The following is a 71373-nucleotide window of genomic DNA, read 5'->3' as shown; positions in this document are numbered from 1 at the left end:
GGCAAGAATACTGGAGTGTATTGCTATTTCTTACTCCAGGGTATCTTCCCAACCCAGGGATTGACCCCATGTTTCTTTTGTCTCCTGTACTGACAGGCAGATTCTTTACCACTAGTACCCCCCTGAGAAGAATAAATCTTTTAAAAAATGACTTACATCTTGTTACACTTTTCCAGTATTTGAAATGAATTGTGTTTAAAAGTTTATGCTCTTTGCATTCAGTTCTTTTTTTATTCAAAATTTTTGCTATAGGCTTTATCTTGAATGGGCAAAACCATTCGCCCTGCATCAGTTCAGTTCAGTTCAGTTGCTCAGTCGTGTCCGACTTTTTGAGACCCCATGAATAGTAGCACGCCAGGCCTCCCTGTCCATCACCAACTCCCAGAGTTCACTCAGACTCACGTCCATCAAGTCAGTGATGCCATCCAGCCATCTCATCCTCTGTCGTCCCCTTCTCCTCCTGCCTCCAATCCCTCCCAGCATCAGAGTCTTTTCCAATGAGTCAACTCTTCTCATGAGGTGGCCAAAGTACTGGAGTTTCAGCTTTAGCATCATTCCTTCCAAAGAACACCCAGGGCTGATCTCCTTTCGAATGGACTGGTTGGCTCTCATAGAAGTCCCTATATTCCTCTTGCAATTCTTTGAGGGTTTTTAAGGCTCTCATGAGAAATGCTGGGCTGGAAGAAGCACAAGCTGGAATCAAGATTGCCAGGAGAAATAACAATAACCTCAGATATGCAGATGACACCACCCTTATGGCAGAAAGTGAAGAGGAACTCAAAAGCCTCTTGATGAAAGTGAAAGAGGAGAGTGAAAATGTTGGTTTAAAGCTCAACATTCAGAAAACTAAGATCATGGCATCTAGTCCCATCACTTCCTGGGAAATAGATGTGGGAACAGTGTCAGAATTTTTTGGGGGGGCTCCAAAATCATTGCAGATGGTGACTGCAGCCATGAAATTAAAAGACACCTACTCCTTGGAAGGAAAGTTATGACCAACCTAGATAGCATATTGAAAAGCAGAGACACTACTTTGCCAACAAAGGTCCATCTAGTCAAGGCTATGGTTTTTCCGGTGGTCATGTATGGATATGAGAGTTGAACTGTGAAGAAAGCTGAGCGCCGAAGAATTGATGCTTTTGAACTGTGGTGTTGGAGAAGACTCTTGAGAGTCCCTTGGACTGCAAGGAGATCCAACCAGTCCATCCTAAAGGAGATCAGTCCTGGGTGTTCATTGGAAAGACTGATGCTGAAGCTGAAACTCCAATACTTTGACCTCCTCATGCGAAGAGTTGACTCATTGGAAAAGATTTTGATGCTGGGAGGGATTGGGAGCAAGAGGAGAAGGGGGAGACAGAGGATGAGATGGCTGGATGGCATCACTGACTCAATGGACGTGAGTTTGAGTGAACTCTGGGAGTTGGTGATGGACAGGGAGGCCTGGCGTGCTGGGATTCATGGGGTCGCAAAGAGTCCTGACTGTTTGACTGGGCGACTGAACTGAACTGAAGGCTCTGTCCAAAATTTGTGCAGTTCTTGATGCTGCTGTAGGATCTTTGTTTCCATAGGTATCCATTTTACCACACAATTCAGAGGGAAGGTGCTTCCAAAAGACATTCACCCCCACTCTAAACTCTTCAGAAATTATATTATGGAATAATAAAGCAGGAATGAATAATACATCTCCAGCTTTAAGGGAACATTCATACCATCTAGCCTTGGAAAACAGTAGATATTTAGATGAGTCTGCGTTATCTATGTTCGGCACTTCTGATTTAATACCTGATAATTATAAACATTGGGCATCTTGAGGACTGAATAGTATAATGCATTTTTTTCCCTGTCACTTGTATTGAGAAGTTATCCATTACATTATAGTGGATCCAAATTTGTAACTTTGGTGAGCTTAATTTGAAAAACACTGGAAAAGAACCATTCTTTGAAGAATTTTGGAAATTTGATATCTCCTTCCAGTAAAGGAAACTGCTTTCTGATATTTGCAAGATCCTTTCTAGGGTCTTTGCCAAGTGATCCTAGGTTGTCCTTCTCAGTCTTTTCTATTAATGCTCTCTGGTGGCCTTATGAAGAAATGTCTCTATATATGCTTGTAGTAAAAAGTGGATCCACAAAGCATGAAGTACAGTAGATCCTCTGATATAAAGAATTCCTTATGGTTTTCTTCAGTTGCCCTCTGTACCAGCTTGGTAAAAGTTTAAGAAAGTCCATGGGGCAACTGCAGCAACGTGAATCTTCACTTCTTTCCTCCTTCTGATTTGGCTCAGTGATCCACTGTCCATCAGCTTGTGAAAGTGAAGTCGCTCAGTTGTGTCTGACTCTTTGTGACCCCATGGACTATAGCCTACCAGGCTCCTCCATCCATGGGATTCTCCAGGCAAGAATACCGGAGTGGGTTGCCATTTCCTTCTCCAGGGGATCTTCCAGACCCTTTCCAGTGATAGAACCTGGGTCTCCCACGTTGTAGGCAGATGCTTTACCATCTGAGCCACCAGGGAAGTCCTCCATCCATTTGCTTGTACATGCTCCCAAATCAATTCCTTTCAACACCAGAGGTTTTCTCTGTGGATCCAGGTGTCCCATGAACTGCTCCTGCAAATCACCCTCGAGCTGGGGTACAGAGACATGCTGCCTGTTTTCCTTCAGCTCTGAGGAACCTCCATGTTTCACCTTTCTTTTCCGGAATCTTATTTCTGCCATCTTCAACAGAGTTCCTTTGTGACCCGCCATCTTTCTTCTTCCTACACTTTATGTGCTTGGAAGTTCTAGTCCTTCAGGATTTACAGCTGGTTATTGGTAAAAGTGGAAACATGAGAACCTTGCTTGGGGTCTCATGCTTCATAGAAGCTTTACCGTAAAACCCTCTATTAGAGCATCAGGGACTTGACTGGCCTTTTATTTACAATTTGCTATTACATTTATGAGTAAGAGTATTACATTTATTACATTATGGAAAGAATATTGCATTTGTGGGCAGCTGAGGGCCTCTCAGCATGTTCGGTAACACATAACTCAAATATTCCAGACTCTCTGGGTCTACTACCATTACAGTCTCACCTTACACACCCATCAAAATATGTGTTCTCTTAGGGAAGTGAAAAAGAAAAAAATTCTACTGTGTTCTTCTCCCATTCAGTGAATTAGTGTGCATACATATATTTATTGTGGCCAAACAGTAATTTTTAAGGAATTCCTGGCACATTTTTTGTTTCACTGTTTATTCCTTCTCTGTTGTCCCCATGCACTGGGTATTCCGAATTATTACATTTCCTGTTGGCCACTTCTGTGAAATATCAACTTTATCAGCTTCATCATGAACTCTTTCTAGACGGCTCGAATTTTCTTGTGTGCCCAAGCTTTAAAGCTCATTTGATTCTTCCTGACATTATAGTGAATTGTTTCTCTGTCACTCCACCTAAATTTTACGTTTCTTGTGGACAAGAAACATGTCTGTTTCATCTTGCAGGATTCACAATATTGGGCCATGGATCGAGAGGCAAATTAAGTAATAATACATTTATAGATCACTTTGGAGAAAAAGAAGTCTTGCTCTTCTTACTTATCAAATGTTTTTTTCCAGTTTCTTTTTAACAGAAGACCTTGCCTTGTTCTAAAATAAGTTTGTTGAAGCCACACACAGCTTGAACTTCCTCATTCCCCTGTTTTTCAAATCTTCCTATTTTAATCATGTGTCTGAAAAAGTGTTTTTTCTTTCTTTCTTTTTAAAGCAATGCATTGTATTCTTTTTACCTTCTATTTATATGTACATATCTAGCTTGAAAGTACACTCAGATTCATACATTCCCTATATGTATCAAATTAGCCAGTTTCACAGAAAAAAATAATTTTAAACCACTGTTACTCACTGCTTACTTTCATCACTGCAGAAGGTAGCTATAAAAACAAGTACTAACCTTAAAGGTGATGGACCCTCAGCATAGAGACATATCACTTTTAGGCCACCAGAAAGAATTGGGTTGGCCCAAAATAAGTTTGGATCAATAGAATTTTTTGGCCTAGAACTTCCAGATGTTCAAGCTGGTTTTAGAAAAGGCAGAGGAACCAGAGATCAAATTGCCAACGTCTGCTGGATCATCCAAAAAGCAAGGGAGTTCCAGAAAAACATCTATTTCTGCTTTATTGACTATGCCAAAGCCTTTGACTGTGTGGATCACAACAAACTGTGGAAAATTCTGAAAGAGAGGGAATACCAGACCACCTGACCTGCCTCTTGAGAAACCTATATGCAGATCAGGAAGCAACAGTTAGAACTGGACATGGAACAACAGACTGGTTCCAAATAAGAAAAGGAGTACGTCAAGGCTGTACATGGTCACCCTGCTTATTTAACTTATATGCAGAGTACATAATGAGAAATGCTGGGCTGGAGGAAGCACAAGCTGGAATCAAGATTGCCAGGAGAAATATCAATAACTTCAGATATGCAGATGACACCACCCTTATGGCAGAAAGTGAAGAGGAACTAAAAAGCCTCTTGATGAAAGTGAAAGAAGAGAGTGAAAAAGTTGGCTTAAAGCTCAACATTCAGAAAATGAAGATCATGGCATCTGGTCCCATCACTTCATGGGAAATAGATGGGGAAACAGTGTCAGATTTCATTTTTTGGGGGCTCCAAAATCACTGCAGATGGTGACTGCAGCCATAAAATTAAAAGACACTCCTTGGAAGGAAAGTTATGACCAATCTAGATAGCATATTGAAAAGAAGAGACATTACTTTGCCAACAAAGGTCTGTCTAGTCAAGGTTATGGTTTTTCCAGTGGTCATGTATGGATGTGAGAGCTGGACTGTGAAGAAAGCTGAGTGCCAAAGACTTGATGCTTTTGAACTGTGGAGTTGGAGAAGACTCTGGAGAGTCCCTTGGACTTCAAGGAGATCCAACCAGTCCATTCTGAAGGAGATCAGTCCTGGGTGTTCATTGGAAAGACTGATGCTGAAGCTGAAACTCCAGTACTTTGGCCACCTCATGCCAAGAGTTGACTCATTGGAAAAGACTTTGATGCTGGGAGGGATTGGGGGCAGGAGGAGAGGGGACAACAGAGGATGAATTGGCTGGATGGCATCACTGACTTGATGGACGCGAGTCTGATGAACTCGGGGAGCTGGTGATGGACAGGGAGGCCTGGTGTGCTGTGATTCATGGGGTCGCAAAGAGTTGGTCACGACTGAGTGACTGAACTAAACTGAATAATACAATTGATTAAGAAGTTTATGGGACTTCTCTGGTGGCTCAGATGGTAAAGAATCTGCCTGCAATGAGGGAGACTCTTGAGAGTCCCTTGGGCTGCAAAGAGATCCAACCAGTCCATCCTAAAGGAAGTCAGTCCTGAATATTCATTGGAGGGACTGATGCTGAAGCTGAAGCTCGAATACTTTGGCCACCTGATGCAGAGAACTGACTCATTGGAAAATACCCTGATGCTGGGGAAGATTGGGGACAACAGAGAATGAGATGTTTGGATGGCATCACTGACTAAATGGACATGAGTGTGAGCAAGCTCCAGGAGATGGTGATGGACAAGGAAACCTGGTGTGCTGCAGTCCATGGGGCCCCAAAGAGTCGAACAGAACTGAGCGCCTGGACAAACTACAAAACAGTACACATATGTCAACTTCCAAAATTCCTGAAGTCCTGCCTTCATTTTCTCGTTTCAATTCACTCTTTACCTTTTTGAAATATTGCCTCTTCTTTTAATACTCTGTTCCACTGAAGGCTACTGGTGCCCCATTAATTATAAAACATAATAATGCTTTCCCCCCCCTTTTATCCTCTTTAAACATGGTTTCAAATCTACCTGTATTAGCTTAAGAAGTTTAACATTTAGATTCACTATCCATGCTTATGTGTTATTTTCGCTGTTATTATAAATATAAATCCATGAGAGCTATTGTCTCCCAGATATACACCAAACCCTTTTCGTATTTTAAAAATTTTATTGGAGTATAGTTGATTTACAATGTTGTGTTAATTACTGCTGTACAGCAAAGTGAATCATATACACATATCCACACTCTCTCTTTTTATCCTTTTAAACATTTTTTTTGCAGCATTTTATTCTTTCGAGAAGCTTCTCTCCATGTTTGTTTTTTCCTCCCTCTCCTGGTTTATAGGAAATCCTCCTCTCCAGATAATTCTGTCTCTTCCATTTTTTCTCTAATCGCCCTTTCCCTGAGTCCTCATAAGGGCCATGCCTTGGAATACTGTCCGCTGTTGTCTTCGTTTAGACGCTCTCTGTTGACAGTGTCAGTCACCGCATCATCATGGAGATCTACTGGCCACGACAGGCCAGGGACGGTGCTGGATGATGATACAAAGATCCACGGTGAACAATCTGCCTAGTCGTCCTGAGACCACATACCCTGTAGAGTAGTTTTTCTTTTTTCTCCTCGTCCAGTTTCCAAGTCCCTGAACTGCAGCCAGTGATTCTGCAGGTGAAAAATTCTGGAGTGGTATCACATGACTTTATGAAGGCATCCTACCCAGCACCTAATGACACTAAGCTCCTCCAGCTTGATTGGTTATCTGGATGAGGAGTTTCCAATCCTGGGGTAGACAGAGAGACATCTCTGCTCTGCATGAATATTTGACTGAGTGTGTGTGGCCAAGCCCCGTTCTAAAGAGGTGGGGATTTTCCTGTCTTGTTTGCTTTCTTCCAGAATGAGTCCTATCTGGGTTCCCTGGATGGTGGCCTTCTCATCCACGGTTCTCAGGCTGGATGCTTCTATGACTCAAGGCAGAGATTCTCCAGGTAAGAACATAGTGATTTCTTTCAGGTATAGAGGCACACGTTGACACGGGGGAGAGAGGCCTTTCCCTACAGGTCCAGGTTCCAGTCCAGACAGGAAGCAGCTCTGGCTTCAGAGAATCTTTCTCAGAGAAAAGCTTTCCCTCCCGCTTTACCACATGAAATGGAGCGGCGGGGAAAGGGACTTCCTGTCCCAGAACCACCACTGATTCAACAAAAGGGAGACATATTGCTTGCTCAGGGTCCTTATGGTATTGGTGGCCATCTGGAGAACTGTGAAAAATTGAGGCAGGCTGAAAATTGCCACTGTCTTTCAGCCAGGAGTTTGATGATTGTGACTCCTTTTATTTGTGACTGTTTCTTTATGCATGTATGGACTTGACTGCGTCACTTGACGTTTTTAAGCCTCTGTAACATGGTCAGATTGTACCAAGCAATTTGACAAACAGGAGAAATTGAATATGTGATGCCTGTCCTCAGGTTGCCAGGTACATATGCTTACTGGTATTTGTCTAGCTGAGAAGTTAAGCTATGCAAACATGAAGTGACAGTGCATTCCGAAAACATATTTATCAGAAGAAAACAGGATACAACATTCTAAAAACAGAGCCCCTTTAAACGCCAGTCTCGTTAAACACAAAAGAGGAACAAAACCCTAGGGGTGGGGAGGGTGGGTGTGAGGAGATCATTGTTCTTGGAGAACAGAAACCTCTCTGAGCTTGTCATTTCTGTTAAGCAACAACAATAACACACACACACACACACATGATCAGTAAGACCTAAACTCTGACACAGATCTGACAGAAAAATAATTATTTTTCTAATTTAGACTGTAAGATGAAAGAGGGAATTGGAGATTAGAGACTCATCTGAGTTTGAGATCAGTCTGGCTGGCCCAGGAAGGATGTTGCCCTCCTGACACTCAGCCCAGTAGTTCCTCCGCACTTTGACACGAAAGCAGGTCTGCATCTGAGATCAGGATCACCCTTCACATCTCAGCTGAAATGCCTTCTTCCGGGAGATCATTCCTGGTTCATCTGCACTACTAACCCATTTGAAAGTCCTTTTACGTGGTTCTCAAGTGCACAGAGTGGAGTTCTCTCTCCCAACGAGCTCACAGCACCTTGCCATCACTTGCTTCTCTCTGTCCTCTCTCCCTCCCTTCCATTCCGTGTCTGCTGTGGCTTTAAGTATCAGGGTGGCTTTAGAAAAGATGTAGCAGTTTTCTGTGTGCATTAAAAATATTAGTAAATGTCATTATGTGTTGAATTGCATTCTGCTTTTTAAAAAAGTTTAATTTTTTAAAATTAATTTTTATTGGTGTATAGTTGCTTTACAATGTTGTGTCTGTTTCTACTGTAGAGCAAGGTGGATCAGCTATACACACACATGTATCCCCTTTTTTTTGGATTTCCTTCCCAGTTACGTCACTGCAGAGCACTGAGTAGACTTCCCTGTGCTCTACAGTGCTGCTGCTAAGTCGCTTCAGTTGTGTCCGACTCTGTGCGACCCCAGAGACGGCAGCCCAGCAGGCTCCTCTGTCCCTGGGATTTTCCAGGCAAGAACACTGGAGTGGGGTGCCATTGCCTTCTCCAGTGCATGAAAGGAAAAGGGAAAGTGAAGTCATTCATTCATGTCCGACTCTTAGGGACCCCATGGACTGTAGCCCACCAGGCTCCTCCGTCCATGGGATTTTCCAGGCAAGAGTACTGGAGTGGGTGCCATTGCTCAACAGTAGGTTCTCATTAGTTGTCTATTTTATACATGGTATCAATAGTGTCTATACATCAATCCCGACCTCCCGGTTTCATCCCCCCACCTCCCATTCCCTACTTATCCATACATTTGTTCGCTACGTCTGTGTCTTTATTTCTGCTTCACAAACAACGTCATTTATACCATGTTTTTTAGATTCCACAGACATGCATCAGTATTTGATATTTGCTTTTCTCCTTCTGACTTATTTCACTCTGTATGACAGTCTCTGGGTCCATCCGCATCTCTGCAAATGACCCCATCTTGTTCTTTTCTGTGGCTAATGCTCCACCGAGCATGTGGGCCACGTCCGCTCCCTCGCATTCTGCTTCTTTTCTTACTTGACCCAAATGCTTTCGAGCTCTACCTGGGTGGTGGTGTGCGGGGACTGAAGCCCCATCTTTATCGATGGGGAAGCAGGTCAGGAAGGGGAAGTGTCTGTTTCTATGAGACACCAGCAGATGCAGAACCAGAACCCCAGTCAACCGAGACCTGGCCCTCGGCCACACACCAGTTTCTCTCTTAAAAGCACCCGCATCTTCAAGTTTAAGACAGCTGTCATTATCTTAGTCTGGACTGCTATGACAAATACCACAGATTCGGTGGCTTATAAACAACAGACATTTATTTCTCAAAGTTCTGGAGGCTGAGGAGTCCAAGATCAAGACTCCAGCCTGGTTGTGTCCTGGGAAAGGCCGTCATCCTGGTTCGGAGCTGGTGCCTTCTCTGTGTCCTGACGTGGCGGAAGGGGCTGGGGCGCTCTCTGGAGCCTCTTCCCTAGGGGCGCTAATCCCATTTATCAAGAGCTCACACTCTCAACTGAGGTCCTTCCCCCGAAACCACCAATTAATACCATCATCCTTGGGATTTGGGATTTCAACATACGAATTTACCATAGTAAACAAACAGTCACACTTTTTCTCACCTATGAAGATTGATTAAATAACTTTGGAAAATTAAAACTGTTTTGGAGAACATGAACCATTTAGAAATGAGGTACAGTGTATGAAAGTTAATACAGAGCTCAAACTAATCACTACCAATACTAGTAACGTACTTTGAAAGTAGAAAATCATAATGGAGAATGGGTTTGATTTTTATTTTTCTACTTATTTAAATTTATTTTTATTGAAGTATGGTTGAATTACATGTTGTGTTAATTACCGCTGTATGGCAAAGGGACTCAGTTATATGTGTGTACATGTATATAGATATGTACATTCTGTTTCAAATTCTTTTCCATTATGGTTTATCACAGAATATTGAAGGATTTAGATTTTGTTTTTGATTTGGAGTTTTAAAAATCATTTTTAAAATTTGTTTAGTTACTTTGAAGCGCTTGGTCTTCATTGCTGCGTGGGCTCCTCTCCAGTCGGGACAGGGAGGGGGCACTCTCGAGTCGCTGTGCATGGGTTTCTCGCTGCAGCGGCTTCTCTCACTGCAGAGCACGGGCCCCGGGGCGTGCGGGCTGCCCTAGTTGTGGCTCCGGGGCGCTCGAGCACAGCAGGCTCAGTAGCTGTGGCCCACGGGCTTTGTTGCTCTGCGGCAGGTGGCATCTTCCTGGATCAGGGATCAAACTCGTGTCTCCTGCATTGCTAGGCGGATTTTTTTTTTTTTTTAAACCTCTGAGCCACTAGGGAATCCCTGGACTTGAATTTTTTAATTCATTCTTCAGTAGAAATGCTTAATATTAAAGGCTCCAGAGAATGTTTAAGTTAAGCTTATATTCCTTATCACCATGTTATTACAACCACTAGAACTGTACATATAGGGCCAATGATGGTGATGATGATGATAAAGGCATATTCAAACCAGGGATTTATATTATTTTGCCCAAAGCTGATAGAGGTAATGAGATCATTACTTTGCTAGAGCCAACAGAGGGGATGAGGTCTCTGAGTAACCATGTACAGGAAAAGGCACAGGAGAAAATTCCTGAGAAAACCTATTTAAGTGGAAAGCAGAAGGGAAATTTCTACTACTGTGAATCTGCTCTGCATTTGTCTTTTTTTCACCTCACCTCCACCTTCCTTTCATTTTACTCCAGAAGGAATATATAGAATGAAGCTGCTAATGGCAAGAAAATTGAGCTATTCCATACAGGGATGGTTGGTTTTGACTTGATAATAAGGAGAATTAAAAGTCTGGGCTTCTGGAAGCCTGGGTTGGAGACACTTAGCACTTTGTCTGGCAAAACACAAACAGTCTATAAATATTGGTCAAATGAATGTATTTTTGTTGAATGAATGTTCATGTCCCTGGACTTATTTTGACTTGCTTCTTTGGGTGACACGTCTCCTATTTGGCTGGCCTGATAGGCTGGCCCTCAGGGTTCTTTCAAAGAAGAAAGAATGTTCTTTTTTAAAAAAAATTATTGGAGTATAGTTAATTTATAATGTTGTGTTTGTTTCAGGTGAACAGCAAAGTGAATCAGTTATACATATACATACATCCACTCTTTTCATTATTTTTTCCCCCCATATAGGCCATTACAGAGTATTGAGCAGAGTTCTGTATGCTATACAGCAGGTCCTTGCTGTTAGCTATTTTATATACAGTGGTATATATATGTCATTTCTGATCTCCCAATTTATCCCTCCCCTCCTTACGCCTGACGACCATAAGTTTGTTTTCTATAACTGTACTCTATTTCTGTTGTGTAGGTAAGTTCATTTGTACGGCTTTTATTTCTGATTCCACATTTAAACAATACCATATGATATTTGCCTTTGACTTACTTCACTTAAATGATAATCTCTAGGTCCATCCATGTTGCTGCAAATGGCGTTATTTCATTCTTTTTTATGGCTGAGTAATCTTCCAGATGTTCAAGCTGGTTTTAGAAAAGGCAGAGGAACCAGAGATCAAATTGCCAAAATCTGCTGGATCATCAAAAAACCAAGAGAGTTCCAGAAAAACATCTATTTCTGCTTTATCGACTATGCCAAAGCCTTTGACTGTGTGGATCACAATAAACTGTGGAAAATTCAGAAGGAGATGGGAATACCAGACCACTTGACCTGCCTCTTGAGAAACCTGTATGCAGGTCAGGAAGCAACTGTTAGAACTGAACATGGAACAACAGACTGGTTCCAAATAGGAAAAGGAGTACGTCAAGGCTGTATATTGTCACCCTGCTTATTTAACTTAAATGCAGAGTACATCATGAGGAATGCTGGGCTGGAGGAGGCACAAGCTGGAATCAAGATTGCCAGGAGAAATATCAATAACCTCAGCTATGCAGATGACACCACCCTTATGGCAGAAAGTGAAGAAGAACTAAAGAGCCTCTTGATGAAAGTGAAAGAGGAGAGTGAAAAAGTTGCCTTAAAGCTCAACAATCAGAAAACGAAGATCATGGCATCTGGTCCCATCACTTCATGGCAGATAGATGGGGAAACAGTGGAAACAGTGACAGACTTTATTTTTTGGGGCTCCAAAATCACTGCAGATGGTGATTGCAGCCATGAAATTAAAAGATGCTTACTCCTTGAAAGGAAAGTTATGACCAACCTGGACAGCATATTAAAAATCAGAGACATTACTTTGTCCACAAAGGTCCATCTAGTCAAGGCTATGGTTTTTCCAGTAGTCATGTATGGTTGTAAGAGTTGGACTATAAAGAAAGCTGAGTGTCAAAGACTTGATGCTTTTTAACTATGATGTTGGAGAAGACTCTTGAGAGTCCCTTGGACTGCAAGGAGATCCAACCAGTCCATCCTAAAGCAGATCAGTCCTGGGTGTTCACTGGAAGGACTGATGCTGAAGCTGAAACTCCAATACTTTGGCCATCTGATGCGAAGAGCTGATGCATTTGTAAAGACCCTGATGCTGGGAAAGATTGAGGGCAGGAGGAGAAGGGGAGGACAGAGGATGAGATGGATGGCATCACCAACTCAATGGATATGAGTTTGGGTGGACTCTGGCAGTTGGTGATGGACAGACACAACTAAGCGACTGAACTGAACTGAACTGAACTGCATATTCCATTGTATATGTGTACCACTTTTTTTTTTTTAAAGAATGGATGTCTGTTTGCTACGAGGAACCAGGGTGTGGCCCAGATGAGCAGAGGCTACTTTGTCAGATTTACTGAGGTCAAAGCCCTCCTCTCCAATCCATATGGTCCATTATAATATATCAGGTAGGGGTTTCCTAAAGATGGGGGCTGGTTCATAGTCTTCTTTGGTTTTCCAGAAGATTTTGTGACCCAGGCAAAGGCTGACTGTTACTTCACCAATGGGACAGAAAAGGTGCAGTTTGTGGTCAGATTCATCTTCAACCTGGAGGAGTATGCACGTTTCGACAGCGACTTGGGAATGTTTGTGGCCTTGACGGAGCTGGGGAAGCCCGATGCTGAGCTGTGGAACAATCGGCCGGATATACTGGCGAGGAGTAGAGCCTCTGTGGACATGCTTTGCAGACGCAACTACAAGCTGGGTGCACCCTTCACCGTGGGGAGGAGAGGTGAGGTGGGAGTTGGGGTCTCCTAGGTGGGAGCCTGGGTGTGGCTCTTCTTCCTTGTCCTGGGCAGTTTCCTGCTTCAGGATATCTATCCATCAGGGTCAGGTGCAGGGGAGACTATATATGATCTGTCCTCAGGGGTCAGGTCACTGTGGTCTTGGTCCCAGATACCAGTTCTTGGCACCTTTGAGGGCTAGTGTCTTCCTGAACACAAGGAAAATTGTAGGTGTGTCTGATAAAGCCCACATCCTCCTTGTGGACACTGACATTTCCAGTGTCTGAGTCCTGGGGGTGAGCTTTCCCCACATTTCTGGTTGCCAGGTGGGTAATCTGGGGAAGAGACTCAGGGCAGAGACAGCCCCTAAAGGCACTCCGGTGTTGGCTTTGTGGATTTCCTTCACCACCTCTCATTTTTTCTCTCTCCTCCTAGTGCAACCAGAGGTGACAGTGTATCCGGAGAAGACCCCAGCCCTGCAGCACCGCAATCTGCTGCTTTGCTTGGTGACAGGTTTCTACCCAGGGGACATCAAGGTCACCTGGTTCCAGAATGGGCAGGAACAAAGAGAGGGGGTCATGTCCACCGGCCTCATCAGGAATGGAGACTGGACCTTTCAGATGACGGTGATGCTGCCCATGACGCCTGAGCTTGGAGAGGTCTACACCTGCCTTGTTGACCATCCCAGCTTGCCGAGCCCTGTTTCTGTGGAGTGGAGTGAGAACCAGCTTGTACTTTCTGAACCCAACTCGTGTCGATCACCCTGGACAGGGCCTGTGTTATCTCCCTATTCACCTTGGCCACAGCCCTAGTTCCTCCCTCTGATCTGAAGGAGTCATAGAAATTGGGTTCGTTGGGCTGGGGTGGGGAAAAACCATGGCAGATAGCTACCCTTGGATCTTCCAAGAAATAAGGAGGTCTAATCACCTTGTCATTCACTTCTGATTTTGGGAACTTGTGTCCTCTGGTACTTTGGCCTTAACATTTAGGGGGGGATTCTTATTGGCCATCAGAATCATTAACAGAAACTCCATGAGTACAAACCTTGGACCCAAAGATGTATTCTTGCTCTGGACAGCATTGTTTTGCTGTCCAACACAGACCCTGGGATTTCAGGAGAAAATGTTAGTCACTGTCATGTTTGACTCTTTGGGACTCCATGGACTGTAGCAGCCACGCTCCTCTGTCCATGGGATTTCCCAGGCAAGATTACTGGAATGGGTAGCCATGCCCTCCTCCAGGGGATTTTCCCAACTCAGGGATTGAACCGGGGTCTTCTGCATTGCAGGTGGATGGAGTTTCAGAAAGGAGCACCAAATATTGGGAGCTTTTGGCCAACTTTGAGACCTGTTTCCCTTAGGAGCTCAGTCTGAATATTCTTGGAGAAAGATGCTGAGCGGAGCTGCAGCCTTCCTGGTCGGGCTAGTCTTCTTTCTGGTGGGAATTGCCATCCACATCAGGGCCCGGAAAGGTAATAAGTTTTGAGGGGCACCCTGCTACCTAACCGCCCGCCCCCAGCTTCTCCCACTTTTCACTTTTCCTAACGTCTAAGATGTGTGACAGGGGAAGGCTGACCCAACTTCTCAGGGATCACTGGGATAATCTTTTCTGAAGCCAGAAAGATTCCAGGGGTTAATTGGAGATGGAGTTCTGATGTTGTGGGTCGTCTCCCACCACTCAAGATAATCACTTTTGATCCTAACTGATGCATTCTATTTCTTCCTTCTTTTTTAAATTCCAGGACGTGTGGAGACTCCGTTGCTTGGCAATGAGGTAATGTCTCCTTCCTTATCGTTGGGTCCCAGATCAGTCACCCAGCCTTTGGCAGAGGGAGGGATAAGATGTAAGTGGCTCTGGCTGGGTGCACTGTCTGCTGAGTCCTTGCCCAGCAGGGTGGGGACCTCAGGAGACTTTATCACTCTCCCTGCAGGTCCCAAGAGCAGTGCTTCCACCACAGCCGCACTAGGTTCTAATTGATGCTTCTCCCCGGGAGCCTGAAGACCCATCAGGTGGCCTTGGACCAAGTGAAGGACGCTGTGAGGTCAATGATCGGGATGACTCATTCTGTGAGACCTTGGAAGAGTCCTGAACTAACTCTGGAGTGCTGTGTTCTGAGATCACGCATCTCTCACCCTCCTGCCCTTCGTCCTCCTCCTTGTCTACACAAGTCCTCATTCCCAAGGACAGGACCCAGAAATTCCCCCAAGACCTAGCTCCTTCCAGCCCCAAATGGTTTACTTTTCTGTGGTCCAGCCCTAGCCCTCTGAATCGTGGTCTTCAACTTTCTCTCCTCCAAATGCAGCCCTGCAGTCTTCAGAAGACAAGTGTTCAGATAGTCACTGCTTCCTTTTCATTGTTTTTCTGTTTGTTTTTGGCTGCACTGTGAGGGCTGCGGGATCTTAAGCGCTGCCACCAGGGATCAAACCTGTGCCCCCTACAGTGGGAGTGAAGAATCATAACCCCTGGACCCCTGGAGAAGTCCCGTTTTCATTGATTTTTAAAATCTTTTTTTTCCTTTAAAATAAAACTGAGGTACCAACAACCATGTAAAATGTGTTATTTAATACACGACTTATGATAAAACCCTTGTAATCAACACCCAGTTCAAGAACTAGAAATTTTCCAGCCGCTGCAGAAGTCTCTCTGCTGTGGGCCGATCAAAGCTCCTCCTCCCTCTTCTCAAAGGGAATTATGTTTGCCAACTATTATACACAGGACGGAGGAATACAAAGGTCTTACTCTTTAGGACAGGGAACTATATTCAGTATCCTGGGATAAACAATAATGGAAAAGAATATGAAAAAGAATGTATGTATGTATATGTATATATATACATATGTACAAATGAATCACTTGGCTGTGCAGCAGAAATTAACACAATGTTGTATATCAACTATAACTCAATAAAATTTCCAAAAGTAATCATGGGACTTCCCTGGTGGTCCAGTGGCTAAGACTCTGCTCCCATGACAGGGGCCTGGATTCAAGCCCTGGTCGGGGAACTAGATCCCACATACCTCGACTAAGTTTGCACACCACAACTGAACAAGATCCTGTGAACCACAGCTAAGGCCCATCGCAGACAAACAAATAAATAAATATTTTAAAAGAGTAAATTAAATTAAAAAAGTAATCATATCTGGACTGTTATATCAACTACCTTAAAAAATTTCTTGGTGGTCTGTTTACTCAAGTATAAATTTTTGGACACCCTAGCTTAGGTGTCTCTTTAAAAATTTAAATTTCTTTATTTTTAACTGGATAATTGCTTTATAATATTGTGTTGGTTTCTGCCATACATCAGCATGAACCAGCCATGAATATAGGTCTGTCCCCTCCTGCATGAACCTCCCTCCCTCCCCCCACCCCATCCCAGCTCTCTAGGGGGTCACAGAGCTCTGCTTTGAGCTCCTGGGTCATACAGCAGATACCCTGGCTCTCTAATCTTACACAGGGCAATGCACGTGATTCAGCGCTGCTGTCTCAGCTCATCCTGCCCTCTCCTCCCCACTCTGTGTCTGTCCTCTGTGTCTGTGTCTGCGTTGCTGCCCTGCAAACAGGGTTCATCAGTGCCATGAGAACGGATGGCTCTAGATTCCATATATATATACGTTAATACATGATGTTTGTCTTTCTCTTTCTGACTTACTTCACTTTGTATAATAAGCCCTAGGTTCACCCATCTTATTCAGTTCAGTTCAGTTCAGTCGCTCAGTCATGTCCCACTCTTTGCAACCCCATGAATCACAGCACGCCAGGCTTCCCTGTCCATCACCAACTCCCAGAGTTCACTCAGACTCACGTCCATTGAGTCCGTGATGCCATCCAGCCATCTCATCCTCTGTTGTCCCCTTCTCCTCCTGCCCCCAATCCCTCCCAGCATCAGAGTCTTTTCCAATGAGTCAACCCTTCTCATGAGGTGGCCAAAGTACTGGAGCTTCAGCTTTAGCATCATTCCTTCCAAAGAAATCCCAGGGTTGGTCTCCTTCAGAATGGACTGGTTAGATCTCCTTGCAGTCCAAGGGACCCTCAAGAGTCTTCTCCAACACCACAGTTCAAAAGCATCAATTCTTCGGCACTCAGCCTTCTTCACAGTCCAACTCTCACATCCATGCATGACTACTGGAAAAACCATAGCCTTGATTAGATGGACCTTAGTCGGCAAAGTAATGTCTCTGCTTTTGAATATGCTGTCTAGGTTGGTCATAACTTTTCTTCCAAGGAGTAAGCGTCTTTTAATTTCATGGCTGCAGTCACCATCTGCAGTGATTTTGGAGGCCCCCAAAATAAAGCCTGACACTGTTTCCACTGTTTCCCCATCTATTTCCCATGAAGTGATGGGACCGGATGCCATAATCTTCGTTTTCTGAATGTTGAGCTTTAAGCCAACATTTTCACCCTCCTCTTTCACTTTCATCAAGAGGCTCTTTAGTTCTTCTTCACTTTCTGCCATAAGGGTGGTGTCATCTGCATATCTGAGGTTATTGATATTTCTCCCAGCAATCTTGATTCCAGCTTGTGTTTCTTCCAGTCCAGCGTTTCTCATGATGTACTCTGCATAGAAGTTAAATAAGCAGGGTGACAATCTATAGCCTTGACGTACTCCTTTTCCTATTTGGAACCAGTCTCTTGTTCCATGTCCAGTTCTAACAGTTGCTTCCTGACCTGCATACAGATTTCTCAAAAGGCAGGTCATGTCGTCTGGTATTCCCATCTCTTTCAGAATTTTCCACAGTTTATTTTGATCCACACAGTCAAAGGCTTTGGCATAGTCAATAAAGCAGAAATAGATGTTTTTCTGGAACTCTCTTGCTTTTTCCATGATACAGAGGATGTTGGCAATTTGATCTCTGGTTCCTCTGCATTTTCTAAAACCAGTTTGAACATCAGGAAGTTCACAGTTCACGTATTGCTGAAGCCTGTCTTGGAGAATATTGAGCATTACTTTACTAGTGCAATTGTGTGGTAGTTTGAGCATTCTTTGGCATTGCCTTTGTTTGGGATTGGAATGAAAACTGACCTTTTCTAGTCCTGTGGCCACTGCTGAGTCTTCCAAATTTGCTGGGACATTGAGTGCAGCACTTTCACAGCATCATCTTTCCGGATTTCAAATAGCTCAACTGGAATTCCATCACCTCTACTAGCTTTGTTCATAGTGATGCTTTCTAAGGTCCACTTGACTTCACATTCCAGGATGTCTGGCTCTAGATGAGTGATCACACCATTGTGATTATCTGGGTCGTGAAGCTCTTTTTTGTACAGTTCTTCTGTGTATTCTTGCTACCTCTTCTTAATTTCTTCTGCTTCTGTTAGGTCCAGACCATTTCTGTCCTTTATTGAGCCCATCTTTGCATGAAATGTTCCCTTGGTATCTCTAATTTTCTTGAAGAGATCTCTAGTCTTTCCCATTCTGTTCTTTTCCTCTATTACTTTGCATTGATCGCTGAAGAAGGCTTTTTTATCTCTTTTTGCTATTCTTTGGAAATCTGCATTCAGATGCTTGTATCTTTCCTTTTCTCCTTTGCTTTTCGCGTCTCTTCTTTTCACAGCTATTTGTAAGGCCTCCCCAGACAACCATTTTGCTTTTTTGCATTTCTTTTCCATGGGGATGGTCTTGATCCCTGTCTCCTGTACAATGCCATGAACCTCATTCCATAGTTCATCAGGCACTCTATCTATCAGATCTAGGTCCTTAAACCTATTCCTCACTTCCACTGTATAATCATAAGGGATTTGATTTAGGTCATCCCTGAATGGTCTAGCTGTTTTCCCTACTTTCTTCAATTTAAGTCTGAATTTGGTAATAAGGAGTTCATGATCTGAGCCACAGTCAGCTCCTGGTCTTGTTTTTGTTGACTGTTTAGAGCTTCTCCATCTTTGGCTGCAAAGAGTATAATCAATCTGATTTCGGTGTTGACCATCTGGTGATGTCCATGTGTAGAGTATTCTCTTGTGTTGTTGGAAGAGGGTGTTTGCTATGACCAGTGTATTTTCTTGGCAAAACTCTATTAGTCTTTGCCCTACTTCATTCCGTATTCCAAGGCCAAATTTGCCTGTTACTCCAGGTGTTTCTTGACAGTATGAAAAGGCAAAATGATAGGATACTGAAAGAGGAAGTCCCCAGGTCAGTAGGTACCCCAGGTCAGTAGGTGCTCCAGTACTTTACTGGAGATCAGTGGAGAAATAACTCCAGAAAGAATGAAGGGATGGAGCCAAAGCAAAAACAATACCCAGCTGTGGATGTGACTGGTGATAGAAGCAAGGTCTGATGCTGTAAAGAGCAATACTGTATAGGAACCTGGAATGTCAAGTCCATGAATCAAGGCAAATTGGAAGTGGTCAAACAAGAGATGGCAAGAGTGAACGTCGACATTCTAGGAATCAATGAACTAAAATGGACTGGAATGGGTGAATTTAACTCAGATGACCATTATATCTACTACTGCGGGCGGGAATCCCTTAGAAGAAACGGAGTAGCCATCATGGTCAACAAAAGAGTCCAAAATGCAGTACTTGGATGCAATCTCAAAAATGACAGAATGATCTCTGTTCATTTCCAAGGCAAACCATTCAGTATCACAGTAATCCAAGTCTATGCCCCAACCAGTAACGCTGAAGAAGCCGAAGTTGAACGGTTCTATGAAGACCTACAAGACCTTTTAGAACCAACACCCAAAAAAGATGTCCTTTTCATTACAGGGGACTGGAATGCAAAAGTAGGAAGTCAAGAAACACCCATCTTATTAGAACCAGTCAAATGTGCTCCTTTTAATTTAGTTCCCGTTTATGTTTATTCACACTTACAAGTTTCTCCTGCAGCCCTGTCTGCTCCTTATGATTAGCGCAGTGGCGTTTCTGAGCTACTGGCCCACACAGCTCTCTGCAGTCTAGATTTGTGGATTGAGACGCCCGGCGCCGTTTGCCTTGTGCCTCTGTCCTCCGCAGCTCTCGCAAATCAGCATCTGCTTGAAGAGGTTGGATTAGACTTAGATGTCATTCCTCTGAAACGTCCATAGGTGGTGCTGTGAACCTCACCATGAGACACACACCCTGCTTGTCTCCGTGAAGTTAGTAACCATTGCCTGGGTCAATTAACTCCCTGGGAAATGCAGAAATGAGCATGCTCCTGGAGTTGGTGATGGACAGGGAGGCCTGGCATGCTGCAGTCCATGGGGTCACAAAGAGTTGGACTCGTCGGAGAGACTGAACTGAATGTAGATAGGGGATGAGCTAATTCTATCATCCCTTCTTCATTTACATGCATTGTTGCTTCTGTAAAGAGATCCTTCCCTTCACTGAGGAGTGGTTTGCCACATGGTACTGCAGAAAGAAAAGATCAAAGTTGAATTCTTTCCCTTGATTTACTAGTGTTCAAGTTAAAGTGTTTTTTGTAGTCTCATAAACTCAAGGAGAAGGCGATGGCACCCCACTCCAGTACTCTTGCCTGGAAAATCCCATGGATGGAGGAGCCTGGTGGGCTGCAGTCCATGGGGTCGCCAAGAGTTGGACACGACTGAGTGACTTCACTTTCACTTTCCACTTTCATGCATTGGAGAAGGAAATGGAAACCCACTCCAGTGTTCTTGCCTGGAGAATCCCAGGGACGGGGGAGCCTGTTGGGCTGCCGTCTGTGGGGTCGTGCAGAGTTGGACACGACTGAAGCGACTTAGCAGCAAACTCAAGGATTTTAACGGAGACCTCTTAGGATTGGGCTCCAGAGTGTGCTTGGGAGGGGAAGGTAATAAGGTGAGAGAAGCAGTCACAGGTCTTACGTGGGTGGGCTTTTGGGGACAGAACAATCTCAACCGTAGCATCCTCGGCAAACCAGGGATGAGCTGAAAGAAGACTAGGTTTCACTCAGGTGGAACCTAGGTCCAGGTCTAGGTCCAGGTGAGGGAAATGGTCACAATGCCAGATAAACCATCAAATAAAACTTCCATTGAGAAGAGTTCAGAACTGTAATCATCTTTTTTTTACTCAAATATGTTTATTTATTTATTTTTAATTTTTAAAATTATTTATTTTAATTGGAGGCTAATTACTTTACAATATTGTATCGGTTTTGCCATACATCAACACGAATCCGCCACGGATGTACACGTGTTCCCCATCCTGAACCCCTTTCCCTCCTCCCTCCCCGTACCATCTCTCTGTGTCATCCCAGTGCACCAGCCCTAAGCATCCTGTATCCTGCATCGAACCTGGACTGGCGATTCGTTTCATATATGATATTATACATGTTTCAATGCCATTCTCCCAAATCATCCCACCCTCTCCCTCTCCCACAGAGTCCAAAATACTGTTCTATACATCTGGGTCTCTTTTGCTGTCTCACATACAGGGTTATTGTTACCATCTTTCTAAATTCCATATATACGCGTTAGTATACTGTATTGGTGTTTTTCTTTCTGGCTTACTTCACTCTGTATAATAGGCTCCAGTTTCATCCACCTCATTAGAACTGATTCAAATGTATTCTTTTTAATGGCTGAGTAATACTCCATTGTGCATATGTACCACAGCTTTCTTACCCATTCATCTGCTGATGGACATCTAGGTTGCTTCCATGTCCTGGCTATTATAAACAGTGCTGCGATGAACACTGAGGTACACATGTCTCTTTCGATTCTGGTTTCCTCGGTGTGTATGTCCAGCAGTGGGATTGCTGGGTCATATGGCAGTTCTATCTCCAGTTTTTTAAGGAATCTCCACAATGTTCTTCAGAGTGGCTGTACTAGTTTGCATTCCCACCAACCGTGTAAGAGGGTTCCCTTTTCTCCACACCCTCTCCAGCATTTATTGCTTGTAGACTTTTGGATTGCAGCCATTCTGACTGGTGTGAAATGGTACCTCATTGTGGTTTTGATTTGCATTTCTCTGATAATGAGTGAGGTTGAGCATCTTTTCATGTGTTTGTTAGCCATCTGTATGTCTTCTTTGGAGAAATGTCTGTTTAGTTCTTTGGCCCATTTTTTGATTGGGTTGTTTATTTTTCTGAAATTGAGCTGCAGGAGTTGCTTGTATATTTTTGAGATTAGTTCTTTGTCAGTTGCTTCATTTGCTATTATTTTCTCCCATCCTGAAGGCTGTCTTTTCACCTTGCTTATAGTTTCCTTAGTTGTGCAGAAGCTTTTAATTTTGATTAGGTCCCATTTGTTTATTTCTGCTTTTATTTCCAGCGTAGTCATCTTAAAGCCGAGTCGCCTTTGCTTAGGCAACAATGGGCCGCTGCTCTGAAAATGTGATGTGGTACTCCTACAGCCAGATGGTGATCGTGGTGGAATTTAAGTTGGTTTTCTCCAAGTTCCAGAAATGCAACAAGGCAAAACGGTTGTCTGAGGATGCCGGGGTCCAGCCCCGGTGGATCCAGGGTAATTCGAAGGGGAGACGGAATCGGTGTCTTAGAAAAGAATTATTTAATTAGAAATATAAGATTAGGAAAAATAGTATAGGAGGAAAATTTAGTGGAGAAAAGAGGTTGAATAACTTGGTTTATGCGGAGAGCTAATAAAACCTCAGGACAAGAGGTTTGCACCATCTACGTTAGGCCACCAGTGCCTGCTTGAATAACAGAGGGTGCCCCGCCTTGGGCTCCCTCTCGTGTGGGTCTTAGAAGCCAGGGCAAGTAAGTAGATGTGGTGAGCCTCTGCTCTCCAGATGGGAATTCAGCCTGAAAGGAAAGGGAGGGAGAGGGAGAAAGAGAGAGAGAGTCGACATGGGGGGAGCCAGATTTCCAAGAAACCAGTTCGAGAAGCTGGTCTGAGAAACTGGCCCATCCTTTACTGTCCAGAAAGGCTTTTTATACTTTTAGTTGTACATAGAGATCAAGGGATAATACAAAGTTATGCAGCATCAGCAGCCCTGACTCTTATCAAGACCAGGCTTTTACTCAGCATACCTAGCTGTATACACAAGTCTTAGGTGATTTACATCATCTTCTGGCCAGAAGGCCAATTAACATTTTAAGGCCCTTTTCTGATAAGGGTCTGTCAACCAGAAAACTTATTTGTCTTAATAGTGTGTTCTTCCCAAAGTCTGGTGCCACTCTCAGAAAGCACTAAATAAAGTTACATTCTTACATAGCAAGGACACAACAATTTATAACAAAGAAAGAGGAGTACAGTGATTTATAACAAAGAGAAAATTAATTAACTCAAAAGTCTAGTGTTGCTAACATCAAAACTACTATATTCCTTTTTCTATATCCCAATTACATTGATTAATATCCTTCAGGTGCCTAAAAGATAAAGAATGTGGAGGCCTGGCAACAGTCATTGACTCAACAATGAAACCCATCACCAATATAATTTTTAGCTTTTAGAAAAGTCTCTATATCTTTAAGATGCTTTAAACTTCGTGCCTCTCACGGTAGGGGGGCCATAAACAATTCACAAATGTAGTTAAACCTGTCAGGCAAGTTAGAGAACCAATGGAGGGATTTGAGCTGAAACATTCTTTTCATATGCGGGAGACTAATTGGAGCTCTAAGTTAACTTTTTCCAGAGAAAGGTGATGGGGGACAGCCCCTGTTAATAACAGAAGAGTGGAAAGCACAGTAAAATAAGGCAGGCAAACTCTAGTTTTGGGGGTAGATGCTCAGGAAAATCCAGGGGGAACCCCTGAAGCCAGATCACGCCTTTGCGTATGTCAGGCTTCCTTCCTCATGATCTTTGCCACAGGCAGGATTCCTCACGCTGGCTCCCAGCATAAGGAGGCCTTACAAATAGCTGTGAATAGAAGAGAAGTGAAAGGCAAAGGAGAAAGGAAAGATATAAGCATCTGAATGCAGAGTTCCAAAAAATAGCAAGGAGAGATAAGAAAGCCTGCCTCAGTGATCAGTGCAAAAAAATAGAGGAAAACGATAGAATGGGAAGGACTAGAGATCTCTTCAAAAAAATTAGAGATACCAAGGGAACATTTCATGCAAATATGGGCAATAAAGGACAGAAATGGTATGGACCTAACAGAAGCAGAAGATATTAAGAAGAGGTGGCAAGAATACACAGAAGAACTCTACAAAAAAGATTTTCACAACCCAGATAATCATGATGGTGTGATCACTCACCTAGAGCCAGAAATCCTGGAATGAGAAGTCAAGTGGGCCTTAGGAAGCATCACTATGAACAAAGCTAGTGGAGGTGATGGAATTCCAGTTGAACTGTTTCAAATCCTAAAAGATGATGCTATGAAAGTGCTGCACTCAATATGCCAGCAAATTTGGAAAACTCAGAAGTGGCCATAGGACTGGAAAAGGTCAGTTTTCATTCCAATCCCAAAGAAAGGCAATGCCAAAGAATGCTCAAACTATCGCACAATTGCACTCATCTCACATGCTAGTAAAGTGATGCTCAAAATTCTTCAAGCCAGGCTTCAACAGTACGTGAACTGTGAACTTCCAGATGTTCAAGCTGGATTTAGAAAAGGCAGAGGAACCAGAGATCAAATTGCCATCATCCGCTGGATTGTCAAAAAAGAAACAGAGTTCCAGAAAAACATCTATTTCTGCTTTATTGACTATGCCAAAGCCTTTGACTGTGTGGACCACAACAAACTCTGGAAAATTCTTAAAGAGATGGGAATACCAGACCACCTGATCTGCCTCTTAAAAAATCTGTATGCAGGTCAGGAAACAACAGTTAGAACTGGACATGGAACAACAGACTGGTTCCAAATAGGAAAAGGAGTACGTCAAGGCTATATATTGTCACCCTGCTTATTTAACTTATATGCAGAGCACATCATGAGAAATACTGGGCTGGAGGAAGCACCAGCTGGAATCAAGATTGCTGGGAGAAATATCAATAACCTCAGATATGCAGATGACACCACCCTTATGGCCGAAAGTGAAGAAGAACTAAAGAGCCTCTTGATGAAAGTGAAAGAGGAGGGTGAAAAAGTTGGCTTAAAGCTCAACAATCAGAAAACGAAGATCATGGCATCTGGTCCCATCACTTCATGGCAGATAGATGGGGAAACAGTGGAAACAGTGACAGACTTTATTTTTTTGGGCTCCAAAATCACTGCAGATGGTGATTGCAGCCATGAAATTAAAACACACTTGCTCCTTGGAAGAAGAGCTATAACCAACCTAGACAGCATATTAAAAAGCAGAGACATCACTTTGTCAACAAAGGTCCATCTAGTCAAGGCTATGGTTTTTCCAGTGGTCATGTATGGATGTGAGAGTTGGACTATAAAGAAAGCTGAGCGCTGAAGAATTGATGCTTTTGAACTGTGGTGTTGGAGAAGACTCTTGAGGGTCCCTTGGACTGCAAGGAGATCCAACTAGTCCTCCTAAAGGAGATCAGTCCTGGGTGTTCATTGGAAGGACTGATGCTGAAGCTGAAACTCCAATACTTTGGCCACCTGATAGGAAGACCTGACTCACTGGAAAAGACCCTGATGCTGGGAAAGATTGAAGGCAGGAAGAGAAGGGGACAACAGAGGATGAGATGGTTAGATGGCATCACTGACTTAATGGACATGAGTTTGAGTGAACTCCAGGAGTTGGTGATGGACAGGGAGGCCTGGCGTGCTGCAGTCCATGGGGTCACAAAGAGTCAGACACGACTGAGTGACTGAACTGAACTGAACTCTCCAATTTCATGGGGGGAGTCCCGGTGGAAATCTGACATTTTCTAAGGGGATTTCTGCACTAGCCTCCGTGTCTCCTTTTTCTTATATTACCTCAGTCTGCAAGGCACTGAATGGAGCAATGGACAACATGGAAATTCCGGGAAGGGAGAAGAGGTGATGAGGTGCTTTCCAGTCCAGCCAGAGAAGCCCTGTGTTTCTGTCCCCTCACGGCCTGTATCCATCCCTCCCTCCTTAGGCCACTGTTCTTAATTATTACTGTCACCGACCTTACAGAGGAAGTCTGCCGCTGTATCGATACAGATCTGGGTGAAGGACACATTGAATTTAATATTCTATAAGAGAATCAGTTCAGTTCAGTTCAGTCGCTCAGTCGTGTCCGACTCTTTGCGACCCCATGAATTGCAGCACGCCAGGCCTCCCTGTCCATTACCAACTCCTGGAGTTCACTCAGACTCACGTCCATCGAGTCCATGATGCCATCCAGCCGTCTCATCCTCTGTTGTCCCTTTTTCCTCCTGCCCCCAATCCCTCCCAGCATCAGGGTCTTTTCCAATGAGTCAACTCTTCTCATGAGGTGGCCAAAGTACTGGAGTTTCAGCTTTAGCATCATTCCTTCCAAAGAAATCCCAGGGCTGATCTCCTTCAGAGTGGACTGGTTGGATCTCCTTGCAGTCCAAGGGACTCTCAAGAGTCTTCTCCAACACCACAGTTCAAAAGCATCAATTCTTCCGTGCTCAGCTTTCTTCAGAGTCCAACTCTCACATCCATACATGACCCCTGGATAAAACATAGCCTTGACTAGATGGACCTTTGTTGGCAAAGTAATGTCTCTGCTTTTCAAAATGCTATCCAGGTTGGTCATAACTTTCCTTCCAAGGAGTAAGCGTCTTTTAATTTCATGGCTGCAATCACCATCTGCAGTGATTTTGGAGCCCCCCAAAATAAAGTCTGACACGTTTCCACTGATTCCCCAGTTATTTCCCATGAAGTGATCATGTAGATACAAACCCAAATCTGGTTTATTGCAACTCGAGTCAACAAGAAGCAAGTCCATTGGGCAAACTGACTATTCTGTGACCTCAGGGCACTGGCCAGCTCCCCAGTCACCATGAGATGTCACCTCATCACAGGCTCTAAGGCCTAGAAGGGACAGTAGAGATGACCTAGTTCAATCCACGAATTTTTCAGAGTATAATGCAGGCAGTCCTGCTAGAACTGAGCTTCAGGAGACAAGGAATTCTTTCTTCTTCCCCACCACTGATGGATTCCTGGTGCCTAGAACAGAGCTACTCAATAAATGTTGATTCACTGAGAGTAGGAAGTCAAGAAATTCAGGCACACAGATGAGATTAGAAAAAGAAACACATTTTCCTTTTTGATAGCCATATAAACAATGGAAGCCGTATCTATTCTAACAAAAGTACCACATGCAGTTCTCTAGTACATAGCCTGCCCATTGCTGTTCGTAACAACTGGCCTCTAGGGTGTATATCAAGTTTTACAAATTTGGAAACATCTACTAATTCAGTTTCTTCATTAGTTTCTGCAAAGTGAAAAAGAGAATACCCCCTTTTACTTTCACTTTGTAATTTGAAAGAGGAAATGTATGACAGAAAAGTTCTTTAGATGTCATTGGCAAAATTAATGCAACTGGTTGCCCAAAGATGGTAGGGGTGAAAAATGTGCCAACTTCAAAAATATTGCAAAGAAATTGATTAATTAGTAGATGCTAATGAAGACTGTCACGACTTAATGACTAAACCACCAGTAAAGGAGAGAGTGCATTGGAGAATACCTAAGATTGCTGAGGTTGGCATAAATAAAATCACAGAAAAATTTGGTCGTAATTCTTGGTTTCCAGATTAGATACAAAATAAGACATTGGGTTCTCTGATAGAAGATTCTGATGTTGACACTGAAGTCTATCCATAGAGCAAAGATTCTGAGATGCTGGCTAAAGAAGTTAGTGCTTGTCCTCAACAAACTTCCGAAACCGAGAGAACTGGCCTTTCACAGATGTGCTCACCAGAGAAGTCTCTCTCGACTGTCGTCCACTCCTCCAGCCCATATCCACGGCTTTGCCTTCTCAGTCTTTATTTCCAGGTCCACATCCGTTTATGAACGTGTAAGTGTTAGTCACTCAGTCGTGTCCGACTCTTTGCAACCTCATGGACTGTAGCCTTCCAGGCTCCTCTGTCCATGGAACTCTCCAGACAAGAGCGCTGGAGTGGGTAGCCAATCCCTTCTCCAGGGGATCTTCCCAACCTGGGTCTCCTGCATTGTAGGCAGATTCTTTATCATCTGAATCATCAGGAAAGCCCCTCTGTCTATGCTCGTTGCCAAACAGGATCATTACAAGGACTTCACCCTTGTAAATCAAAAATCAAAATATTTTCTTGCTCCAAAGAAGACATACGGATGGACAAAAAGCACATGAAAAGATGCTCAGCATCATTAATCATCAGAGAATTGCAAATCAAAACTACAGTGAAGTATCACTTCACACTGATCAGTGTGGCCATCATGAAAAAGTGTACGAACGATGGCTGGGGACTTACCTGGTGGTGCAGTAAACGAGTATCTGCCTGCGGTGTAGAGGGGCACATGTATGGCCCCCAAGGACAGGCAGTGTACGGATGTCTCTGCTTCCTCAGTGGGCTGTGGGGTGAGTGGTGGTGGGTCTGTGGATGGGGTTTAGGCGAGAACTTACATAATGTTATCAACCAATACTACTTCAAAAATAAAAATCTCTACTAGAGATTATATAATTTGTTGAAGGTCACAGAGTCTATTTTTTGTAAAATGATTTCTTTTACTCTACAGCATGTCAAATAACTCTACATTATAATTTTCAGTGGTAGCATAATACTTCTTGTATGAAATTATAATTTACTTGCAAGTCCTTATTAGATAGTTTGTTTCCTTTTTAATTTAAAAAAATTTAAAATCTTTTTTATATGCTTTATTTTATTACTTTAAAAATTAATTTTTATTGGAGCATGGTTGCTTTACAATGCTGTGTTAGTTTCTAGGACTTCCCTCAGACGGTGGCTGAGACGGTAAAGCGTCTGTCTACAATGCGGGAGACCCGGGTTCGATCTCTGGGTCGGTAAGATCCCCTGGAGAAGGAAATGGCAATCCACTCCAGTACTATTGCCTGGAAAATCCCATGGACAGAGGAGCCTGGTAGGCTACTCCATGGGGTCGCAAAGTGAATCAGCCATGGTACTCATATGTCCCCTCTTTTTCGGGGTCCCATCCCATTTAGATCACCACAGAGCACTGAGTAGAATTTCCCTGGGCTATATGGTTACAGAGTTCAATCTTTTGATACAAGTACATTTTCCTCAAAATCTGTTGTTTTACTTCATATCTCATGGTATCTCATAAGTCAAGGAGGGTAGTGAACAGCTTTTAGACAATTATCTTCTTTCCCAAGGAATATCATTTCATTTCTTTCCACCTCTGTACAGTCAAACCCTGAATATGAGAACCGGAAAAGTTGAAAAAATGTCCCAAGAAGAAATATGCCAATTCACTTTCCTTTTTAGTTCCTGAAATCTCCAAGCACATTTTCAGCGATCCAGTTCAGTGGGTTTTGGTGATGACCTAGTGATGGGTGCCTATCAACGGTTCATGAATACTTTTTGAATGGAGAACTTTCTTTGAAGGTGTTTTACCCAGAGACAAATGAGATCCCAAGTCACCGGATTGATTGGCCTTTCCCTGAGGTACTGTCCAATCCTAAAGTTCACAGGTTTTCTCATTTTCCTGCTCTGCAAAGTGAAGCGTCCGGTCCGTTGGTGGCAGCTGCGGTGACTGCCAGAGCTTCTCGTACACCGTTTCTGTTTCAGGGGTGGAAAGATGAGGGTGACCATCCCCAGGAACCCTGGGACTGTGGCTGGAATGGTGATGGCTGTGTTTCTGGTGCTGAGGATCCCCGAGGCTCACTGCAGAGAGGCTCTGAGTAAGTGCTCGACGGCTGCTTTTCAGAGCTCTCCAGTCTGGGAATTAACCTCTGATGTCTCTTTGGTTTAGGGCTGGATGCAGTGCACTCTGGCCAAATCTCGGAGAATTTAGAAGAGCTTCTATCAAGGTCCAGAGTTCTCCTCTTCAGAAAAAAGAATGTTGCTAGATTCCTTTTTGCAACCTCTGCATTTAGAGGGAAGGCTAGTGTCTCTCAGTGAAAAGACTTTGGGATCGCAGAGTTCTGGCAGAAAAAGAGAAAGTCCATTTCTACACCAGAGGCCAGGCAAAATGAGAAGCATTAAGACTGCTCAGAGAGTAAGTGGCAAGGATTTACTGTCTTAGGCACTCTTTGGGGCGAGGGGTGTTTATGTCCGCTCGGACTGAAGGTTGGGGAAATTCAAGGCAGCTTTACTCTCTGGAGAGGGTGAGCTCCTTGAGTGCGAGCTGCAGGTCCTCAGGCCCTTTGCCGGGTCTGAGAGGAGAAACGGGAAGGGTCCAGGCAACGATTGTCACTAATTCTGAGTTTATGTACCACCCTGAATCCATATTTGAGGAATAGGGCTGTGAGACTAGTGAGAAAAGAAGAGAATTAATATTTACTGTGCACGCACATATTTCCAAACGCTGTAGTGATACATTATACACATCTCTCTAAAACATAAGCACATGCACACAGCTGACTCTAGGGTAAGTGTTGTTAGCCACCGTTTATTTTTAAACATTGGTTATTTTGGAATACAACATTATTTGTATAACACAGACATTATGCAAAACATATATGGGAAGTTTAATAAAAGTGATACAGAAATATCCAAAAAACCAACAACCAGGTCTGAAATGACTCTGCCCAGCACCCCAAAAGACCCCCATGTCTGTCTTCCCAATCACACCCACTTCTAATTTCCAGAAGTCAGCTCTATTCTGACTCTTCTAATCTTAATATTACTGCTTTTCTTCACGGTTTGGACATATATGAACATGTCCTTAAACAATATAGCTTAGTTATTTCCCTCTTTAAATGTTCTACAAGTTTTTTTTTATTGTTACCAAACTATTTCTTATTGAAGAATAGTTGGTTGACAGTGTCGTGCCAATTTCTGCTGTACAGCAAAGTGACTCATTTGCTGAGTCACATTTACACACATTCTATTTTTGTTTTTTTCCAAGACGGTGTATCACAGGATGTTGACTAGAGTTCTGTGTGCTCTACAGTAGGACCCTGTTGGTTATCCACTCTGAATGTAGCAATTTCCTCCCCCAAACTCCCAGTCCATTCCTCTCCTTCCCCGCAAGCTGCTAGAAACCACACACCTGTTCTCCACGTCCGTGACTCTGTTTCTGTTTTGGAGACAGGTTTGTTTGTGTCGTATTTTGGATTCCACGTTTAAGTGTTAGCGTATGATATTTGTCTTTCTCTTTCGGACTCACTTCATTTAGTATGATAAGCTTTGGTTGCATCTGTTCTATGAATGTATTGTCTCACTTCTGCTCAGAATAATGTTTGAGTTCTGTCGTAGATCTTTCATGTAACAATCATCAATCCATTTTCATTGTTGCGTAGGAGATCCCATGTTATGAGTGTGCTACAATGTACTTACCCATCCTTTTTTTTCTTTTATTTGAATTTCAAAGGTAGCACATATTCATTGTAACAATTTCAAACCTTATAAATATAAAGTCAAAAGTAGAATTAACTTCTTTCCCCTTCGTCTCCCCTTCCCCCACCCCCAGTTCCACTTTCTGGAGAAAATCCCTTTATCAGTTAGGTGTTAACCATCCAGATTTTTTCTCTGTGCAAGTGGCTGGTTGGGATGCAAGGCTGAACTAAATCTCACTCCACGGGCTCTCCTGTAGAAAATTTCGTGTACTAGTTTATATATGGCAAATATATATGTTAATTGCCAAGTTTATCTCTGCTTGCTGTCTCATAGGACACGCAGGCTTAACAAGGACAAATGGACTGTGGACTTTCTCCACTAAACTTCTTTCTCCCCCAGATTTTCTCCTCTTTGTAAATACCACCACCATCCTACCCAGACGTTCAGGCCCTGAGGCTGGGGGACGTTCTTGAGTCTTTCTTCACTGTAGGACCCCAAGTCCAATCTGCTGGCTCTGTCTCCAAAATGTGCCCCTGTCCAGACACTCATCACACCCTCCACTGCCAACCACCTGGCCTGAGCCTTCATGTGCTTACCCATTTCGATGTGCACTTTTGGATTGCTTCTACTTTTCCCCCTATGTATCCTGGAGCATATGAGCCTGCTTTTTCTTTGGCTGTATATTTAGAATGGAATTGGAGGTTCAAAATGGAATATGTATCTTTACAATAGAATATGCAAAAGTTATTCAAATTGATTGCTTCTTATAAAAAGAACCCAGTTCTTGGCACTTTTGGTATTTTAGATGTTATGTTTTCTTATCTGGTAGATATAGAGTTGTATTTCACTGTATTTTTCTTTTGAAGTATAGTTGATTTACAATGTGTTAATTTCTGCTGTACAGCAAAATGATTTAGTTATACATATATATATACATTCTTTTAAAAAATTATTCTGTTCCACTATGGTTTATCACAGGATATTGAATACAGTTCCGTGTGCTGTACTGTAGGAACTTATTGTCTGTCCATTCTTAAAAAACAGTTTGCATCTGCTCATCCCAAACTCCCACTCCATTCCTCCCCTCCCAAAGGCAGTGTCTGTATTTCACTGTATTTTTAACTTGAATTTCTTTGATTTTAATGAGGATGGGCAACTCTGCCTATGTTTATTGTCTACTTGTGTTTAGTCTTTATTGTAGTACCTATTTTGACATTTCTCCTTTTTTTTTTTCCTATTATAGTATCTGTTATTTGTTTTTAAGAAATAAAAAGAATACTATACTCCAAACCAAGCACGTGGTCACCCCATGCTTTACCAATATTTGTTGGCACTTCCTGGCTTGTCTTTTCATTCCCTTAAGATATCTTTTGATGAGCAGAAGCTGTTATTCTAATGAAGCTGATCATTCATTTCTCCTTTATGACTTGTCATTTTCATGATTTGCTTAAGAAATACTTTATACTTCCAGAGTCATGAAGATGGTCTCAGATTTCATCTCTAATGTATTGGCAGGATTGCATTTCATACTCAGAGCTTTAATTCATCCAGGTTTAGTTTGTACAGGGTGTGAAGAATGGTCTAGCTTCATCTAAATTTTTCCTGGGGATACGATTCTAAGGGTTGAAAGCAGATTTTATTTAATCCTTTGGTACTTTCCTTCTGTCGTCCATGCCTCCCTAAGACAAGTGGCTGGTTGGGATGCAAGGCTGAACTAAACCTCACTCCATGGGCTGTCCCGGAGAGAATTTCGTGTACCAGTTTAAAGGCACGTGCTACTTTACCAATGGGACGGAACACGTGAGGCTTGTGGCCAGACAGATCTACAACAAGGAAGAGATCCTGCACTTTGACAGCGACCTGGGCGAGTCTGTGGCTGTTACAGAGCTGGGCCGGGTGTGTGCTGAGATCTGGAACACCCAGAAGGACCTCCTGGCGGAGTTTCGGGCCTACATGGAGACGCTGTGTAGACACAACTACAAGGAGACGGTCGGCTTCACTGTCCAGAGGAGAGGTGGGTTTAGGACGGGCCAAGATGCCTTCACACAGAGCCTCGTGGGGAAGGATGCAGGAAAGTGATCTTTTGTGGTTTCCCAGCATCTTGGGGGGACCAGGAGGGGTGTCAGTCTCTAAGGGGGAAAAATGTTGGAAGGTCTGGCAGGGTAGAGTTGGGAGGGTGTGAAAATCACTGGGGGCTTCTGAGGTGGCACTGGTGGTAAAGAACCCACCTGCGAGTGCAGGAGACCTGAGAGGCATTGGAAACTGTCTGGTAGCTTCAGTCCTTCGAATGTCCCAAGCCCTGGCCGTATCTGGTGGGGCTTCTGAGTCCCTGTCACCTCCTAGACTCCACACCTTCCTACAGCATCTGACTCTTGTGTAATTCCTTCATCCTTACCCTCGCAGAAGTAATTCTTCATCCTTGAAATGCTCTCCTTTTCTCCACCTTCCCTTTTTTTCTCTATTGAAATCTCTCATCCTTTTAGCCCCAACCTCAAGAGCAGTGCTTCTGTCCGCTTTGCTGGGGCAGCTAGGTGGAGCTGGCCTTGGTCCTCCAGCTGTGAGCACAGCACACTTGGCATATATGTACCCGTGCACATGTATGGTATGTATATACAGTTTAAACGTTATCCTGTCTGTTAGCAGATGCAAGCTATCATATACCGGATGGATAAACAACAAAGTCCTGCTGTAGAACACAGGGAATGATGTTCAATATCCTGTGATAAACCACAATGGAAAAGAATATGAAAAAGAGTATATATGTGTACACATATATAATTGAGTCACTTAGCTGCATAGCAGAAATAAAGACATTGTAAATCAACTATGTGGTGGTTTAGTTGCTAAATTGTGTCTGACTCTTGCAACCCTCCTGGACTATAGCCCGCCAGGCTCCCCTGTCCATGGAAATCTCCAGGCAAAAATACTGGCGTGGGTTGCCATTTCCTTCTCCAAAAAATCAACTATACCTCAATAAAAATCAACTGTACTTCAGTAAAATCAACCCTACTTCAGCAAAAAATTATCCAGTCTGTGTTACAAAGAGCTTTCACATAAATGATCTTGTTCAAGAAACCAGTGATTGCTAAACAAAGGTATTCTTCTCTGACAAAGTAGGCTAGCATATAAGCTAAATAAACCCAGAGCTGGAATTCTAATAGGTGACAAATGTTTGTTATTTTTGTGGGTGTGCATGCAAGCATGTTAAAAGAGCATTATTTATAACAAAGCCTGAAAACAACCCAACTTTTCGTCAAGACACAAATTGAGGTATAACTATATAATAGACTACTGCTCAGCAATTAGAAGGAACAAACAGGGATTTCCCTAGTGGTCCAGTGCAGGGGTAGTGGGGTTCTTGGCCAGAGAACTAAGATTCCACATGCCGTGTAGCAACTAAGCCCATGCGCCAAACAAAATATCCATGCTGTAATGAAGGCTCCCCTGCCACAGCTAAGACTGGATGCAGCCAAGTACATACATAAAATGTTAAAAAGAGAAACAAGCGGATGGACGAATGAATTGAGTCATAGCCATACAATGGAATAGCGTGCAGCAGTGGAAGGGACAGGAAACCATTAGGTGGGCGGGCCTCATAGAGACTGTGTCGAGATGCAGAAGCGAGAAGCAAGGTGGCACAGACGGCTACGTTCCATTCACACGAAAATCCCAAACAGGGAAGATTAGTCTATGGTGCTGGAAATTAGAATAGTAATTGCCTCTGGCCACTCCAGTGTTCTTGCCTGGAGGATCCCAGGGACGGGCGAGGCTGGTGGGCTGCCGTCTGTGGGGCCGCACAGAGTCGGACACGACTGAGGCGACTTAGCAGCAGCAGCAGCAGAGGCGGTGGTGATACCTGTTATCTGGTCTACTGTAGTTTCTAAGGACAGACTGCAGCCCCTGGTAAGAATTTCTTCGTTGCCTCATTCTCTAATTTTGTCTCTTTTCCTCCTAGTGGAGCCTACAGTGACAGTCTCTCCAGCCAGTACAGAGGCCCTGAACCTCCATAATCTGCTGGTCTGTTCAGTGACAAATTTCTATCCTCGCCAAGTTAAAGTCAAATGCTTCCGGAATCAACAGGAGCAGTCAGCTGGAGTTGGGTTCACACCTCTTACTCAGAATGGGGACTGGACCTACCAGATTCATGTGATGCTAGAGACAATACCACAGCTTGGAGACGTCTATGCTTGCCACGTGGACCACCCCAGCCTCCAGAGCCCCATCACAGTAGAATGGCGTAAGGGCCGCTTCACTGACCCTATGGACTCGACAGAAAAGAAAAAATTCAGGGAGAGCGCTGGGTCTGGTGGGGGTGGAGTCCGTCTTCATCCCTCATGTCCTGTGTAACTCCCTGATACAATTTCTGGGCTGGAAGTGACCGAGGACTAGATCCCAGTGTCTCAAGTTGAAAGGCATCTGTTGAGTCCTTATCTCATTCTCCCCCCAAGATGTGGTGATGGCCCATTTACATGACCGGACCCCTCTCCCCTCTCCTCCAGGCTGCAGTTCAGCCTGAGTAATGCGCCTTCTGAAGTGTTCAAGCTCTGGGCTTTGACGTAGAGGCTGGTATCTGAAGGTGACCCGTAGAGGACAGACAAACGGACATGCCTCCTTGGGGCTACCATCCTCCCCCCGTCATCCATCAGAGCCCCTCGGGATCTTTGCCTGCCCTCCCCTCTTCTGTCTGGTTTCTGAGTCCCTCTGTCTCTTATACACACGACCAGACTCCAGGCTTCCAGACGAGGATGCTGTGGGCCGTGGGGACACTGACGTGGGGGCTTTTACTTCCAGGGGCACAGTCTGAATCTGCCCAGAGCAAGATGTGGAGCGGAATTGGAGGTTTTGTGCTGGGGCTGATCTTCCTTGGTGTGGGCCTTTTTGTCCACTTTTGGGATAAGAGAGGTAAGGCGCCTTGGGAGAAAAAGGGGAAGATAGGCGCTAGGCTGAAAAGCCTCTGTTGATCCTTCTCTAGTGACTGTCTCAGTGACATTGGGGTGGTCTTCTTTTGTGGTAGTTGAATCCTTATTGTATGTGGGTGGGAGCAAAGAACGTTCTGGAACTGCCCCCCTCATTTCCTTTTGGAGGCTGAGATGAACAGAGATGTTATTTTCTCACCAGCTGGGTGAATGAGTTTTTATTTCCCTTCCTTCCAGCTAGCCAATCCTGAGGCCTCATCCACAGGTAAGACCCCTCCCCTTCTGGTCCGGAACAATGACACACACAAGATAGACGAAGCTGCGGAGTGGGCTGGTCTGGACTCTCTCACCGGCCTCTGTTATTCCTTTCTTGGTTCACACCACATTCACTCATGTGAGTTGAGGTCAGGGAAAAGTCTGGAACCTTCTGTGCAGTCTCTGCAGGAAACCTCAGAGGTGGTTTCTCCAGAAGAGGACCCAGCCTTTGCTATCAGCCATTCAGGAGTGTCTGAATGATGCCCTAGACTCCATCATGACAGGAAGTACTCCTGAACTTGCCGGAGGAGAAAGGGCAGGACCCACAGTTCTCACCAATCGGATTGGTCCATGACCTGTGCTCAGAGCCTGGCCACGTGGCCCTTCAGCTGAAGATGTGCGTTCACTTTGGTAGAGTATGGTCCTTCCTTAGTGCCAGGAGACATAGTGAAGAGCAGGTGTTAGACGAGATTAATCTCAGTGTCCCCAAGGGACCCAGAGGGGCTAGGGCTGAGTCTGCCTCGGGGTGGGTGTGACTTGTGAGTCCTGCGTCTCTCCTCCAGGGTTCCGGCACTGACCCCAGTGTTCTTCTTCCTGGGATCTGTCAGGACTCTTTCCCAATCTTGTCCTGCTATTCTCCGTGGTTCCTGCCTCCCTTCTCCCAGGACCTGTGAACAAGCCAGCTCCGCCCGCATCATCTGTCAGGACCTGACTCCCGGTGACCCAGAAGCAGCTGTCACATGCTCTTTTTGTTTTTATTTTTCCTGAATTTCTGCCCATGACTCAGCTTTCCTCTTCAGCTCTCTGAGCTGCCTGCTGAGTCTGTTTGAACCATAAATGGCCTCAACAGGCATTTCTGATCTCGTTCTCTTCTGAAGACTGCCCATGAATTCAGTGTCAGACTCTTTTATCTTTCCATCAAATAGTTTTCAAAATTAAATAGAATCGTGAATCCCTTGTGTTCCCAATTCTTATTGAGTGTGATGGTGGTGGTCCTGGGGAAACACTGACAAAGAAAAGGTCAGATTCTCAAGTTCAGTTATGTCCCCAAGAAGGTCAGATCCAGGCAAGGAGACTGGAAAGTCATGGGTCCCCATCCTTGGTCTAATTCAGGTATCATGTAACAACATGAAGTGAGGTGTGAAGTAAATTCAATTTTCCATTGTCTGTGGGTCCTGGAAGCTGGGATTGTGTGCAGCAGACTTTTCTGGCTTCTACTACAGTCTACAGTCTGACGAGTTTTTATATATTTGTGCAAGTGAAACGGTTTGGTCCCTTCATGGACCCAATGCCTAATGTGATGAATCAAACTGAGAGCACAGATATCTTCTGTCAAGTGCCCTGTCTCCTTGGGGCAAAAGATCAATAAAATTATTGCTCATTGAATCCAAACTGCCAGAATGTATAATTAACAGTGGAAGGTTTTATTAGCAAGTATTTTTTTCCAGTGCATATGATGAAAACTCTCCTAAAATCAGCCTAAAAGGAAACATTCATTTGGGGGTCTCATGTAATTGGAAAGTTTGTGCTTGGATTTAACTTCAGAAAAATGTCTAGATCCCAGGATGTCAGTGAGACCTTCCCCCCTCTCTCTTAGCCCGCCTCTGGGCCCTCTCCCCACCTTCTGCCTCAGTCTCTCCTCTCAGCGTGCCTCTCTGTATCTCTCTCCATCTCTATCTCTGTTTTCCTCTTTTTGTCTTTCTCTCCATTTCTCCTTTGCCGTCTGTCGGAAGGACCCTTTCCCTCCCTGCTAATCTGTTCGTCGGTTTTCCTGTCTTTCTGTCTCTGTGAGTGCTTTTCTTCTTATATCCGTGTTTCAGCTTCTGAGTGTCTCTCTTTCTCTGTATTTTGCTACCTCTTCTCTCTCTATGCCTCGCACGTGCATTTCCGCCTCTGAGAATGTCTCCTGCCCACCTCTCCACGCCTCACTCTGCTGGCTCACGTGCCTGACTGTCGCTTCTTCTCTTTCTGTCATTCTCTCTGCCTGTTATCTTTTTGTGTACATTCTCTCTTGATATTGTTTGTCCCTCTGCTTCTCTCTGTCTCCACCTCTCTTTTGGGACACGGGTTTCTTGCTTTCTCTGGCTCATGCTCTGTGCGTGTCTCTTGAGTTCTGCGCTTCCCTGTTTGTGTCTCTTATTTTCTCCTATGGGAATCAAGCATTTTCCACATGGCTGGTAATACGGCCATCTCAGATTTTCAGCCCATCACCCAAACGACAAAAGACCATTATGTTGAGTTTAATTTAAAAATCTAGATGAAGTCTGATTGAGCGACACTCCAAGCTTTCACTTGGACAGTCACTTTATCTGTAGGTATAAGGGACTCTGATTGACCAGGCTTGAACTCAATTCTCTGTCGTAGATGGAGACTTTTTTCCTTTCCCAAAACGAGGATGGAAAAGAGTAAGACTGGATGGATAAGCAACATTGTCACCACCATCATCCACTATGCAAAACTTTGATACCTGAAGTTTCTCTGTCTCTGCTTTTCTGTTGGAAAAAAAATTCAGATGTTTCCTCTATGTAGAATTTATGTAGTCCATATACAACCAATGCTTCACTTTCCTATTCTAAAGGGAGAAATACCAGATCACATTGACCTCCAAATCTAGGATCTCTGATGATGTAAATTTCTTTTTCTACCATGGATATGGCTCTTAGTGGTCCAAAAGTTGTGGTGAAATGATAAGTTCACCCCCCACTAATACAGGAGGAAATGGTAGCATAACCACAACAAGGCTATAATCATCAAATGAGTGAAAGGTTCAGAGTGTGTCCAACTCACTGAGCTGGCAGAGGAGCGTAATACGTCACAGAATCTGGCTGAATCTTGGCTCTGCTCCCGAGGAGGGTCTACACTGCCCTGGTCCTACCTGGCCCCTCTGTGAGATGGCCCAGGACAGGGCTCTTCTGTGTCACACAATTTAGAAGTCCTCTTCATTTTGGTGGGTTTAAAGGGGCACGTGGTTTTGTGTGGGCACTCTGGATGCTGAGGAATATCTTAGACATGTAAACTTCTTCTTTTTTTTTTTAAATTTACCCAAGGTATTTTTTTTTTTTATGATTTGGAAATAAATTAAGGATACCACCTCAGTCTACCATTCTGAAGAATTATTCATCTACACTACATAGTAAGCTTTCATTGACGTTCTTCTGCTATGAAACGAACAATCTTTAGATAGATTTGACATAACACCTAGAAATTTTTAACTTTTAAGCTTATATGCGTGTTTTTAATTGTGCATTAGAAAAGATGCGGAATTTCATAGAAGACAACTTCATATTTGAACCTATGCAGTTATTCCACTCAATGCTGAATGTAAAATCCCTAATTCTTTTTTTTTCCTGGAAATTCATTTTTTTTCTCACTTCTTTCTTGTTTTTGCATAACCTTTCTTTATTTTTTAATATAAATTTATTTATTTTAATTGGAGGCTAATTACTTTACAATATTGTATTGGTTTTGCCATACATTGACATGAATCCACTATGGGGGTACATGTGTTCCCCATTCTGAGCCCCTCCTCCCACCTCTCTCCCCATCCCATCCCTCTGGGTCATCCCAGTGCACCAGCCCTGAGCACCCTGTCTCATGCATTGAACCTGGACTGGTGATTCGTTTCACATGTGGTAATATACATGTTTCAATGCCATTCTTCCAAATCATCCCACCCTTGCCCTCTCCCACAGAGTCCAAAAGACTGTGCTATACATCTGTGTCTCTTTTGCTGTCTCACATACAGGGCTATCGTTACCATCTTTCTAAATTCCATATATATGTGTTAATATACTGTATTGGTGTTTTTCTTTCTGGCTTACTTCACTCTGTATAATAGGCTCCAGTTTCATCCACCTCATTAGAACTGATTCAAATGTATTTTCTTAATGGCTGAGTAATACTCCATTGTGTATATGTACCACAGCTTTCTTATCCATTCGTCTGCTGATGGACATCTAGGTTGCTTCCATGTCCTGGCTATTATAAACAGTGCTGCGATGAACATTGGGGTACACATGTCTCTTTCGATTCTGGTTTCCTCGGTGTGTATGCCCAGAAGTGGGATTGCTGGGTCATATGGAAGTTCTATTTCCAGTTTTTTAAGGAATCTCCACACTGTTCTCCATAGTGGCTGTACTAGTTTGCATTCCCACCAACAGTGTAAGAGGGTTCCCTTTTCTCCACACCCTCTCCAGCATTTATTGCTTGTAGACTTTTGGATTGCAGCCATTCTGACTGGTGTAAAATGGTACCTCATTGTGGTTTTGATTCACGTTTCTCTGATAATGAGTGATGTTGAGCATCTTTTCATATGTCTGTTAGCCATCTGTTTGTCTTCTTTGGAGAAATGTCTATTTAGTTCTTTGGCCCATTTTTTGATTGGGTCGTTTATTTTTCTGGAATTGAGCTGTAGGAGTTGCTTGCATATTTTTGAGATTAGTTCTTTGTCAGTTGCTTCATTTGCTATTATTTTCTCCCATTCTGAAGGCTGTCTTTTCACCTTGCTTATAGTTTCCTTAGTTGTGCAGAAGCTTTTAATTTTAATTAGGTCCCATTGTTTATTTTTGCTTTTATTTCCAATATTCTGGGATGTGGGTCATAGAGGATCCTGCTGTGATTTATGTCGGAGTGTTTTGCCTATGTTTTCCTCTAGGAGTTTTATAGTTTCTGGTCTTATGTTTAGATCTTTAATCCATTTTGAGTTTATTTTTGTGTATGGTGTTAGAAAGTGTTCTAGTTTCATTCTTTTACAAGTGGTTGACCAGTTTTCCCAGTACCACTTGTTAAAGAGAGTGTCTTTTCTCCACTGTATATTCTTGCCTTCTTTGTCAAAGATAAGGTGTCCATAGGTGTGTGGATTTGTCTCTGGGCTTTCTATTTTGTTCCTTTGATCTATATTTCTGTCTTTGTGCCAGTACCATACTGTCTTGATGACTGTGGCTTTGTAGTTTTTCTTAGAATTTTTGCAATAATTTATCATTTTGTGTGGTGTATTATGAAACCCTAATGGGGGAATCTGTTAGGCAGTAACTATTGATAAAACTAAATTCTTGATGAATCGAGATCCTGAAATGCAGGCTCAATTACTGTATCTTCTCTCTCTTTTTGCTACGAATTCAAGTATTTCAACTGCAGCCTCAGGTCCTCAGCTTATCTATTCTTTCCTCCTGTGAATGAGCAGGAAAGGATGACAAAGAGACAGATTCCTTTGATCCATCTTCCCAGGTTACATTCTAGTGAAAATCTTCAAATGAGAGGCATTTAGACCTTTATTAGGGAAGAATTGCATCACATTTTAAGGTTCCTAAGTGGTCATTCTACCCGCTCACACAGATTTTCCCTGGCTCCTCCTAGGTAGCAGGCACATCTCACCCTGAGTGTTCCCTTTTTGTCTAACTTTACTTCTAACAATGTCTTTACGGAGCAGATACTTTAATTTTTAAACTATTTGACTTAGTTATGTTGGATTTTTGGCCATGAGCAGAAAGTAGGCCTCTTAAAGATGATTTATATTTATGCTTTTGATGGACCAGATTGAAAAGATTTGATTCTTCCCTGTTTAAGACACTGTCATTTCTTTTTAGAATTATTGAAACAGCCTCCCACTCATTTCTCTACTCCTTTCTCAATTCCTACAATTTACTTTCCGCAGAGCAATAAGAAATATTCTGAAAACCTAAATCACATCACATCTATATAAGGCCTAAATATCTCAAGTGTTTCCCTACAGTACTTAAAATTAAATCTAGATTCCTCAGTTGGCTAACAAAACCCTCTGTGACTTGGTCTTTGTTCATATTTCTGAGTTCATCATATGCCTTTCTACTGTTCCACTTCATCTGTTTGGGTTATACTGGATGCTCTAAGAAATCAGTCTTAAAAATTCAGAAGATCAGCAAGGCCGCTGAGGAAAATGTAATTCCCAACTTTTAGGTTGTGCACACTTGCCCGTCAACACCAGTATAGTCCCTGATATAGAACAGGCACACGGTACATATTTGCGGTTGGCTTCCCGGGGATCTCTGTTTCAGGGCTTCCTCTGTCTCTGGAGTCTTTTCCATTTGGGTGTATATTTGTACTCTTGTGCCAATACCGCACTTCTAATGACTACAGTTTCATCATGTGCTTTGGTATCTGGAGTGTCTTCCCTCTTCCACTCTAGATTTTCTTTCCAGAACTGTCTTGGCTACTTTTGCACACCGACACACACAGTGGCCTTCCTACAGCAGGATTACATCATTATCATCCCGTGTCACTTTGCTGTTTCCCATATGTCTCTCTGATGAATAGGAAATGGTCCTATGTGAGTGGGATTTAAAAGTTGTCTCCATACTGTGTTCTCTACAGGAACAGAACTGCTTCATCATACGAGATCTTAAAGTCAACAATCTTCCTAAATTCTTATAAACCTCAAAAGTGATTTTTTTTGATTCCCTAGCAGCATGCAGAACTTCCCCATCCAGAGGCTGAACTCACACCCCTTACCGTGAAAGCCCCTAGACCACTGGTCCACTGGACTGCTGTGGGGGGCTCCTCTTGTAAGTGATCTTGAAAAATTTTTTGATTGGCCCCAAACATAGTTTTTGTACACAGGTATAATGTATTAAAAATAATAGGTTTGTCTCTTCCTTTCTGACCTTTATAGCTTCTTTCGTTCTCTACTTCTTTGAAAGAGATATCTAGTAAACTAGTGAATAGATGTCATTACAAGCTGCTATACTTGTTTTGTTCCTGAATGCATATCATCCATCTGTTTTGAAGTTCTCATTCAAACTATCTATTTTGGGGCTGTTAGTGCCAGGGACAAGAGAAAATGGTGTTTGTCTAATTTCTGTTAATCACAGAAAACATGTTAAAAAGTGATGGCTTCCCCAAGAGAACCTCTTCAGTACTCAAAAGTTGACATTTTTATATGATTCAGAGTACATCTAACTCTTCAGTGTTCTGGTTCTCTATAAATGAATAAGAGGTCAATATGTCATCCATTGGGACTTGGTACCCTGAAAGAAAATGCCCATGAAGATGATGAATTGGAAGAAAGACTTAGAAGCAGGGTCTTGGCCCTTGGGTGGAGATGCCAAGGTCTACTTCTGATGAAGGTAATAAATTGGCATTGACATAGACAGCGATTGTGAATACATATTCCTAAACGTAAGGCTCCACTATAGTAGGCGTTTAGCACTATTATTTATTTATGGCAGAAGCGGGCATTGATTTGGCCTAAGGAGTTTCCCTCCCCACACCTCCGGCTGTTCAAGTGATAAACATAGCCTGTTTCTACAAGAAGAGCCCAGAGGAACAAAATTTACTTTAAATGCTTTTAAGCAGAAAGGAGTTTATTAGAAGGCTTACTATGGCTTAGAGAATCAGCAAGACACGAGGTGGAAACAAATCAGGCAACCTGGGAAGCTAGCTTGAGTCAAAAGCATCACATTACAGAAGGTCCTGACTACAGGAAGCTACTGTGACACCTGTCTCTTTACACCACGAAGTGACAGTATCTCCTAACTCTGTGACCAAAAAACAAAGCGCACCCACTGGTGTCTTTTCAGGAAAGAACACCATCAACATGTCCAAGCTTCTCTAGAATGCCTCTGATCAGCCAAAGCCAGATGGCACCTAAGATCATCCAGGAATGTGGATGTGGGTATGATTATAACAAGTGAGGTAAGTCATACAGAGAAAGACAAATATCATATGATATCACTTGTGTCATATGATGCAAACAAGAGACATCACTTTGCTGACAAAGGTCCATATAGTCAAAGCTATGGTTTTTCCAGTAGTCATTTATGGATCTGAGAGTTAGACTATAAAGAAAGCTGAGTGCCAAAGAACTGATGCTTTCAAACTGTGGTATTGGAGAAGACTCATGACAGTCCCTTGGACTGCAAGGAGATCCAACCAGTCAATCCTAAAGGAAATCAAGCCTGAATATTCATTGGAATGACTGATGCTGGAGCTGAAGCTCCAATACTTTGGCCACCTGATGCGAAGAGCCAACTCATTGGAAAACACACGGATGCTGGGAAAGACTGAGGGCAGGAGGAGAAGGGGGTGACAGAGGATGAGATGGTTGGATGACATCACCAACTCAATGGACATGAGTTTGAAAAATCTCTGGGAGATAGTGAAGGACAGTGAAGCCTGGTGTGCTGCAGTCCATGGGGTTGCAAAGAGTCAGACACGACTTAGTGACTGAGCAACAGATCACTTGTACGTGGAATCTAAGAAAGTGGTACACATGAACTTATTCATAAAACAGAAACAGACTCACAGATGTAGAAAACCAGTTTATGGTTACCAGGGGGAGAAGTGAGGGATAAACTGAGAGATGGAGACTGACACATACGCACTGCTGTATATAAAGCAGACAACTAAGAAGGACCTACTGTAGAGCTCAGGGACTCTGCTGTGGACTCTGTAATGGCCTATGTGGGAAAGAATCTAAGAAAGAACGGATGTGTGCATACGTATAACTGGATCACTTTGCGGTACAGCAGAAACTAACCTGACACTGTAAATCAACTATACCCCCAAAATTAAAAAAAATCATGATATGATTATAGACGGAATCTCAGAAAAAAACGATACAAACGAACTTATTTACGAAACAGAAACAGACTCACATAAAAAACAAACTTATGGTTATCAAAGGGGAAAGGTGGGTGGGAGTGATAAATAAGGAGTTTGAAATTAACATATACACACTATTACACATGAAACAGATAACTAACAAGGACCTATTATGTAGCACAGGGAATTCTACACAATATTTTGTAATAACATGAATGGGAAAAGAATTTGAAAAAGAATAGATATGTGTATATTTATAACTGAATCAATTTGCTGTACACCTGAAACTAATAGAACATTGTAAATCAACTCTAGTCTAACACAAAATAAATTTTTTAAAAAAAGAATGAAGAAAAAAAAGATTATCCGTGAATGTGCTTTCTGTCTATAGCACAGCACAGAAGCAGTAGAAGAAGTCAAGAGGAACATTGTTTGAACACCCACTACACAGGGGACAGCGAATCCTTAAAAATACTTTATTTCTCCTAGTAATATCAGTTATTTCCAGATAGAACCCTCTACAATAAAAAATAAGGGGGGATGATATTGTTACACAATAGGTGATGTGTGGATCAACTGCTTCTGGGTTCAGTAGACGTCTTCTGCTTAGAACAACAACAATGTCTAGTCAACCTTGTCTCAAACTCACAACCAGTTCATTTAGGTGTGATTCTCAGTGAGAAATCACTGATTTGCGTGTCTCTTTATGCACTATTTTAAGCTATTTTTATGGCTTCCTTCTTTTAGTGACTGACAGCTGGCCTGAGAATGGTCTTATCTTGCAAACACAGGCTTTGGTTTCACTGAGGAGAAGCCAGCATCACCGCACTTTCTCTTTCAGTCTGCTGTGGGCTGGGAGTTTCCAGAAAAGCGCAGAGTAATCTGAGTAACTCTTCCACAAGGTGTCTGTCCTTCCCTCTGCTTTCACTCACTTTCTGTCCTCTCACTCCAGAAAATCACATTCTTTGTCTCTTTATGGCTGTAAAACATTTTACTTGAAGTGGTAAAAATAGAACTCTATATAGAAAAGCAAGTTAAATCCATTGATATCACTACACCTACACAAATGGCTAAATTAAAAAAAAATGGAGACTATCTAATGTCAAGATGCCTTGTAACCTACATGCTCACCTTTTGCGTTTGGTTGTGTAAAATAGTACAACCAGTGCTTTAAAAGGCTGGCTATTTCTTGGAAAGATAGACTTATCCTATGACACAACAATGTTGCTTGTAAATCCTTACCTAAAGAAATGTAAACATATGTCCATAAAATGGCTTATTAAAAATGTTCGGAGCTACTGTTTATTATTTATATTAGCCCCAAACAGAAAATAACTAAAAAGTCTCTCAGCAAAATCGGAAATCAAAAAATTTCCTTTCTTCAGAGAATAACAAGGAGCGAATTATTCATACAGGCAACATGGATGGAACTCACAGGCAACAACAAGCCTCATGTTGGATGAAAGAAGCCAGACAAAAGAGAGCATAGACTGTACAATGTCTTGTTAGCGAGGTTTTGGAAGTCTACCTTGACCCCAGGCAGTAGTAACTCTAGCACAGTGCTCCTTCAGATGAGACACATGGGGATGACTAGGGACTTATCACACGTTTATCTCCAGAAAAGGGCTTCCCAGGAGGCTCAGCAACAAAGAATCTGCTGGACAATGCAAGAGATGCCAGAGACGCAGGTTCAATCGCTGGGTCGGGAAGATCCCCTGGATGAGGAAATGGCAACCCACTCCAGTATTCTTGTCTGAGTAATCCCATGGACAGAAATTAAGACGACCCTAGACAGTGTATTAAATAGCAGAGAGATCACTTTGCCGACAAACACCCATGTAGTCAGAGTTACAATTTTTCCAGTAGTCGTGTATGGATATGATAGTTAGACCATAAAGATGGCTGAGCACCTAAGAATTGATGCTTTCAAACTGTGGTGCTAGAGAAGACTCTTGAGGGTCCCTTGGACAGCAAACCAGTCAATCCTAAAGGAAGTCAACCCTAAATATTCATTCAAGGGACTGATGCTGAAGCTCCAGTACTTTAGCCATCTGATGCGAACAGCCAACTCCTTGGAAAAGACCCTGATACTTAGAAAGACTGAGGGCAGGAGGTGAAGGGAGTGACAGAGGATAAGATGTTTGGATATCATCACTGACTCAGTGGACATGAGCTTGAGCAAACACCAGGGGATAACTGAAGGACAGAGGAGCCTGGTGTGCTTCCATCCATGGGGTTGCAGAGTTGGACACCACCGAGCAATGGAACGTGCATGCGTGCATCAGCAAAAAATGACAAGATTGTGAGCAAATGGCTATGATAAGTCACCACACTGAAAAATTACAAAATACTCAAGCCCTTGTCTTAGACTGCGTTTAGGAGAACTTGATTTAAGACAAATGCTTTGTGCAATTATTGTCAAGAGTCAGGTTAAATGTAAATTTGTTGTTATTTTTTAGTCACTAAGTTGTGTCTGACTTTTTGTGACCCCGTGGACTGTAGCCTGCCAGCCTCCTCCATCCATGGGATTTTCCAGGCAAGAATACTGGAGTTGGTATTTGGAGTTGCCATTTCTTTCTTCAGAGGGTCTTTCTGACCCATTGGATCGAACCTGTGTTTCCTGCTTGGCAGGAGGATTCTTTACCACTGAGCCACCCAGGAAACCCAAATGCAAATATATATGTACATACGCTTAGTTGCTCAGTTGTTTCTGACTCTTTGTGAACCCATGGACTGTAACCCACCAGGCTCCTCTGTCCATGGGATTCTCCAGGCAAGAATACTGGAGTGGGTTGCCAGGCCCTCTTCCAAGGGATCTATCTTCCCAACCCAGGGATCGAACCTAGGTCTCCTGCATTGCACACAGATTCTTTACCATCTGAGCCACCAGGGAAGCCCAAGAATACTGGAGTGCGTAGCCTATCCATTCTCCAGGGGATCTTTCTGACCCATGAATCTACCAAGAGTCTCTTGCATTGCAGATGGATTCTTTACCAGCTGAGCCACCAGGGAAACCCAATATATGCTGTGTTTTTCATGTTTCATCAAGAATGTGGACCTAGAGAATTCCCTGGTGGGCTAGTGCTTAGGACCCAGTACTTTCACAGCTCATAGCCCAGGTTCTACCTCAGTCAGGGTAAATGGGAACTAAGATTCCACAAGCCTTTGGCTATGATAAGTCACCATACTGAAAAGTTACAAAATACCCAAGCCCTTGTCTTAGACTGCTTTTAGGAGAACTTGATTTAAGACAAATGCAAAAATAAATAAATAAATAAATAAAATGCAGACCTATAATTGTTTACCTCGAAGCACACTTCATTGCATTCTGATTACAATTTCTCATCTCAAAATCAGTAACAGATTTCCAGTAGGATTTATTTCCCTGTAAATTTAAAGAGACAATATATTAATCTACTAAGTTTTGATCATGAGGTTCTTAAAATCACTGCTATACCTTGCTAATTCAACAGCCGTTAGCTCCATGTTTGTTGTTAACAGAGCTCCCAAACTGAGTTTAAGAATATGGGAGTAATTATCAGCTCTTTCTGTGTGCCTCTATCAGTAAATATTTTCCTTCACAATCTTACAACATATTAAAAAAGTAATTTGTTGAGATCCAGACAATTCTTTTTTCTATTTTTTTTTTGACAATGTAAAATTCAAGAGAAAATGATTCTGATGAAGTACCCCTAATTACATGTCAGCATTCACTTTTTTTCAGTGCATATCTACATGAGCGAAATCCAAATCAAAGGTCTTCTGCAGGGCACACAAGCCTCACTCATTATATTGAAACAATTTATATAATTTTTTGATTGGGTCCCTCCATGTGGGATCTCTAGTTCCCTGACAAAGGATGGAACCTGGGCCCCCTAGTTGGGAGCACCAAGGCTTAGCCACTGCACCACAAGGGAAGTCCCTCATTCATTATTTCTAATTCTCTGTTTTGCCACTTCTGTTAGGAAACCATTGACCAAAACCACCCGCCTTGGCCAGGCACAATGATAGCCACTTGCATGAGTTGTCTCACCAAAGGATCTCCCGACAAGGAACAAGGTGTGGCCACCGAAAACCAACTGGGAGAATTTGCGAAAGGCCCAAAACGGGGAGGAGACACCCGCCCACAGTATGTGCTACCGACTTCCCAGAATCCTTTGCTCTGGAATTCATCCCGGCTGAGTGACGTGTGAGCCACCAGGAAGGACCCTGCGTCAAAACGATTGGCCAGAGACAACGGGGAAACTAACCCGTCGCCGTAAAACCGGGCAGCGAACCAGGGGGCGGAGCTGTCCCCCAGGGCTCCCCGACCCCCTGCTCCCCGCCGGGCGCGCCTTTATAACTTCTCTAGCTCTGTCAGCACGTGTGTCTCCTGGGACGGCTCATTTCCGAGTGTTAGACGAGTGTCCAGTCTCGGGCCGCGGAGGGGGTTGGGTCTCCCTTCCTGCAGCTCTTCCAGTATCTGGCTGTACCAGGGATTCACTCCCCTACCCTCTGCTTTATTTTTATTCTTTGGGTTTTTACTTTTCCCTGAAGTGCTTCCCTCTTCCTTCTTGTCTTGCTTTCTGAGGTACGTGTGAAGCGACCACTTCCAGTTTCAGATCTTTCCTAAGCCTGCATCTGTCGCGTGCCCTAAAACATCTCTGGTGATGTTCCTTTTGAGACTTTGCCACCAGAAGAACTTTCCCAAGAAGGAGTCCCGTCATCCAACAGAAGATGTTGATTATTTTCCTCTACTGTGTCCAATAATATACGCTTCATGTAATCTTTTTACCTTGAACTGAGCCTGCAGGTCCTTTAACGAGGATAGGATGGGTAAGAGTCATCACGATCCTTCCAATTATTTTCCTTATTGATCCATATCCTTGGGCATTGGATCTTAAATTTCTATTAGTTTAAAAGATCTTCATGTCTCAAGTGTAAACACATCATTTTCCTTAAAGAGCACATTTCCTGAAGTAAATTGGATTTATATTTCCTGAACTGGATTTATATCTAGGAAAGCTATACACACAATACTTTAGCTCATGACTTGAGAATCATATTTTTATAATAGGAGATATAATAATACTAACATTTCTTTTAGAGTGACATGTAACTTCTGTAGAGTTTCATAAACCTGTGTGCAGAGTTTCATCAATAACAAACCATGCAGTTTATAAAGCAAAACACAACCAGCTTCCCAGGAGCTTCTAGTGTGCACCTTCTGATTACTATCTTTTCCTTTAAGAGGAAAATATTACTCTGCATTTTGTGAAAACTATCTTCTTATTTTTCTTACGTTTGCATGACTTTGAATTTAATATAAATACAAAATAACTTTATTTATTGGTTCTGTTTGTTTCTTTTGATAAATATTTTGTTTATGAGAATCACCATTTTCTTGTGTGTAGTTATATGCACATCCATTAGGATAGTTACTATCAAAAACTCTGAAAATGACAAGTGTTGGCATGAATGTGGAGAAACAGGAACCCATGTACATTGCTGACAGGAGTGTAGAATGGGGCAGCCATTGTGGAAATCAGTATGGTGGGTCCTCAAAAAATTAAACATGCGATTGCCATATGGTCTAGCAACTGGAACTCTCTATTATATCTCCAAAGAATGGAAAACAGGGACTAAAAAAGCAATGTCCACAAAAGCATTATTCACAGTGGCCAAAGATGGAAACAGCTCAAACGTTTGTTGATGGATGAGTGGATAAACAAAATGGAGTATATGGACATACGAAATACTGTGTGTGCTCAGTTGCTCAGTCATGTCCAACTTTTTGCAACCCCATGGACTGAAGCCCTCCAGGCTCCTCTGTCCATGGAATTTTCCAGGCAAGAATCCTGGAGTGGGTTACCGTTTCCTTTTCCAGGGGATCTTCCCAACCCAGGAATCAAACCTGTGTCTTTTGTGTCTCCTGCGTTCGCAAGTGGATTCTTTACCACTGAGCCACCTGGGAAGCCCAGAGGAATACTATTTAACCTTAAAAAGGGAGGAAAAGTGGACAAAGGCTACAACATAGCTGAGCCTTGAAGATATTATGCTAAATTAAAATGCTGCTAAGTCACTTCAGTCGTGTCCGACTCTGTGCGACCCCAGAGATGGCAGCCCATCAGGCTCCCCAGTCCCTGGGATTCTCCAGGCAAGAACACTGGAGTGGGTTGCCATTTCCTTCTCCAATGCATGAAAGTGAAAAGTGAAAGTGAAGTTGCTCAGTTGTGTCCGACTGTTCATGACCCCATGGACTGCAGCCCACCAGTCTCCCCCGTCCACGGGATTCTCCAGGCAAGAGCACCGAAGTGGGGTGCCATCGCCAGTCACAAAAGGACAAATACTGTATGATTACATTTATGTGAAGTGTCTTGAATAGTCAAATTTATAAAGATAAAAAGTAGAATGGGGATATCCCTGGTGGTCCAGGGACTAAGAATCTGCCTGCCAACTCAAGGAATGGGTTTGATCTCTGGTCAGGGAAGATCCCACACGTCGCAGGGCAACTAAGCTGATGAGCCACAACCACTGAGCCTGGTCACCTAGAGCCTGGGCTCAGCAACAGAAGCCACCGCAATGAGGAGCCCGGGCAAAACTAGAGAGTAGACCCCACTCTCTGCAGCTAGGGAAAGCCCTTGCACAGCAATGGAGACCCAGCACAGCCACACACACACACACATTAATAAAAAAAAGTAGAATGGTGGTTATCAGGGGCTGAAGGGAGGGTGGAAATAGAGGCATCATTTAGTAGTTACAGAGTTTCAGTTTAGGAAGATGAAAAAGTAATGGTTGGCGGTAATGGTTGCATAACACAGTGTAAATGTATTTAAGGCTCCTGAACCACACCCTCAAAATGGTTAAAATGGTGAATTTTAGTTATGCTTCTTCTACCCCAATCGGACACGACTGAGCGACTGAACTGAACTGAACTGAACCATAATGAAATAGAAAAGGAAAGAAAGAGAAAGGGCAAGAATACCTCATGCCTGGAATTGGTGTAAAGATGTATATAAAATTAAGTAGTTTAAGCACAAAGAATGCTCAGCAAGGACTAAATGTGACCCCTGGAGTTTGGACATTGAGATTGGAGTTTTGATTCCAGATAACATGAATTACAGTCAGAGGTAACATGATGGGTACTTTCCATGTGACACTCATTAGGCTAAGTGTTTTATATGTATTATCTTGTGGATCCTCTCAACAGCCCATTTTGTGGTTACTAAAGGATTATATTGTATAAAAATGTGAAATAGGGTGGTCTTAATACAGTACTGAAATCTCAGTCTATTTACAAAGTCTCATACAATGGAACAACACCGATTAAAGATAGTATGCTAATAAACCTAATTTGGGGACTTCCCTGGGCATTCAATGGTTAAAACTCTAACTTCAACTGTAAGGGTCATGGGTTCAATCCTTGGTCAGAGACCTTAGATCTCCCATGCCGTGCAGCACAACTGGAAATAAAATAAAAATTAAAAAACACATAATTTGTGAACTTGTGTTTACACTGTACTTATAGTATTGCTAAATGGGGGTACCTACAGGGCAGTGAGGTTGCCCCTGCTCTGGGCCTGTCAGCCAGTCTCTCCTTTCTCCTTGATATTAACCCAGATAAGAGAAAGCGCGGGGCGTTTTCTGAGACACAGACAGCATTATCTTTTTCTATCGTTGTCACTTCTATGCTCTGTCTCATCCCACCTGGAGACTTTCTGTCTCATCAGGATGAAAATGGGGAGGAGAGCTTTACATCATTCTGCCTCCTTCACGGATCCATGTTTCTGACTTTGCACTCTCAAAATCCAGTTTTGATGTTTAAAAGATTTTATTTCAGTGTCTGGTCTGGCACCGCCCCCCTCCCCCCCCTCCCCCCCGCCACACACACACACTTTTTTACATGTTAGATGTAAACGTTGCACTGAAGGGAGAAATTTTGCTTTATATTCATTGATACTTAAATGTAAGAAGAGAGAGAGCAAAGAGGAAGTTCAGGGAGGAAAAAAGGTCCCCATTTAAGAATATCATTTTCACACTTTGGCTGTGTGGTGTTAACATGATCTGAGAAACAGGTTCCATGGAGCTGAGATTTCCATGAGCCTTCCAACACAGGGGCTTCCATGCTTATACAGGAGTTAGCCCTAGGAACAGAGAAAATGGACACCCTGAACAAAAATACCCTAGAAAGAGATTTGTCTTTTTAAAAAATTTCTATGTTGTGTTAATTACTGCTGTACAGCAAAATGACTCAGTTATACATACATCCATCTGTATATATTCTTGGGGTCATTTTCCATTATGGTTTATCACAGGGTACTGAAGATAGTTCCCTGTGCTGCACAGTGGGACCCTGTTGTTTATCCATTCTACATGTACCAGTTTGCATCTGCTAATCCCAAACTCCCAGTCCAACTTTCTCCAGCCCCCTCCTCCCTTGGCAGCCGCCAGTCCATCTGCTGTGCTCCTGATCCCGCTTCTGTTTCATAGGAAGGTTCATTTTCGTCATATTCTAGATTCCACCCAGAAGTCATACCCTACGGTATTTGTCTTTCTCTTTCTGACTTACTTCACTTAGCAAGACAATCTCTTGAAGCAAGATTTATTTATTTGTTTGGAACAGATGTTGGATTAGAGTGACCAAGAACTAGGTGGCTGGGTGCAACAATCCAGGTCTCTGTGACAGGTAGGCAATGAATCAAAGACTAAGTTGGGAGAATTCGTAAGGGTCAGTGATCTTCGAAGGAAAATTCCTCCATAAAGTCCACCCCAGCAGGGAGGGCAGGAGGGCGTGGAAGGAGCTCTGTGATGAAGTGGACCAAGGAGCACGTCTCAGTCAAGGTCAAGATGGGGAGCTGGAGTCCGAACCATGCCTTTCTTTTCTTGTAAAGACTGATCACCTGAAACACCAAGCAGCATGAGGCTGATGGTCCTGTACTCCCGGTGCTGCAGCGAAAACAGAAATGAAGACTTTCCTCTCCTGAGAACAAGTGAAAGGAACAGTGAACAGAGGAGAGAAGACCTGAAGGAGTTAATCACTCTTAGCTTTCCTTTCATCCTTACTCAACTGTAGCCTGTATCTCACAGAATGAACCTGACACCATGTAAATTATATCCGGTACCTACTGCCCCTTAACCTTACGCAAATTACATCCTGCACCTGGTGCTTACCTTCCCAGCGCTCCCTTTGCAGACCACCCCTTGTAGCATTCTGCACTGCAGAAAGAGGGCTGCAATATTATAAATCAGAAACAAACTGACCCAATGATTGGGCTTCCTGAAGCCAGTTCTGTTTTGAAACAGTAAAGAAGAATGCAAGACTCTCACTATTTTGTTCCTGATCACAGACCTTGGCCTGTGAACCCCAGCTATATGGTCCCCTCCAATTCCCCATCGGGCGGGGCACTAGCCTGCTATGTTCTGCTGTGTTCTTCCCGCAGCCGACCAAAGCCATCTTTCTGTTCCTCCAAACTCTGTCTCCGTATTTTTTATTCAGCATCAGTGGGCAGGAAAAAACCAAGATTTTGGTGGTAACTCCTTCCCAGCGTCAACCCATCTCCAATTTGCCCACAGTTGTTCAAACACATGTATGTATCCTGGATGCCAATTTTCCACCCTTGCCTTCCCTGCCTGAAGTGCCATCTTTCTAGATCTGATCCTTACCATCCCATTTTTCAGGCCATGACTCATGGCCCTTCGACCTCTGGAGGCAGCACCTGAGCACCAGACTCGGAGGATGAGGACAGCGCCCACCACGATGCCCATGAGGCCCATGGGCAGCCCCAGGGCACAGACCACAGTCTCTGTCAGCTCTGATGTAGGGGTTGGAATCTTGGGCTCTGAGAACAAAAAGACTTATAGGGTCAAAGTGATACCGAGCAGGGTCCTGTGATGCTCCTGTGCACAAAAGCCTTTCTGTGTCTCCCCGTTTCTTGTTTGCAGGAAACAGGCTTCGTTCAGCCTCCATGGCCTCTCTGATTCAAGAGGCAGGCTCAAACAGATGTTATTCAGGGAAGGGAGGGGATGTGGAGACAAGGGAGGAGCAGTTAAGAAACAGCAGTGCAGCCTTGGGGCAGGGTCCTGGCTCCCCGTCAACAGATACACACAACACTCTTTGAGCTGTCTGGCAGTTGTTGAGATCTCCAGCCAGTGGCAAAATTAACTATATGCTGCCCACGACACACTGACCCCAGACTGGCTGTCAACAGAAGGTTAATGATGCTGACTCCCTCTTGGCTCACCATCAGCCAATTAGAAGAATGTTCAGGAGCTGATCACACTCTCTTTGACCACACCATTACTATAAAACTCCTCGCTACCCCCTCCAGGTGGGGACACACAGTTTTGAGAGCAGTAGTCCACTGGGGCCCCCTTTGCGTGGCAAAGAAATAAAGCTGTTCTTTCTACTTCACCCAAAACCCTGTCTCCAAGATTTGATTCAGTCTCAGAGTCCAGAGACTGGATTCAGAAGGAATGCAGGTAGATTGGATGTGGAGAAGGGCGTGTGTTTTGGAATGCACGTACCCCAGTGCTTGACGAGGGGCTCTTCCAGGCCCCAGTGCTCCACTCTGCAGTCATAGAAGTCTTCACTGGCAGGAAGAAAGGTGAGGTAACTGAACTTGAGGAAGGAGTGGTCACTCTTGGGGTAGAAGGTGGTCTCAGCGATACCTTCTGCAACAAATTGTCCATTGTAAAACCAAGTGATGTTGATCACAGGAGGAAAGATGTTGTCCACCTGGCAGGTGAGGGTGTTGGGAATCCCCAGGCCCACAGAGGATTTGGGAAACACAGCCACTTCAGGGATGTCTACAATGAAGACCAAAGATGGGTTGGAATTTCTGACAACCGTGCCTTATGCTCCTTACTCAGTTTAGGGGAGGCTCCCCCACCCCACGCACAATCTCCCCAGCTGTTAGTGTATTACGTCCTATGTCCTTTCAGACTCACTTTACAGTCAGCCATAACCTCCCTTTATTTTCACCTGTTTCTTAGATTGTATATTGATCATTATTATTATTATTTTACTGGCAGGACCGTCCAAAACTTTGACCTTGGCTCTTCCATCTTCGGAATGAGGAAGATTAGTGCTATCTGTGGTGACTTCAGAACTGGCGCTGACATCTTTATCTACAGATGCTGAACTGTCCTCTGAACTGTGCTGTGAATTCTCTTCTGAACTGTCCTCTTCTTTAGGGTCACTATGAAGCTTAGAACACGTTCTTCTCGCTGGGAATCCACAGGGCAGAGTGGGTCAGTGTGTGAGAGCTAGGAGATAGATGGGCCACGGGCTGAGCAGCTGCAACTGTTCTCCTGCTGACGCTTTAGGACACGATCCCAGCAGGAGCACAGGGCCCTGATGAAGTGAAAGACAAAGCGACCACAGCTTCCTCGTTCTTGTGGTCAAGGGGATTTCCCAGGCTGAGGCATGTGCAGAAGAGGTCTTCAGTCCAGGAGGACAAAGGAGGAAGGAGACGCCAGCCCAGAAGATGTCCTGCCAACCCCCTAGAAACCTTTGTGCCGGAATCCACCTTGGCTGAGAGATGCATGCCCATCAGGAAGAATCCTGAGTCAGGTCAAAACTGGGCACAAGCGAGATGACTGCCCCCATATAAGCAAGCTAAATCGTCCCTACTGTGTGCAGCTCAGTCCACTTGGAGTGAGTCGCCATTTACGTTTAATAGTGAAAGACTGGTTAATAATAGCGATGCATTGTAAAAACTTCAGAAGGAAAGGAGAATCTTTTATGGACCATTTGTTTTGTGTGTGGCAGTTTTCAGTTATTAGTTTTTAAAATCAGTACTTTCTAATGGAAATAGCTTGATAAAAAATGTGTCCATGATTTTGAGACCCATTAAAAAATGTTAAAAAAAAAATCCAAACTCTGAGTTCTTTTATGAGCTCTTCCACACGTACTTTGGTTTTAATAAACACTGTCTTGATTTCACAAGCTTGGTCTCTTTGCTGAATTCTTTCTTCAAAGGAGACAAGGGCTGAGGTACTACTTGGCTACTTAGGCCAAGAGCTTGGGAATATCATCTTTTAGAACTTCAAGGAGGGGTTCTTGGAACTTAGGGGAGGGATATTTCAAGATTAAATCTGTAGCTGAGGACTGGGTATTTGCCAGGATATGAAATAGAAAGGGGGAACAATTTAGAGTGTTGGGGGGAAGACTAGCTACCCCGGGGAGGAAAAAGAGACCGGGAACAGGAGGTAGATACCGTGAAGAGAGGCCACACTTACCGTTGGTGGCAGGTGTAAAGTTGGAATTTTTCATCAAGATGTCCAAATTTCTTTTTGACATAACAATGTTTCTCAGGGCACTCTGAATTTCAAACATGGTGATATTGTTAAACTCGGGGAGCCGCCAGACAGTCTCCTTTTTCCTCAGGTCCACGTAGAAGAGCTCGTCTCCATCAAATTCAAACGTGAACTGGCCAGAGGCGCGGTACGTCTGGTAGACATTTGTGCCGTAAGTGCCCACGTGGTCCGCTGGTGCGTGGCTATGCCAAAGCAGGAAGGTAAGAACAAAGAGGCAGGATACAGGGGAGGGGAAAGAATTGGATTAAATAAAAACACATGAGAAGTGGTCTGTGTAGGAGTGTGGGTTCATATTTGGCCTGGTCCGATACCACTTCCTATTTCCGTCTTTTCTATTCTAGGGTTAGGGAGGGTTATGTATACGCCAAGAGGTGCTGAGATGCTGTCTTATTCACTCTGTACCCCCAGTAACGTGAAGGGTTCATGGCACATAGCAAGATTTCAGTTAAATGAGTTAATGATGAATGCTTGTGTGTGTGCTAGTCTCTTCAGTTCCGTTCAGTTCAGTTCAGTCGCTCGGTCGTGTCTGACTCTTTGCGACCCCATGAATCACAGCACGCCAGGCCTCCCTGTCCATCGCCAACTCCCGGAGTTCACTCAGACTCACATCCATCGAGTCAGTGATGCCATCCAGCCATCTCATCCTCTGTCGTCCCCTTCTCCTCCTGCCCCCAATCCCTCCCAGCATCAGAGTCTTTTCCAATGAATCAACTCTTTGCATGAGGTGGCCAGTCATGTCCTGTTGTTTTCTACCCTCTGGACTGTAGCCCAACGGGCTCCTCTGTCCCTGGGATTCTCCTGGCAAGAATACCAGAGTGGGTTGCCCTGCTCTCCTCCAGGGGACCTTCCTGACCCAGGGGTCAAACCTGTGTTTCCTCCATTGCAGTTGGATTCTTTACCCCTGAGCTGCTGGGGAAGCCCTAGGTAATGATTACATAATTTTAATTCTTAAGTTTATTTCTAGTCACCTAATCTCTTACTTCTCATAGCACCTATCTCATTCTTAGCACACTATGGAATTTATTTACTTATGAAATGTGTTTTTTTTTAAAGTTATCTGTTTGATTGTAAGAACATGAGTTTCCCGTGGATAGTGATCTTGACCTGTTGTTGTTGTTTGTGCCACATAGCATGAGGGATCTTAGTTCCCTGACCAGGGATTGAATCCTTGTCCTCCGGCAGTAGAAGCATGGAGTCCTGACCCCTGGACCACCAGGGCATTCCCAGAAATCTTGCTTTATGCCCAGAGGAGTGCTTGACACCTCACTAAATATTTGTTGACTTAATGATCACAATTAGGAAATGTTTTGAAGATTCCATTCCATTCCTCTTCTCTTTTCCTTGACTTCCCACCCCGCCACCCCACCTTTGGGTTTCAATAACTATTGACAACGACACAGTAGGACAAAATTTTGGACAGGACACTGAAATTTAGTGGAATAAGCCACCTTCAAGAAGGTGTTGTGAATAGAGAACGGAGGAGCCAAGGGGGCTGATTAACCAAAATTAATCTGCTTTTATCCTCTTTTTAGAGCTTTGCTGGCTGGAGGTGACAGGACTGGTAGTTTGGGTTGACAAGCTGAGACTAACCTATTTTAAGTTCCCAGGTTTTCCACCAACATTACCTAAATTTCTGAAACAAACAATCAAATGTGAAGTTATAATAAATCATGCTATACTTTGGCATTATATTGCTTTTTAGTCCACGGGGTCTCAAAGAGTTGGACACAACTGAGCGACTTTCACACACATACACATACACACAACTCTTTGTTATTTAGAATGCACATCTGAAAATAGAGTTGCCATATGGTCCAGCAATCCCACTCCTGGGCATATATCCAGAAAGAACTACAATGTGAAAAGATAAATGCACCTTTATTTCACAGCAGCGCTATTTATAAGAGCCAAGACATGGCAACAACCTAAATGTCTACTGACAGATGAATAGTTGCTAAGTCATGTCAGACTTTTTGTGACCTCATGGACTGCAGCCCGCCAAGCTCCTCTGCCCATGGAATTCTTCAGGCAAGAGTACTGAAGTGGGTAGCCATTCCCTTCTCCAGGGGATCTTCCCAATCCAGGGCTCAAATCTGGGTCTCCTGCATTGCAGGCAGATTCTTTACCACCTGAGCCACCATACTCCAATAGAGAATAAAAAATTTAAAAATTCTTCACAATTGTAAACCCACACCCCTCAACTGTACACTCACTCACGATGTCTTCACCTCCACAGGGGCTCATCATGGCGGCCAGAGTGAGAGCCCTCAGAATCAGAGCTTTCTTCATCCTCCTCCTCCTCCAAGGGTATCCTCAGGAGTGGCTGTTCCAAGTGGTGCCTCACCAGGAAGGTGGTCTAAAGAGAACTGCTGGAGAAATCATGTTGGAGCAGCCCACGCCTCACCCTGCTCTATCGTGTTTCAGCCCATCAGAGAAATTCCCTGAGCTGACACCTCAGTTGCCAGCTGAAGCATTTTTAGGAAGAGACCTGTAAGAAGCCTGGAAAACTCCCTTGTTTTGAATTATCTAAGGGCATAGATTCAAAAGGGAGCAGAAGGATATTATACATAGGAGGAATCATCAAAGAGTAAAGCTTGTAGCAAGAAAATTTGAATGGTTTTGAGAGATCCTAAAGAAAGAAGCTTGTGGCTTCCCTTGGGGCTCAGCTGGTAAAGAATCTGCCTCCAAGGCAGGAGACCTGGGTTCGATCCGTGGAGAAGGGAAAGGCTACCCACTCCAGTCTTCTGGCCTGGAGAATTCCATGGACGTACAGTCCATGGGGTTGCAGAATTGAACACGACTGAGCAACTTTCACACAGAGCATAGATTCAAAAGGGAGCAGAAGGAACTTCCATTGTATAAATGAAAGGAGAAACACTCTGACAGAAAATTCCAGTTTCATGGAGCTTACCTCCTATACTTTGGATTAAACTTGTCCTCAAAAAGATCTCCACTAGTAGGAGTCAATAAACGTCTTTTATTTTTTTCTACCCTGATATTTTTCTGCTTGGTGTGCATTTTATGATTTGTTTAAAACTGAAATTTGTGAACAAGGTGCACGTCAAAGAGAATTGTCCCCGTTAGTTACAGGCTCTGAGGTCCAACATGGGGTTCCACATCTGTGCAGAGTCAACTCTAGAATTGGTGGTGTGTATATTTGAAGCTACCGGTGGTCTCACACTCCACTGTCTCCTTTAACATGTGCCTTTATGGACTAGGAGATATTTCTGGGTCCACTCAGAATCTACTGTGTTTACCAGGAAGCCTCCTACTTTCTGTGTAAGAAAACCGGCTTTTTATCATATCATTCAAACCTACTTTCTATTTTGCAGAAATCTCTTGAGATGCTAGCAGCAGACAGAATACTGTTATTTTCAGTAATACTAGATTTCACCTGATGTTATTTTCATTTTTAATTTTTTTCATTCACTTAAGAGGCTGAATTTTTTATACAGAAGATCAGAACACCATCAAACAGTAAGAGACCACAGAAACAGCCTGGGAAACCCAGGCAAAGTTCTGCTACAAGCTAATAGACAATAGGGGTGGGTGCGTGCGTGCGTGCATGTGTGCGTGTGCATGTGTGTGTGTGTGTGTGTGTGTGTGTGTGTGTGTACAGTTGTCAGGGAAGGTTATAGGAAGATCTGTTACTATGACTTTCTGCCTGCCCCTCTGTCTCATCCATCCATCACACATTTAACCACTTCCTAGATGTTTTTGTGCCTGGGATGGCAGTTTTTCATTTGGACACTGACTAAAATGAAATTTTTTTCCTCAAAGGATACTCTCTAGTTTTTAAAATTTGTTAATTTCAAGTGTACAGAGTAAGGATTCAATATCTGCATATATTGTAAAATGATCACCAAAATGAGCCGTTAAATTCCCTCACCATACATGATCACAACACTGTTTTCCTTGTGACCAGAACTGTTAAGATCTACTCTCTCAGCAATTTTCTGATAAACAATACAGAATTATTAACTATAGTCACCATGCTATGCATTACATCTCCATAGCTTTTTAACTTTATAGCTGAAGTTTTGTATCTTTTGACCCTCTGCTCTTATTTGCCCACCACATCTTGTTGTCTTTGGCAACAAGAAATGCGTTCTTTGTATCTATGAACTCATTTTTGTTTGTTTTTCTAGATTCCACATATAAATGAAATCATACAACATTTGTTTTTCTTTATTTGACCTGTTTTACTTAGCATAATATTTTCAAGGACCATTCTTGTCTCAAATGGCAAGTTTTTTTTTTCTTTTTTTGGTGACTGAGTAATATTTTCTTGTATGTGTATCTATCTCTGTCTTATCTTTCTATATTCAGTTCATATCAGTCACTCAGTCATGTCCAGCTCTTTGTGACCCCAAGGACTGCAGCACTCCAGGCTTCCCTGTCCATCACCAACTCCCGGAGCTTACTCAAACTCATGTCCATCGAGTTGGTGATGCCATCCAACCATCTCATCCTCTGTCGTCCCCTTCTCCTCCCACCTTCAATCTTTCCCAGCATCAGGGTCTTTTCCAAGAAGTCAGTTCTTCTCATCAGGTGGCCAAAGTATTGGAGTTTCAGCTTCAGCATCAGTCCTTCCAATGAATATTCAGGATTGATTTCCTTTAGGATGGACTGGTTGGATATCCTTGCAGTCCAAGGGACTCTCAAAAGTCTTCTCCAACACCATAGTTCAAGAGCATCAATTCTTCAGCGCTCAGCTTTCTTTATGGTCCAACTCTCACAGCCATACATGACTACCAGAAGAACCTTAGCTTTGATGATATGGACCTTTTTTGGCAAAGTAATGTGTCTGCTTTTTAATATGCTGTCTAGGTTGGTCATAGCTCTTCTTCCAAGGAGTAAGTGTCTTTTAATTTCATGGCTGCAATCACCATCTGCAGTGATTTTGGAGCCCCCACCCAAATAGTCTGTCACTGTTTCCATTGTTTCCCCATCTATTTCCCATGAAGTGATGGGACTGGATGCCATGATCTTCTTTTTCTGAATGTTGACTTCTTTCACTTTCATCAAGAGGCTCTTTAGTTCCTCTTCACTTTCTGCCGTAAGGGTGGTGTCATCTGCATATCTGAGGTTATTGATATTTCTCCCAGCAAACTTGATTTCAGCTTGTGATTCATCCAGCCCAGCATTTTGCACGATGTGCTCTGCATATAAGTTAAATAAGCAGGATGACAATATACAGCCTTGACATACTCCTTTACTTATTTGGAACCAGTCTGTTTTTCTATGTCCATTTCTAATTGTTGCTGCTTGACCTGCATACACATTTCTCAGGAGGCAGGTTAGATGGTCTGGTAATCCCATCTCTTTAAGAATTTTCCACAGTTTGTTGTGATCCACACAGTCAAAGGCTTTGGTGTAGTCAATAAAGCAGAAGTAGATGTTTCTATATTACATTTTCTTTATCCATTCATCCATTGATAGGCCCTTAGGTTGCTTCCATATCTTGGTTGTTATAAATAATACTACAATGAACATGGGGGTGCATATATCTTTTTAATTTAGTTTTTTCATTTTCTTTAGACAAATACCAAGAACTGGAATTGCAGGGTCATAAGGTAGTTCTCTTTTTAATTTTTTCAGCACATTCCATAGTGTTTTTCATAGTGGTTGCACAAATTTACACTCCTACCAACAGTGCACAAGTGTTCCCTTTTCTCCACATTCTTGCCAACCATTGTTACTCGTTGTCTTTTTGATAAAAGCCATACTAATAGGTGTGCTGGTGCTGCTGCTGCTGCTGCTGCTGCTAAGTCACTTCCATTGTGTCCGACTCTGTGCGACCCCATAGATGGCACCCCACCAGGCTCCCCCATCCCTGGGATTCTCCAGGCAAGAACACAGAGTGGGTTGCCATTTCCTTCTCCAATGCATGAAAGTGAAAAGTGAAAGTGAAGTTGCTCAGTCGTGTTTGACTCTCCACGACCCCATGGATTGCCGTCCACCAGGCTCCTCTGCCCATGGGACTTTCCAGGCAAGAGTACTGAAGTGGGTTGCCATTGTCTGAGGTGATATGATATCATATTGTGGCTTGATTTCAATTCCTTTGATAATTAGTGATGTTGAGTACCTTTTCATGTACCTGTCGGTTATCTGTACATCTTCTCTGTAAAAATATTTATTCAGATCCTCTGACCCATTTTTAATGAAATTTTAAAAATTAAGCTATAAAGGCTCTTTATATATTTTGGATATTAACCTCTCATCAGACATATCATTTTCAAATATTTTCCTCTATTCAGGAAGTTGTGTTTCCTTTTGTTGATGATTTCCTTAGCTGTGCAGAGAATTTTTAGTTTGAAATAGTTCTACTTGTTTATTTTTAGATTTTTTGCCTTTGCTTTTGGTTCAAATCTTAAAGATCATCACCAAGACAGGCATCAATTGCATTCCCTTTAGTTATCTTCCAGGAATTTTATCCTGAAATCAGATTGATTTTGTTTTTTGCAGCTGAAGATGGAGAAGCTCTATACAGTCAGCAAAAATAAGACCAGTAGCTGACTGTGGCTCAGATCATGAGCTCCTTATTGCAAAATTCAGGCTTAAATTGAAGAAAGTGGGGAAAACCACTAGGCCATTTGTGTATGACCTAAATCAAATCCCTTGTGATTGTACAGTAGAGGTGATAATTAGATTCAAGGGATTAGATCTAGCAGACAGAGTGCCTGAAGAACTATGGATGGAAGTTCATAGCATTGTATAGGAGGCAGTAATCAAAATCATCCCAAAGAAAAAGAAATGCAAGAAGGCAAAGAGGTTGTCTGAGGAGGCTTTATAAATAGCTGAGGAAAGAAGAGAAGTGAAAGGCAAGGGAGAAAGGGAAAGATACATCCAACTGAATTCAGAGTTCCAGAGAATAGCAAGGAGAGATAGGCCTTTAAAATATTTTTAAATTTATATTTAATTGAAGGATAATTGCTTTACAACATTGTGTTGGTTTCTGCCATACATCAAATTGTTAAGAAGGTCTTCTTAAATGAACAAAGCAAAGAAATAGAGGAAAACAATAGAGTGGGAAAGACTAGGGATCTCTTCAAGAAAATTGGAGATATCAATGGAATATTTCATGCAAGGATGAGTCTGAGGACAGAAATGGTAAGGACCTAAAAGAAGCAGAAAAGATGAAGAAGAACCAGCAAGTGTGCATGGAAGAACTATACAAAAAAAGGTTTAATGACCTGGAAAACCATGATGGTGTGGTCACTCACCTCGAACCAGATATCTTGCAGTATGAAGTCAAGTGGGGCTTTGGAAGCACTACTATGAACAAAGCCAGTGAGGGTGATGGAATTCCAGCTGAGCTCTTTAAAATCCTAAATGGTGATGCTGTTAAAGTGCTGCATTCAATATGTCAGAAAATTTGGAAGACTCAGCAGTGGCCACAGGACTGGAAAAGATCAGTTTTCACTACAAACCCAAATAAGAGCAATGACAGAATGTTCAAACTATCATAATCGCACTCATTTCACAAGGTTATGCTCAAAATCCTTCAAGCTAGGCTTCAGCAGTACATGAATCAAGAACTTCCAGAGGTACAAGCAGGATTTAGGAAAGGCAGAGGAACCAGAGATCAAATTGCCAGTTCATTGGATCATGGAAAAAGCAAGGGAATTCCAGAAAAACATCTACTTCTGCTTCATTGACTATGCTAAAGCTTTTGACTGTGTGGATCACAACAAACTGTGGAAAATTCTTAAAGAGATGGGAATACCAGAACACTTTATATGTCTTCTGAGAAACCTGAATGCAGGTCAAGAAATAACAGTTAGAACCAGACATGGAACAATGCCACTGGTTCAAAACTGGGAAAGGAAAACAAGGTTGTATATTGTCAATCCACTCATTTAACTCCTGTGCAGAGTACATAATGTGAAATGCTGTACTGGATAAATCACAAACTGGAATCAAGATTGCTGGGAGAAATATCAACAGCCTCAGATATGCAGATGATACCACTTTAATGGCAGAAAGTGAAGAAGAACTAAAGAGCCTCTTGATGAGGGTGAAAGAGGAGAGGGGAAAGCTGACTTGAAACTCAACTTTCAAAACAACAAAGATCATGGCATCTGGTCCCATCACTTCATGGCAAACAGAAGGAGAAAAATAGATGATTTTTTTTTCTTGGACTCCAAAATCACTGCGGCTTCAAAGTATCTCCAAAATGACCACAGTCATGAAATGAAAACATACTTGCTACTTGAAAGAAAGGCTATGACAAACATAGACAGTGTTTTAAAAAGCAGAGACATCATTTTGCCAGCAAAGGTCCATATAGTCAAAGCTATGGTTTTTCCAGTAGTCACATCCAGTATGGATGTGAGAGTTGGACCACAAAGAAGGCTGAGAGCCTAAGAGTTGATGTTTTCAAACTGTGGTACTGGAGAAGACTCTTGAGATTCCCTTGGACAGCAAGGAGATCAATCCAGTCACTCATAAAGATAATCAACCCTGAATATTCATTGGAAGGGCTGACCCTGAAGCTGAAGCTCCAATACTTTGGCCACCTGATGAGAAGAACTGACTCACTGGAGAAAAAAATACCCTGATTCTGGGAAAGACTGAAGGCAAAAGGAGAAGAGGGCAGCAGAGAATGAGATGGTTAGATAGCATCACCAACTCAATAGACATGAATTTGAGCAAATTTCAGGAAATAGTGAAGGACAGAGGATCCTGGTGTGCTGCAGTCCATGGTGTCACAAAGAGCTGGATAAGACTCAGCAACTGAACAACAACAACTAGGAGTTTTATGACTTCAGATCTTTAATCAAGTATTTAACCCATTTTGAGTTAATTTTTGTGTATGGTTTAAGTTAGTGATCAACTTTTATTGAAAGTTTGCATGCAACTTTCCAATTTCCCCAATATCCCAATAACTTATTAGAGTCTGTCCTTTCCCCATTGTATATTCTTAACTTAAAAAAAATAAATTCATTGATTATATATGTGTGGGTTTAATTTCTGTTTCATTGTTCCATATGTCTATTTTTATGCCAATAGCATACTGTTTGGATTACTATAGCTTTGCAATATGGTTTGAAATTAGGGTGCATGATGCCTCTAGCTTTGTTGTTGTTTCTCAAGTCTGCTTTAGCTAATCAGCATCTTCTGTACTTCCTTACAAATTAAAGGAATATTTGTTCTAGTTCTGTGAAAAATGTCATTGGAATTTTGATAGGGATTGCATTGAATCTGTTGATTGCTTTAGTACTATGGACATTTAAACACTATTAATTCTTCTAATTTCATCAGTTTGGTATATCTTTTCATTTATTTACTGAACCTCTTATAGTTTTCAGAAATTTTTCACCTCCTTTGTTAGAAGTGAGCTGCTGTAGATCTATTCTTGGATTTTTTAATATTGTTTCATTGATCTAAGTACCCATCCTTTCAAAATAGCCATTAGTTTTGATCACTCTAGCTATAAAATAGTTTTAATTTGGTTAAACATCATTTATATTTGGAAATAAATGTCCCACATGTTTATTTTTCTTCATTCAATTTGTTTTATCTATCCTAATTCATATGCTTTTTCATAAATGTTTCAGAATAAGTTTCTACAACTATTAAAGATTTTGCTGGGACTTGGACTAAACTTACATTAAACCAGGATATCAGCTTGAGAAAGAATTGACATCTTTCCTATGTTCAGGTTTTCAGCTGATAGATATAGTTACACTTTCCATTTATTTATATCTTTGACTTCTTTCATCAGCCTTTTAGTGTACAAATTCTTTACATGTTCTGTTGCTGCTGCTAAGTCACTTCAGTCATGTCCGACTCTGTGCAACCCCATAGACGGCACCCCACCAGGCTCCCCTGTCCCTGGGATTCTCCAGGCAAGAACACTGGAGTGGGTTGCCATTTCCTTCTCCAATGCATGAAAGTGAAAAGTGAAAGTGAAGTCGCTCAGTCGTGTCCAACTCTTGGTGACCCCATGGACTGCAGCCCACCAGGCTCCTCCATCCATGGGATTTTCTAGGCAAGAGTACTGGAGTGGGGTGCCACTGCCTTCTGCAACATCTTCTGTTAGCTATACTTAAGTCTCTCTTTCTGGTCTTATTGTAAATATTATATTTTTAACTTTTGTTTTATGTCTTCATTGCCATATATAGATATACATGTTGATTTTTTAAATTGATTTTGAAATCTGCACTTTTGATAAAATCCATTATTATATAGAATTTTTTAAAATATAAATTTATTTATTTTAATTGGAGGTTAATTACTTTACAATATTGTATTGGTTTTGGCATACATCAACATGAATCTGCCACAGGTATAGACATGTTCCCCATCCTGAAGCCCCCTCCCTCCTCCCTCCCCATACCATCCCTCTGGTTCATCCCAGTGCACCAGCCCCAAGCATCCAGTATCATGCATCGAACCTGGACTGGCGATTCGTTTCTTACATGATATTATACATGTTTCAATGCCATTCTCCCAAATCATCTCACCCTTTCCCTCTCCCACAGAGTCCAAAAGGCTGTTCTATACATCTGTGTCTCTTTTGCTGTCTCGCATACAGGGTTATTGTTACCATCTTTCTAAATTCCATATATATTTGTTAGTATACTGTATTGGTGTTTTTCTTTCTGGCTTACTTCACTCTGTATAATGGGGTCCAGTTTCATCCACCTCATTAGAACTGATTCAAGTGTATTCTTTTTAATGGCTGAGTAATACTCCATTGTGTATATGTACCACAGCTTTCTTATCCATTCATCTGCTGATGGACATCTAGGTTGCTTCCATGTCCTGGCTATTATAAACAGTGCTGCGATGAACACTGAGGTACACGTGTCTCTTTCGATTCTGGTTTCCTCGGTGTGTATGTCCAGCAGTGGGATTGCTGGGTCATATGGCAGTTCTATCTCCAGCTTTTTAAGGAATCTCCACACTGCTCTCCATAGTGGCTGTACTAGTTTGCATTCCCACCAACAGTGTAAGAGGGTTCCTTTTTCTCCACCCCCTCTCCAGCATTTATTGCTTGTAGACTTTTGGATCGCAGCCATTCTGACTGGTGTGAAATGGTACCTCATTGTGGTTTTGATTTGCATTTCTCTGATAATGAGTGATGTTGAGCATCTTTTCATGTGTTTGTAAGCCATTTGTATGTCTTTGGAGAAATGTCTATTCAGTTCTTTGGCCCATTTTTTGATTGGGTCGTTTATTTTTCTGGAATTGAGCTGTAGGAGTTGCTTGCATATTTTTGAGATTAGTTCTTTGTCAGTTGCTTCATTTGCTATTATTTTCTCCCATTCTGAAGTCTGTCTTTTCACCTTGCTTATCATTTCCTTAGTTGTGCAGAAGCTTTTAATTTTAATTAGGTCCCGTTGTTTATTTTTGCTTTTATTTCCAATATTCTGGGATGTGGGTCATAGAGGATCCTGCTGTGATTTATGTCGGAGTGTTTTGCCTATGTTCTCCTCTAGGAGTTTTATAGTTTCTGGTCTTACATTTAGATCTTTAATCCATTTTGAGTTCATTTTTGTGTATGGTGTTAGAAAGTGTTCTATTTTCATTCTTTTACAAGTGGTTGACCAGTTTTCCCAGCACCACTTGTCTTTTCTCCATTGTATAGTCTTGCCTCCTTTGTCAAAGATAAGGTGTCCATAGGTGTGTGGACTTATCTCTGGGCTTTCTATTTTGTTCCATTGATCTATATTTCTGTCTTTGTGCCAGTACCATACTGTCTTGATGACTGTGACTTTGTAGTAGAGCCTGAAGTCGGGCAGGTTGATTCCTCCAGTTCCATTCTTCTCTCTCAAGATTGCTTTGGCTATTTGAGGTTTTTTGTATTTCCATACAAATTGTGAAATTATTTGTTTTAGCTCTGTGAAAAATACCATTGGTTATAGAATTTTTTATGAAGGGGAGGGCATTCCTTGGAAATTTTTGTGTGGACCATTATATCAAATGAGGATAGGTAAAATTTTATTTAGGGGTTTCCCTGGTGGCTCAGACAGTAAAGAATCTGCCTGGAGTGCAGGAGACATGGGTTTGATCTCTGGGTCGGGAAGATCCCCTGGAGAAGGGCATGGCAATCCACCCCAGTATTCCTGCCTGTAGATTTCTCATGGACAGAGAAGCTTGGAAAGCTACAGTCCACAGGGTTGCAAAGAGTTGGATACAATTGAGTGACTAACATGCACAGACACACACACACACAGACACAGACACACAGACACACACACACAATTTATTTCTGATATTTTCATGTTCTGACCACTTCCTCTTCATTCTGTAGATGAAGGAGGGTCCCCTACCTTTAATAGTATGAGATGGCTGAACAAACAACATCCAAATGGACAGATGAATTGATAGCAGTTTATTATGTAGACTCACAGCCTGAGGATACAACTCCCTCCATAGGGGCACATGGGAGGCTGCACTTAGGAACACTGTGAATAAGTAGGGGCTATGGAAGACAACCTTTGTAGTAACAAGATAATGGGGTCCCCCTGGATTTTATGGAAGGATGTTTTTGGTTTGTCAGAATGGTTTCATTAGCTCATCGGGATGTGAAACCTTAGACTGAGAATCAAGGGCTGTTCAGTTGTTCAGGTTGACAGGAAGTAGCTGGGTAGAGAAACAAGCCTAGTGAAAGTAGAGAAGGAACTCACAGTCTGGGGCCCTTTGAGGCTTGAAGAGGTCTTGGCTGCAAATTTCAGATCTCACAATATAGCACACCACTGATTTCTTTTTCTTGTTTTATTACGCTGACTAGACTTCCATTAATGTGTTAACTAAAGAAGGAGAAAGGCATATGACCATGTGGATAGAATTATAGAATAGTTTTTAGAGATAGATTTATAAAACAGAATTCAATCTCTGTTCTTCATTTTTTAAAAATTTAAACCTCTTATTAAACAATGAGTATGCAAGAGAAATTTTCTCAGTCTAAGAAGACTACTCTGCTGCACACATCAGACTCAGTAGCAAAATATTTAAAATCTTCTTGATATCTGGAGTACTGGAGATGGTAGACAATGAAAAATGGAGATAAAAATAAAGCTATAAGGGTTGCAATAGAGGTAAAATTGTCATTATTTACTCTTAATTTAATCCTACACTTTGAAAATAAAAACAATAGACAAAGTAACAGATTTAATAGCATTGTTGGATAAAAGGCCAATATACAGAAAACCAACTCTATTATGCTCTACAAGAAATGAAGAAATAGCAAAACTGAGAAAATAATATCATTCAGAGTAGCAATCCCAAATATCAAATATCTAGGAATAAACCTAACAAGATATGAGTAAGACTTCTGTACTGAAAACTGCAAAACATCATTGGGAGAAGTCAGTGAACCCATGTAACTGATGACAACAAAGATCAGAGACGGTAAGAGTAAGTATTTTTAAATGCTAGTTACCTCTAAATTAATCTATATTCAATTAAATTTTCATTGAAAATCAAGGTAAGGATTTTTGTTTGCTTGCTTGTTCCTTCTGCTTTCTCTTTGGTCTCTGTGTGTGTGAAGGTGTGTTTATGTGCTGTTGTTGTTGTTCAGTTGTTCAGTCGCTCAGTTGTGTCTGACTCTTTGTGGCCCCATGGACTGCAGCACGCCTGGCTTCCCTGTCCTTCACCACGTCCTGGAGCTTGCTCAAACTCATGTCCATTGAGTCAGTGATGCCATCCAACCATCTCATCCTTTGTTGTCCCCTTCTCCTCCTGCCTTCAGTCTTTCCCAGCCTCAGTATCTTTTCTAATGAATCAGCTCTTCGCATCAGGTGACCAAAGTATTGGAGCTTCAACTTCAGCATCAGTCCTTCCAATGACTATTTAGGGTTGATTTCCTTTAGGATTGACTGGTTTCATCTCTTTGCAGTTCAACAGACTTGCAAGAGTCTTCTCCAACACCCCAGTTCAAAAGCATCAGTTCTTCAGCACTCAGCCTTCTTTATGGACCAACTCTCACGTCTGTTCATGACTACTGGAAAAACCATAGCTTTGACTATGCAGACTTTTGTTGGCAAAGTAATGTCTCTGCTTTTTAATACGCTGTCTAGGTTTGTCATAGCTTTTCTTCCAAGGAGCAAGTCGCTTTTAATTTCATGGCTGCAGTCACCATCTGCAGTGATTTTGGAGCCCAAGACAATAAAGTCTGTCACTGTTTCCTCATCTATTTGCCATGAAGTGATGGG

The 71373-nt window shown here is 42.7% G+C and overlaps 3 protein-coding genes and 1 pseudogene across 3 annotated transcripts; 2 read left to right on the top strand and 2 right to left on the bottom strand.

Annotated features, from left to right (window-relative positions):
- Positions 1–230: 230 nt before the first annotated feature.
- On the bottom strand, positions 231–2745 carry LOC138069657 (tRNA wybutosine-synthesizing protein 5-like; annotated as a pseudogene).
- Positions 2746–6694: 3949 nt separating this feature from the next.
- LOC138069509 (HLA class II histocompatibility antigen, DO beta chain) lies at positions 6695–15023 on the top strand. The gene is made up of 6 exons (XM_068960830.1): positions 6695–6785; positions 12735–13004; positions 13432–13713; positions 14357–14467; positions 14738–14769; positions 14927–15023. The coding sequence occupies exons 1-6, from the start codon at positions 6695–6697 to the stop codon at positions 14960–14962; spliced, it is 822 nt and encodes a 273-aa protein (XP_068816931.1). The 3' UTR covers positions 14963–15023.
- A 14434-nt stretch (positions 15024–29457) lies between these two features.
- On the top strand, positions 29458–36908 carry LOC138069655 (rano class II histocompatibility antigen, A beta chain-like). The gene is made up of 5 exons (XM_068960983.1): positions 29458–29560; positions 32905–33174; positions 35116–35397; positions 35952–36062; positions 36895–36908. Exons 1-5 carry the CDS (start codon positions 29458–29460, stop codon positions 36906–36908), a joined length of 780 nt encoding a protein of 259 aa, XP_068817084.1.
- A 16875-nt stretch (positions 36909–53783) lies between these two features.
- Positions 53784–59494, bottom strand: LOC138097854 (HLA class II histocompatibility antigen, DQ alpha 2 chain-like). Its single transcript, XM_068994049.1, has 5 exons — positions 59419–59494; positions 57128–57376; positions 55412–55693; positions 54551–54726; positions 53784–53867 (listed from the first exon to the last, which is right to left on the bottom strand). The coding sequence occupies exons 1-5, from the start codon at positions 59492–59494 to the stop codon at positions 53784–53786; spliced, it is 867 nt and encodes a 288-aa protein (XP_068850150.1).
- Positions 59495–71373: the final 11879 nt, after the last annotated feature.

Source organism: Capricornis sumatraensis, chromosome 22 (genome assembly GCF_032405125.1).
Source record: "Capricornis sumatraensis isolate serow.1 chromosome 22, serow.2, whole genome shotgun sequence".
In the NCBI taxonomy this organism is placed as follows: domain Eukaryota; kingdom Metazoa; phylum Chordata; class Mammalia; order Artiodactyla; family Bovidae; genus Capricornis; species Capricornis sumatraensis.
The sequence above is the reverse complement of the archived record's forward strand: the minus strand, read 5'-3'. Positions and strand labels throughout refer to the sequence as shown.

Excerpts from the sequence above, each read along its gene's own strand:
- LOC138069509 (XM_068960830.1), top strand. The coding sequence starts at position 6,695 with ATGAGTCCTATCTGGGTTCCCTGGATGGTGGCCTTCTCATCCACGGTT. Across the intron at positions 13,005-13,431 it reads CTTCACCGTGGGGAGGAGAG|TGCAACCAGAGGTGACAGTG; the intron begins GTGAGGTGGGAG and ends CTCTCCTCCTAG. Across the intron at positions 13,714-14,356 it reads CCCTGTTTCTGTGGAGTGGA|GAGCTCAGTCTGAATATTCT; the intron begins GTGAGAACCAGC and ends TGTTTCCCTTAG.
- LOC138069655 (XM_068960983.1), top strand. The coding sequence starts at position 29,458 with ATGAGGGTGACCATCCCCAGGAACCCTGGGACTGTGGCTGGAATGGTG. Across the intron at positions 29,561-32,904 it reads TCACTGCAGAGAGGCTCTGA|AGAATTTCGTGTACCAGTTT; the intron begins GTAAGTGCTCGA and ends GCTGTCCCGGAG. Across the intron at positions 35,398-35,951 it reads CCCCATCACAGTAGAATGGC|GGGCACAGTCTGAATCTGCC; the intron begins GTAAGGGCCGCT and ends TTTTACTTCCAG.
- LOC138097854 (XM_068994049.1), bottom strand. The coding sequence starts at position 59,494 with ATGAAGAAAGCTCTGATTCTGAGGGCTCTCACTCTGGCCGCCATGATG. Across the intron at positions 55,694-57,127 it reads CTTTACACCTGCCACCAACG|ACATCCCTGAAGTGGCTGTG; the intron begins GTAAGTGTGGCC and ends TCTTCATTGTAG. Across the intron at positions 53,868-54,550 it reads ATGGCCTGAAAAATGGGATG|GAGAGGAAAGTCTTCATTTC; the intron begins GTAAGGATCAGA and ends ACTTGTTCTCAG.